Source organism: Mesitornis unicolor, unplaced genomic scaffold (genome assembly GCF_000695765.1).
Source record: "Mesitornis unicolor isolate BGI_N332 unplaced genomic scaffold, ASM69576v1 scaffold9837, whole genome shotgun sequence".
Classification (NCBI taxonomy): Eukaryota; Metazoa; Chordata; class Aves; order Mesitornithiformes; family Mesitornithidae; genus Mesitornis; species Mesitornis unicolor.
The window spans coordinates 1-66,364 of record NW_010194333.1 but is presented as its reverse complement, the minus strand read 5'-3'; the positions used below and the strand labels follow the sequence as shown (position 1 = coordinate 66,364).

Below are 66,364 nucleotides of genomic sequence, written 5' to 3'. Positions count from 1 at the left end.
ATGAAGAGATTGAACAGGACTGGACCCAGAAAGCCCAGAAAACCTTTGGTATGACTGTTAAGAGCTGTCTTGGGGTAGCCACAGCCCAGGCTCAGGCAGGCTGAGACATGGGGGAGGTTTTCTGCCATCTGGAGCTCCGATGGAGAGGACGGGATTCTCCAGGCTGGGCGAGGTGTGAGCATCACCACCCTGGGCCCCTGCAGATAAACTCCAGGGCTGAGATGGGGTGCAGCTGCCAGGAAGCAAGGGGGGCAGCTGCCCAGCTCAGCAGAGGAGTCCGGCCAGAATAAGAATGGCTGTAGCTTAAAAAATGCAAAGTTTTCCCATATTTTCCTACCAGTGCATTTTCTACCCCACCTCACTTAACGTCAGACCTCAGGGAACAAGCAAGGAGCAGTATCACCACAGGCAGCAGTAGGGCAAACTCACACCCTCTAGCAGGGTCACTATCACCCACCAGTTGACACCAGTGAATGCTCCTCCACGGCGGCCAAAATGCCACTGATTTTCTGCAGGGAAGGCTGCTGCAGCACCATGGGATGGATGCTGCCTCCTCCCCAGTTCTGCCAACGGGAAGGTCAGTCAAATCCAAATCTGTGAATAGCCCATGTCCATTTTGAAAAATCCCTTCATCAGCACAACAAATCCTTCCTGACAATGTATATCGAGGATATCTGTGCTCCCATGCTCTGTATCAAAGCTAAGGCCTCTTGGCAAAGCCAGGCTGGGCTGGCAAAACCTGCTCGGCTATTATGGCCTGGCGCAGCCAGGGACCTTTGGTTTGAGGGTTTCACACTGCTGTCTTTCAGCAGCTCTTTAACACACCGAATGTAAAAGCAAAGAACTGTTCAACCTCTGCTCTGTGCAGAGGAAGCAGGAGTGAGTGTTCACAGGCTGCTTTAAGAGAAGACAAGCCCACTGCAGCCCAACCCAGCCCAGCTCTCAGCCCTCCCCTTCCCACAGAGCCAGAGAAAGGGCTCACTGGTCCCCGCTGTCTCTCCACGCCAGCGACCTTGCCAGATGTTGGCCATTAACAAGAACCAGCATGAAGCAGGGTTGGCCTCTGGGAGCAGCCCCCATGTGCCGTTAGGGGTACGTGTGTGTGAGCAAGAGCGCGTGTGCGCAAGCCAGCATCTGTGTTTGCAAGCGTGTCTCCAAGGGCTGCAGTAACGTGGCCGCTCCTTTGGCCTGCTGCCAGAGGCAAAATGTCTTTCTCGCACATGCACTCTTGGCATTTTTGCTTTCCCCTTGCCCCCTTGCTGTTTTGCAAAGCCCCAGCCCCAGCTGACTCCACAGCCGAACTATCCAGAGGCCTGGAGCTGGAGGTTCCCCCTCCTCCTCGGCCCTGTTCATGTCCAGCATACACCACTTTCCTGGAGTGTGGAGATGCCAGGTTCTGACATCGCTTCCGCCGTCCTCACTCAGCTTGCCTGCTCTTGTCAGCCCTGCTCAGCCTCACACACATGAAAAGTCCAGCTTTCTGATTCATCTGCTGCGGGTCCTGAGGAAAATGAATCCTCATCTTTCGTCTTCTGAGGATGGAGTGGGATCTGTTTACTCAAAGAGGCAGTGAAGTCATTTTTTTTCTCCTTTATGCCAATAGCGGAAAACCATTTCAAAAGGAAAGGAGTGGGTTCGTGTCTGGCCTCAGACAGAAGTCGAATTAATCCAGACCAGAATCAAAGGCAAACAAAGCTTCTGGGTGGCTTGTCCATAATACTGATAAGTCCTGACCCACATTCTCCGCCACCACCATCATCATAAAAAGACTCTCTATCATGGATAGGGCTACAGTCTATGAAACTTGGCTCCTCAACCCCTCTCCTGACCACTCAACCTCACTCCCACTTAGGTGTCCCTAAGTTAGGGACATGTAAGGACATGATTTCAGCAGTCCTGCCTCCCGAGTGCCTGCCTCATCCATTAGGTCAATTCCTTTCTTAGAGCTGGAAGGTGAGCCCCAGAGTCCTGATCTGGTTGTTTGGCATCAGTGTTTGGAAGAGCTCTTGTTCCACCCACTGAACCCAGCAGGGGCTGTGGAGGCATCTAGGGATAAAGCAAAAAGCGGAGCTGGCTTCTTCCATATACATCACCCCTTCAGAACATGGTCACAGGATCCTCAGCTCATGCCCAGCTCAATTCCAGGTGGATCTGAGGTCAGGTACATCTCAGAAGGATGGAGGAAAAGCCTTTGACCCTAACTGAATCTACAATAGCATTGTCTCTAATGTAAGGTCTTTTCTCCTCAAAGCTTTGTCTGGTCTTAAGGTCTTCACCATCTGGCACTTACATGTTGCAGCACAGCTCCCTAGCAAATGGAGACAAAGTGCATCAGACCTGGGTGGCTGCTGAGGATGATAAGAAGAGGCTTGTTGCCTTCCTTACTGCAGGACCCACAGAAACCACTGCTCCCACTGCTCAGTTGTGAGGAGCAGCACCTGGGAGGTGGCTGGCAGAGCCCAGGGGCTTATAGATTCAGCTGTTCCACAATTGGGTCAGCAGGGATCTTAGGGGTGGCCCCAGTGCCCACACAGGCCTCCGCATGCAGTAAAAAACCAGCAGAGAGTGCAGAGCCATAGACAATGTATTTACAAAAACCTGTGTTGCTAAGCAGACGTGCAGCTGGGATTCACACCAGCTGAAGTCTCCTTCATCCCCCCTTGGCTCTGTTCCCAGTTATAATGAGTTGTATTCAAGGAGCTGAAGGTTCCTGCTGCCAGATCAGCATCCAACAGAACAGGCATGGGGGCAATCCATGGTCGTGTGACCCCCCCAGGACTGGAAATGTCAGCACTGACTTCACTGCATTTCGCTGCTCTCCAGAACCCCGTAGAGCGACTCCCTGACATCATTGCTACAGCAGGGCTTGGCAGAGGTGGTGGGGATGAGGCCTGCAACAGCCAGCAGGCTGGGAATGGCCTGCATGGTTTCCATATGTCAGTTCTTTCTCAGGACTCTGCTTTTGGTGCTCAAAAGCCTCAAGTGCCCTCCTTAGCTCACCGGTGCAACAGCCGTGACCACTGCTACATATGCAATTTCAACAGATCCACAACGAGACACCCTGACTAACGGGGCAATCAACTGGAAATCCTTTAGCTGCTTCTGCTATAGGCAAAGGGAAATTAAATGAGTCATCCATGCTAAGCTCTTTTTGTTGAGTTGGCTGAGAAATATAAGACTTTCACCGCTGCTGGAACACTTTCGACAAGTCACAGCTGGATTTTGGATGCTGACATATCTGTGCTTCCCCAAAGGTACCTGGAAAGTGGGCAAGTGGGATGTACAGGCTCATGCCAAGGGATGGGCAGAGGGGAAGGGGAGAGGAGGAGGGACAGCCAGAGAAGCACAATAGCAGAACACTGCTTCAAAAATTATCAGCAGAGGAAGGATAATGGTTGCCATTATTAACTAACAGCATTACACCCCAACACTTGAGGTCCACAGCATCTATAAAGCAGACTGGGGGTCACAAGAAGCTTCCTCCCAGTAACATTTCTTTCCAAAAGGAAGTTTGAAGAACACAGATTTTACTTTATCTGGAGCAAAATACACACACCAAGCAACGGTGTTGTGCACAAATAGCCAATGAGAGTGGCTCTGCATCTCAGCACTTCAGAAACAGAAAAATAAAGGCTATAAGTAACATAACAAAAAGGATAAATATAACCTGTCCTAATGAGCAAGAGAACTAGCTCCTCAAATAGACTAACAAATTAATGTATGTGCACACTATCACAGAGCAAGATGTGTTTTAAATGAGGAGATGTTTCACTACAGCTTGGAAACTGAGATGGTGAAGACTTCCACGCACAGTCTTGGTCAGGATACTATGAACAGGGCCTTACTTTCTCATGAAAAATACCCCTGGCCTCCTCACTGACGAAGACAAAGATTACAGGTCTGTTATCTCAGCCGGAAGACGGTACTTCCTACAGTCTAGTTGCTTCTGGCACTAGGATGTGCCATTGGGTTCAGCAAGGGAAAGTGCCTAATCTTGAATCATCAGGACTTCCTGTTCACTCCGCAATGACTCAGAAGAAATCTTTCCAACTTCCATCCACTTCTTCTTTCCCTTTACACCATGCTGTTCATATTAGATATGGGTAGTCAGGCAGAAAATACTACGCAGCCTGATTTCTCTAACTTGGTGTGTCAAACTAAAACTCCTTTCTGGTTTGTTTTTATTCATTTGCACATACTAGTAGCCAAAATGCTTACTGCTGACTTTGCAGTGCATTCTTTTCACTATGGGATTCAGCTGGTGGAAGATGATTTCTGGTACAGATACTCTTCTGGGATGAAGACTGACATGTCTGGACTAGATCCTACCTGATATTTCTCAGTAAGGTGCTTTTTTTATCGGAAAAATATCAATTTACTGGAAACCAAACTTTCTATGGAAACTTATCAGGGCTGGCAGATCACACAGGCTAAGGTTAGGTATTCAAGAAGGATGTGGGAGACCCAGATTCATGGTCTGCATCAAATTGACCAGAGAGACTGATTCATTGCACTGCTGTGGTTCCTCTGACAGGATGAGGCCTGTGCTCAAATCCCTCACCTAGTGAATACTGAATCCCTCACACAACATGAAACAGCTCCTTGGGAAGAGGGAGAACACCTCCACATAGAAACCTGCAGGACGGGGAAAATGTCTGGGACAGTGGAGACTGAGATCTCAGTCTCTGCTTCAAGCCAAGCAAATATTTAAGCAGCTCTCATAGCACTTTCAAAATACTTGGTGCTACATTGCCTACAGTGCTCTGGTGGGGCACTGTGCTCACTACCACTGCAGTGATCCTCACCTGACAGATCTGACCTGAAGCACCGCTCGTGTGTCCTTTCACTCGAGGGGACCAGTGAGGACAGCTGAGCTGCTCCCAAAGGACAGAGCCAGTCAAGAAAGAGCTGAAGCAAAGTGCTGAATCCCTGCAGAAAGCAGCCAGGTGCCCACCACAAGGGCAGTAAATGGTGACCACAGAAGATGTTAAAAACTGTCTGGGCAGCCAGTTGATGAGCCATCTCATTGCTGAGAAAACGGTGGGACCTAAATGTCCCACAGAGTTCCCACTGGCACCGCAAAAAGCAGACAGGATGTCAGATGCTTCAGGCTGCCTGCAAGAGGCCCTGCTCACAGGCCCTGGACAGTCCCTGTAGGCAGCACCTGGTGGCCTCAGACAAGTGTTTTACCTCCACAAGGGCAGTAAATGGTGACCACAGAAGATGTTAAAAACTGTCTGGGCAGCCAGTTGATGAGCCATCTCATTGCTGAGAAAACGGGGGGACCTAAATGTCCCACAGAGTTCCCACTGGCACCGCAAAAAGCAGACAGGATGTCAGATGCTTCAGGCTGCCCTGGACAGTCCCTGTAGGCAGCACCTGATGGCCTCAAACAAGTATTTTACCTCGTTCTCCCCCCAGACCCCATTGCCTAAGCTGGTAAGAAGCTGGCATCTGCAGGAAGACTGAAAAACAAGACAGACTGGAGCAGATAAAAGCTATGCTGCACACCCATTCCTCCTCTCTCCACGTGGTACTGGTCCACAAGCCACATCCTGGTTGTTCAGCCCTCAGTGCCTCAGCACTCCTTATCAGGAGCATGGCCTCCACCACAAACCACGCTCTGCCACCTCCAACAGGCAATAAATCTGACTCCCAGCCAGCCACAACAGCGCAACAGGCCAAGAACTAAACAATAATCCTTTGGCTTTTACTAAACCGACAGAAGGATGCATCGACCACAAAGCTCAGACCTCATGTCCTTTCTCTCTACCAACCTACACCTGATGGTGTAAGAGGCCACCTATGGAGCTGGACACCAGCTGTGGGTTTGTTTTGCAGAGGTGACCCCCCTGTGCTTGCTGCAGGGCCCCAGAGCCTCTGCCTGCCTGCAGCACCCTGCAGTTGTGCACGTGTTTGCCATTCTGTGGGAAAGCTGGCTATCAGGAGAGCTTGCAAGCTACTCCCAGCTGCTCCTTGGCAAAGCTGCTTTCTGAAGGAAGGAATTCCCCATCACTAGCAGCTTGCCATAGGCTAAGGAGGCCTGTACCTTTCTGGCACTCCTCCTGTTCTTCCACTCTGCTCCTGGGTGCTAGCCTCCTTTGAACTGGGGAGCAACCACACACTGCCCTGCTTTGGGGGCAGCAGCTCCTGGGCTGCAGCACCAGCCCTCCTGACTGCAGAAAGGCTCTGTGCAAGGCAGTTACCCCTGGCTCTGCCCTCCCCAGCCAGCCCCATCCCATTCCAAAAGCCCTGTTGGCAGAGTGCCTCCTTGCTCCTGAGAAAGCATCTCCTCAGGGGCTGTTCCTAATTGGTGGTTTCCTCCTCTTTCTCTTATGTAGCTGAATTTCACTTCCTAGCTCATATTTTATAAGGCTGTTTTTTAGTAGGATGTGCAGGCTGCCAGACCTGAGCCTACCTTCAAACTTCTACTACTGGGAGAAAACATCCTGTCTGGAAACCAGAGGATACCCTTGGCTTTGTGTCTGGATGCAGGCAGAGCCAGTGGGCCCACCCAGAGGCCAGTAAGTGCTCTAAGCCTTGAGTCTTCAGGCGTTCAGCAACGTGGGTAGTGCCCAAGTACCACAGTGATGGGTACTGCAGCCCAAAGAAGACAACCTGGGGGTGGTCTCCAGCATGCACTCCTGAGATCTGCTAACCCATGACATAGTGTATGTGACAGACAGGAAAGATCTTCATAGACTGTAAATGGCCTGTTACCCTCCTTCTCCAGGGGATCACCAGCTGCAACAGGGAACAGATGAACCTGAAAACAGCACTGCCTGAAACACAGACAGATTTTATTGCAATATGCCCCAACTGCTGAGGAAGAAATGACTAGAGAAACACACAGGAGGAGCCTTATGCTTCTTTCAGTGGACCAGCACAGAAGACAGAGGCTGGCAGATGCAGCATGCTCCCCTCCTGCTGCCTTAGTCTCCATCCTGCCACTGAGAACCTGCCTGGTGTCCCCTGAGAGCCAGGACACTGCTGTCTCCAAGGCTCCTTTGGCCTTTTCTTCCCATGCGGGGACTTGCGAGGTGGTCCAGGCAGCAGAGCCAGTATCCTGAAGATGAACACCCGTCACACATGAGAGACAACTGGGCCTGGCCGCATCTTTCTCCTTATCCTGAGAGCAAATCCTGGCTCTGGCAGGGCTGTCAGAGCAGCAGTGCTTGTGTCCACCCTAAGATGCGCATCCACTTGTCTGAACGGCCGAACTCCACACCTGGGAGGAGAGCAGGCAGGAATGGAGGTGCATGCCTATGGTTGATCAAAGCCACAAGCTATTCTCCAAGAAGCACAGGCTGAACTCTGCAGTGGCAGCTGCAGTCCCAGTCCCTGGAGTCAGATTGCGGTGAGGAGGAAGCTGAAAAAGCTCCACAGAAATGCAGACAAAATCTTCCTCCCTCCTTCCAGCACACCAGCTCCCTTGCCAACTGCTCAGTTCCTCACCTCCAAATCCCCACCAGCTCCTGGGCCTGAGGAAATATGCAGGTTATCAAACTTCACCTGCCTCTTTGCTCAGATCCAAAGCGGGAAGTCATCACCCCATCTCACCACAGTCCCACTGCTGCTTGGAAAGGTTTCTCCTCTCTGAGGAGCCGACACACAGTGTGATTACTGAACCCCACACATGGCTGGCAAGTCATGAGGGGCTGTTTGTGCCCCCACTCCAATTTGAAGAACTGGGCAATATATCATGAATTACGAGTGTCAGATATCACAGGCACATCTCCAGCTGGATTTTCCATTCAGAGGGGAGGTATTGGTTCAACAAACGGCAGCAAGTGCCTCCCAAGTGTGAGAAAGAGAGGCGACTGTCAGGGAAGGGTCAGGGCTCGATCCTCTGTGTCCGTGCCTCCTCCTCACTCACTCGTTGCTCTGAAGTGCACTGCCTGTCACTGCCTGCCAGTGAATATTCAGGCAGTCTATCTTGCATCTCCAAGCCTTTGATCCTATTTGCATACAAATGTTCTTGGAGATAAGGGGCAAAGGAGAGAGACAGAGGCAGGATTGTTTCTAGAGAGAGTGGTGTGCCCTCTGCTTTCCCATGGAGAATCATGAGTGCTGCATCCCTTCCAAGCCACTGATCTCGTCTTGCTCTGGAGATGAGCCCACCACCAAGCCTGGGCACCGGGTCACCAAGAAAGAGCTCTTAACTCAACCCTGCGAATGGCAGACCAGGGCTTACTTAAGTGTGAATTACTACTGATTGCTCTATGCACTACAGCAGAGCATAGAGGTTCCAGTTGAAATTGTGGTTTGCAGGCACAAACATACATACACAGAAGTTCATCAAGAAGCAGATGCTGATGCAAAAGGTCACAGCATGAAACAGCACAGAAGCTCTGTCAGTCCAAGCTGAGAGCCTCAGCTATCAGGTAACACACGCAGGGAGGGAAAAACACTGGGGGGAAGCAGAGTCTGTAAAAGAAAGCAGGTAAAGTACATGGGAGACTCAAGCAAAGAGATTCACTGGCACAAATCCCCAGCACCATGCATTCTTGCAGCCAGAAGGCATCCTGATGAAAGCATACAAAATACTCACAGAAACAAAGACACTTGGGTGTTGCTGTTGTCCTTGGACACACAAGGATGAACATATATTCAATAAGACGAAGAAGCAACCAGTCCAAACTTCATCAAAGTAAATAATTTCCTTCGTATCATCTGTGATTGGACCAAGCCATCCCTAATGTAAGAAGCTGGGGATGACAAGAATTTAGCAAACCTTATAAAAAGATTGGACAATGATGCAGATGAGAAGGAAGGGAAAAAAAGCATCATAATAATGACAGCTAAGAATGCTTTTGGAAAAGATGCTAAAATTCATACTCCTGGTTCAAATCCCACCTCTAATGGGTAGGAAGCAGAAAGTGATGTTAAATGTGGAACAGATTATGTTACATCTGCCTACTGCAAAGTTCTTGCACCTTTCCCTGACGCATCTGGCAAAGGCATCAGAGAACACATCTGAGCACCAGAGACAGGATCTGGGAATAAATGGATACCGAGGCTCGCCCAGTTTGCCCATTTCAAGGCTCCAGTATTTCCAGGGTCAAGATTGCAATCTCTATATTTGCATACACAAAGTCCTTGCAGACACCAGTGAAGTGAAGCCATTTGAAGTAGCACTGCCAGTGCTCGTGATGGGTTGTGGATCTCATTACACTGATCCTGTTTTTCCTTAAAGCTCCAGGTCCTGATGACAGATTATTATGTGAGAAACATGTTTTCTACATAAGACAAGTTTCTAGTGCTCTTGATTATGGGGAAAACTGAAAACTGTGACCCCACTGCAACGTGTTTTCTACATGAGAGAAGTTTCTAGTACACTTCACTGTGGGGAAGACTATAAAATGTGATTTGAAGGCAACTCTAAGGCTCAGAAACCAAGAGGCAAATAGAGAAAATGCAGCATTTGTTCTTTTACAAAAGCTCATGATTTTAAAGTTATAATGAATTTTTGTGATTCAGCCTGAAATGTTGGAAACCTTGGGACTTAGAATACTGAATTTAAGGCAGTATGAACTGCTTTAAGCTCCCTCACATCTCAGTTCTTGCTCGCCTTTCTCAGTCACGGGATTTCTGCTCAGCAGCTCTTCAGAAGCCCTGCTCTGCAGCGTCTGTCTTCCTCCATGCTGCTGACTTTCTACATTTCATCAGACATCCCATTTGAGTCACTGTTTCTCTTAAAGCTCCAGCACTCAGACTCACTCAATTATGTGAAAACATACATCTTCTTAGAAGGGAAAGTTCCTATTCTTCATGGCTGCCAGGAAAAGCTAGAAATGGAGCCTGACTGTAACCTGAAAGCCTAATATTGCAGGCCTGAGAAAAACACCAGTATCTTCTTACACTACTGAGACATTTATGATTTGAGAGATTTGGGTCTTGGACTGTGTATCTGAACTCCTGCTGGCAACGTTGCTTTCCCCACCCCTCAATTTTGAATGGGTCTCCCTTGCCTCCAGCCTGCTGCTATGACCTCCTAAATTTACACCACCGCTTCCTAGAAAGCCTAAAAAGGGCTCCAGAGTAGTATGGATTCTGGATGAAAAAGGAGATTGATGTTCAGTTCCTTCCCTCAAACACCAGAGCTTTGGCAGAGTCCAGACAAGCTGAGGCACAAGTGGCATGTCCTTAGCGTGGCCCTGGGCTTTGACCCAGCAAATGTCACCGTCACACCTGCCTCCTACCCCCTAGCTGAGCTGTGTGTCCCTCTCCCTGGTCCCAAGGCACAGCATTCCCTGGTGCCAGCTCTCCTTTTCTGCCTCTGCTCTATTCCTGGCTCCCCAGCCAGGTGAGCAGAGGTAACCAGGGGCTTTACCAGGTTAAGACAAGTTTCCCAGTGCTGTTGTAATTTGGCTCTTGTTTCTGCAGCACAGCACTCTATCAAGGCTGGGCTTTCTGAGCCCCAAAGGCTTTCTGACTGACGTTGGAGGGAGTTGGACCTGAGGGTTAGGGCGTTCACAATTTGCATGGGAAGCAAGTTAGTGCTCAAACCCAGGCTCTGATCCAGGTTTAGCATACAATGTGAACGAACCCACGTACTGCAGTCCTGTCCTGGGGCCAGCATCTCATGGTAGCATCATGAAGGTGAAGGTGCGCATGTCTTCACTTTGTGTAACCTGCTCAGCGCGGAGTTTCCAGTGTGTCCCTCACCCCAGGATGCAGGCGTGTGAGATTTGCATCTGCGGCTGCTGCACACAGGCAGAGCTTTCCAGGGAAGGTGGTGTGTTTTCCAGCTCTTTCCTGTGCCAGTATTGCCGCCACCTGGAGAGGAGAGGAATGAAGGGCTCCCAGCCATTTCCCTACCTTCATCCCTCTGCCTTTTCTCAGCCACAAAACACCCTCCTCTACTTTGGCTGGAGGGAGAGCTGGCAGCCTCTCAGCTCCTGTGGTTACCATGTCCCATGTGCACAGCCTGTTGCAAGCCCTGCTCTGAGCAGGATGGGGCCCTTATGCTCCCGGTCAAAACACGGCTCCTGGGCACTAAGGGAGGCTCTGGGGAAAGAAAGCGACCCTCACTCAGCACACTCTCAGTGCTGCACCTTCTGGGAGGAGGCAAGCCCTGGGCTTTCCTCTCCTTGGTAGAGTAGAATTTAAGTTGCAGGTCTGCGCACATGAACAGAGGCTTGTAAAGGAGAAGGGGTTTTCTGTGTGGATTTTATGGCACTGTCTGAGTGCGGAGATGGGAGGGAGCTTATACACCGCATGTGCACGTGCAGATTTTCATGCTGTCTGCACGTGTGTGCATGCGTATGTGCATTTCCATATTGTGTCTAATAAGCTCTTTGTTTCTCCAGAGAAGAAGGAAAAGGAAATCCGCATGTAATGAATCCATTTATTTTATGGAGCTCCCCTGGAGAGGGGCAGGGGAGCACAATTTATGCAAAAAAACCAGGCAGCTGCTGTTGGGAGGAGGATATCAATCTGGTTTTGATTTTCATTCGTAAGTGGAGGTGGCCACACAAGCCAAGGCCTCGTAAACTCCCTGTAGAGGAGAGTGGCCCATTGGTGTGAGGCTGTCAGAGTCTATCTGGCCATTAGTACTCAGCCACTCTCCTCTGCATCCGACTAATTCTCGCCCTGTTGTTCTGCCTTCCTAGGCCGTGTTTCCCCATGCTGAGGCCTCTCATTAGAAGGCCGAGGCAGAGCTGTACTAGGGCATTGAAAAATCTGTGAAAAAAAAGTATCTGATTGAAATCTCTGTACTGAAGGGCAAAAAGCCCTTTACAGAGCATTTGCTGCTCATGTGACAATGCAGCATATACTGTATACTATTAAAAAAAAATAAAACAAAACAAAAGCAACATGACTTGTATGTCACAGTCCAGTTCCTCTCTGCCATTTATAAAAACACAGGGAGTGAGATGGGATGGAAAAACTCCCGGGATGGAAAAACTCCCAGGCTGGAAGAAATGGCCTGGAAATGAGATACCACTCATCAGTCTTTTTTCCATCCCTGCCATTTTGCATAACTCAGTGCATATTGTCAGGACCATGAGTGCAAAGGGACAGTGGGGAGTATCTCAATGGGAAAATGCCTTAACAGGGGTGGAGCTCTCAAAATAATTCTGTTTTATTATCAGATTCTTCATCAGATTAAGGGTCTGCAGAGTTTATCCATCAGTAGAATAAAAGAAAACTGCCCTTAGCATACTCCAGCTAACACTATGCCTGTCCTATATGACAAGGAAGTTACACGTGGCTTCCTGATGATCTGCCCCTCGCTGGCTGTGACAGGCACAGCTCATATGCAAAGAATCCAGCTCAAAATCCAACTCGGGGTATGCATTCTTCATCATCACCTCGTGCATGCCCAGTAGAGGTAGGCAAGTAAGTAGACAGACAGATCTATCAATTGAGGAAACTGAGAATGAAAACTGGTCTTTTCTGAAAACTGTCCTCAGATGCTACCAGCACTGGACACAGTTAATAAATCTTGTATTTTTGTTACCCTCTGTAACCCAGGACCCTACAGAGGACACAGATTCTCTAGTTCTCAACACAGAATGATATTTTTAGATCCCACAGATACATGCCGTCCTTACAGAGAACAGACAGCACTTGCCTGTTGACATTGAACTTTAAAAGATTTTTTTCCTTGGCAGAATTAAGGCCCAGTGGTGGGTCAGTGAGAAGAATTTGGAAGAAGAGGTGCGGTTCACATACCACTCCTTAAAATGCCCAAACCACCTTGCAGGAGAAGGATTCATTTTGAGAGCAGCCAAAAATAAAGGTGGCTCATTCACCTCTTTCCATGTAGTCTTTCCATGGCTTTCTAAGATCTTCCTTTGCCCTCATCTTACAAGCACGTTTATGCTACGATGCCAGCAGTACATCCCCTGCCATCACACTGCTCTTGCGTTACCAGACATTCTGAACCTCTTGTTCCCTAGTATCTGGAAGAGAAGAAAAAAAAAGCTGCTTTGAAAGTATAAAAGCCAAGTATGTGCTGATGTGAAATGCTGACTTTAGGAGAAGCGGCCACAAGGAATGTTTGTTTCTGAAACCAGTGGGATCGGGGCCTCTTCCTGAAGCCAAAAGTGGTAGGTCAACTGGGCCATCGGTTTTCAGGCTAAGAGAAGGAGCTCCTTTACAGGTCACGCTGGAAAAAGCTCCTATAACAGAGTCCAATCTGTGGAGGAATGGATCAGGTCACAGAGCTTCCAGCAGCAGAAACTGTCAAGGATAAAGGTGTATCCATTTCCAAATTTAGTTTTGAAAGAGACCAAATTGTGCACTAAGACTCAGAACTACTGGCCCCATAAGCAGAGACTAACAAAGATCAGCTGAAAGGCCTCGAATTTACAGTAAAGTGCCATTATCCAGACTTGCCCCTTGAGAATTCCCAATTCAGTTATTTTATTCCATTTGAGAGACAAGGCTGAGAACCAACAAAACACTGTGTCAGCCTCGAGAGCAGCTAAAAGTAAACAGATCACCTTAATGCTCTCCTGTTTTACATTTTCCTTCGTTGTATATAAACGTGGGTATCTTTAGTAGCATTACAAAGGATATTTAGAATTAGGAAAATGTTGAACTGATCTACCTCTCCACCTCATACATGTTTTCACTTCCACTTATCAAGTGCACATGTTTCAAGCAATCTTATGAATCAAATGTTTTATGATACCTTGGTTGAATGATACTATATCTATCAAAGCTTTTCAATGGTCCCTTCAGCTACAGCTTGTGCAACTCTTAATTTTAATGTGTTCATCTTCATACAGACCTACAGGGAAGAGATGCACAATTATGTTCCAGTTATGGTTAAGCCCCAGAGGAACTCAGAGACTAAGGCTTGTCCTATACTGCAAAGCTCACCCAGCCAAAGAGGGCTGCTGATGTTGCTGTGCCAGCAACAACCCTCATGTAGATGCATTTAAACTGATGCAGCCCTATAACATCCTCATATTTTTCACTGGGTAAATGAGGGAATGGCCCTGGTCTGGGAAGAGAGGAGGCAGTAAATGATGCCCAGTCCAGCAGAAAGGCTTCTAGACATGCAGACCATGTTCCCACTAGGTGGCTCTGCCATTGTAGCTGTGCTCTTGATCATTCAGTAATTACTCTAAGCTATTATTTCTCAAGCAGAACCACACAGACCACATTTAGGTACTCTGTACTTCATGAATGGCCAGCTTGCAAAAGCTTACACTTGCTATTTCTTGGAGTTTGACTTCTGCTTCTGAAATTTTGTCATTTAATTGGTCACAAGAAAAACGTGTTGGAAAAATCACTTCTTGATTGTTCAGCAAGTCTGTGGCAAAGCAGAGAATTGAACCCAGGGGAGCTGCATCCTCAGCTAGTCACCTAAGAACAGGGAACAGATGCTGCTTTAGAAGCAAGACAGCCTGGAAGCATCTTGAGAAAATTTAGACCATCATCAGGATGTAACAACCCAGGAAACAGGAAGCAGAATAATCCTGGGAGAAAGGGTGAGCTGCCTTGGCAGACAGACACAAGGGCATGCTCACACATGCAGCATGCTAGAGACATGGCATGTTGAATATTCCACAACACAGCACTACATGCGTACTTATGTTGCACTATGATATGACACCTCTCCTCCAAATAGATGGCTTTGAGGACAATGAGAGGAAATAGGTTCCTGCAGTATCTCTGAAGACCAAGAGAAGGCTCTATACAGCTGGGGTGTGGACTACACAGTGGAATTAGACAGCATCTGTGAGCAGAGAAGGTTCCAGCCTGGCCTCAAGGCATGGTAAATTCTGCTGCTCCTTATGCAAAAGCTTATAGGTCCATTGCTGCCTGTTCAGAAATGGTCTTATTATAAAATGAGGAAAGTTGAGAAAAATTTAAAGTGCCTAGTCCAGTTCAGCTGGTCAAGAACAAAGTCCCTTTCAGTGGCAAATAACTCTGCATGGCCCTGTCTCCTTCATCTAGGAGGTGACTTCCATACAAGAGCTCCTAACCAGGAATTACACCTTTTCAGCCAGCTCTCTGCAGTTCCTACTGACTTGGCCTAATGAAAGTGACTTGTAATCAAGACTGGTTTAATAAAGTTCCTACCAGATCAAAACTGACCTCAGCTGGCTCCTGTCACTTCCAAAAAGCTCCTGCTGATTTGGCTGACTGTCCGAGCTCTAGGAAAATTGCATGTAAGCCCTGCATTTGCAGAGAGTAAATTCTCTCTTTCTGGAACACAAAGGAGACAGGAGCAAAGCCAATGAGAACAACAGAGTCAATTTGTCTGGATGAAAATGTTTGCTCTAGGGCTACTGACTGCGGGCAGGACACCAAGACATCCTGGGCAGACTGGCAGCCCCGGCTTCAGTGACACAAGCCTCCCCAGCCCCTTGGCCACCTTCTTTCTAGCTCTTCTTGACAGGACACCAGCACATCTTCATGCTGCAACCACTTACAGAGAGAACTATCCTTACAAAGAGTTATTTCATCTTGCAAAGGGCCAAGAATTTACTTCTGAAGAGGACACTCCGAAGCACCCTGTACTCTGGGGATGAGCCCAGCAGGACTTTCATGCACTTTCTTCACCCCTCTCAAGACCTTGGCAGAACCGGGATTCAAAACTATCACTTTGATTAGAGACTTAAGGCCACTTAAGCATCTGACTTACATGCATGGCCCACCTGGCAAGGCAGGCACACCTCCCCCAAACCCACACCAGGCCCATAACATTTGCAGGCTGTGTGGGCTGCTCTGCTTCAGCATTTCCCTCCAGCCGCATTGTCGGCAGCATCATGCTGACAGGTTCAAGCCGTACAGAGAGGGTTGTTTTTATAACCCACTTTCTTTTAACAAAAGTTTCCCGAGCTTATTCCCCTATGTTATAGTCAAGATCACCTGCTGCTCAGGGGAAATCAGATTCTTAAAGGAAAATTGCAAAAAAAACCAGGAAAGATTGACACATAGTCAGGGAAGAAGCACCTTAGCACTAACAATTTACTCCAAATACTGCTTTCTGCCAACATCCCTCATTCCTGAATGGCAACTCTCCCTCTTTCTCTGTTGTTCCCTGGTGTCACCACAATTCTGCAGATGCTCCTCACACTGACCTGCAGCTCTCCTGCTGTTCCAGCCTTGGGACCACAACATATTGTCCAGTAGCTGTCTTTGAGCCTTGATCTAAAGCCTCAGCACCACAGTGACATGCGGGTCTACTTACAAGTTAATCACAAGTCAGCTCTGTGATCCTGTAACCCATCTCTGCTGGCATGCCTTGGCCTTCACTAATGATGCCCCAACTATTTGTGTCCCAGATTCACAGCACAGCTCCTTCTGTGCACCTCAGTCCTGACTTGCCACCTCCTTTAGCCTGTACGGAAAGAAACCAGCAGATGTTGAACACGTGAGTAGCTCTGCTGTATCAGTTCCATCATCCTTTTGCCTCTAGAAAAAGCTACCATACAAGTCAGAGGAGGATGTAAAATCCACTTAGTAACATGTCCACCATCCAAACTTGAACTGTTATTAATTCAAAAGCCTGAAACACATTTATTCTGGCTTTCAGTTACGATATTAATAACTACAGTGACTCTCCACATACTTGCCATTCACACACTGCCCAAACAAGTAACTCTCAGTAATACTGATGAGCACACTAAGTAGTGCTGCTCAGGTCTTTTCCTAAACTAAAGGAATCCAATTAGAGCATTTCAAGATGTCTGAGCAAATGAGTTTTCTCCCAGTCATGCATTATCTTCTGGCATTCTACAAGGAACTTAATTTGTCATTGAGTTGCCTTTGCAGGAAGCTTAGCTGGGTCTCTCTGAACTTCCTCACAGTTCCTCTCTAGTCTTGACCAACCTAAATTTGGCTAGTGCTCACATACTAACATTTAAAGCTCCCACAGTGCAAATGAAAAAAACATGCTATAACAGGATTCTAAACAATGCCATTTGTTTTTTGTTTTAAAATCTTTGTATTGAATTTCATGCTCTTGAATCCACAGCCCTGGAGACCAAAGCCCTCTTCTTACCCGAAAGGAGCTGCACAGGCAAGATGAGAACAAGTTTCTTCACAGTTTGCTGGGGGATCAACTTCTATGTTCCCTAGCGAGTTTAGACTCTGAGGATTATTTAGTCCACAACTTCTTTGATTAAACTATCTGTGAGTGCAATGAAAGTCCAATGCCTTTTTGAGACAGGGATATTCTTGCCTACTAGGAATTGGACTACAAATAAACAACTTATTTCACACATGTGCTGCCAAAGAGCTGTCAAATGGAAACAGCTTATTGTGAAATGTTTTTGTCATGAGAACGAATATTCACTCAAGAACAGAACAAAACCTATCAACCTCTCTGACTTTAAAAATAAAAAGCCCTCTGGCAAAGAGTTTCAAAGTTGTTCACCACCCTCAGTTGGCTTGAGATCCAGGATCCAACAAAGTTCAAGAGCTGCTGCCCAGTAGGGCAGGGAATGAGATCCCAAACAGGTGTGGGCCAGGTGTGAAAAAGTGGAAGGTTAACACACCCCATCCATCACTGGACAGCACATCTGTAAAAACGGAAATAAATATTAACTCAAGTCAAAATCTGGTTTGGAGATGAGCAGAATTCTCCCCAGTGGTAACTAAAGAATATCATGTGGTGAGGACTGCAGCTGAGCTGATTTACTGCTAAACTGTGCTTGCAGGGCTGCAAGAGGCTCTCGTTCCCTCGCTGCTGAATTGCTGCTTCTCAATACAAGAGACAAAGAGTCCTAGTGCTCTTCTGAATCTCTCTCCGGTTCATTTATCCAGTTGCAAAGCAAATGGTTTGAAGTTTCATTGTCTTGCCAGACTCATAAAAAGAAACTCTCAAGCACTAGCCAAATTGTGAAGAACAGCATGTTTTATGAAAACCTAATTAAAAACTGGCCTTCGGTATCTCACTTTCGTCTCTGCCGAGCACTGTCTCAGCTTTCTTGCTGCATGCCAAGCTCATATTCTTCTCTGATTCACTCAGTAAGATTACAGTTAACAGTGTTGTTTTGTTGTTTTGGGGAGAACAGGGGCAGAGTCCTTCTTGTTTATATACTAGATCTGCAGGGTACCACAAACAAGTATCTTGTGGGTCAGGAGGGGAGTTTATTTCCATGTCTCAGCTATCAAAATGGGAATTGCTTGTCACTCACATAGACAGACACTGAATGCCTTTCCCAGAAAGAACTGACAGAAATTAAATAAAAAGAGAAGCAGTGCTCCACTTCAATACACTTTGGAAATCCTCATCAGTGGCATAGGTCTTTGAGCTGCCCAACATGGCAGAGGCCCATGTAGACCCTACAGTCTGATGTACCAGGAGAGCTGGAAAGTGTCATAAAAGTACTCCCATGCTCTTCTTTCCCCAAGGGAAATTCCCTTTTCCCTTATCTGTCTCTAAACAGATAAGGTATCCAGCCAGCTGTGACTCACAATAGAAAGCCATAAGAAATGCAGGAGCACGTCGTGTTTTCACCTGACTTGCAAGGAGGCCATCACTATTATTTTCCAGCAGCCTTCAAGTCTCTTCCAGGCCACTGATTAATGAAAGTAAAGAATTCACTAAAAAATGCAATGCAACAGATTGCAAAGCAGAAAGCACATAGAGTTAGGGATGAATTAAAACTGATTTTATTAGACCAACAACCATCACTCCAGCCCATCTGATCTTTTTTCCAATGTGCCAGTCCAGGAAGTAAGCTTGATGATGACTGAAACAAAACAAACAGGTATGTCCTACTGTCTCGTACTGTTATCACTCTTCTGCTGCCTTCCTCTGTCTCTTACTTAGAAGACTGTCTACTAAGACTCTCTCCTATTGTCTACTACTCCATGTAATTTTGGTGCTAAGTGATAAAAATGCAGCGAGAAGGGCAGTCCCTGCTTTTATTTATCATCATATGCGAGGCTTTTCATGCTAAGCAATATCAGAAAATGCAAAGGAATAACCTAGAGAGCAAATACGTTCTTTCCAGATTTGCAAAATGTAAAGATAAATCGAGGTTCAGTTAACTGTACGCTGTTGATTAGACAAACCTGCCAAGACTCAGGGTGGTAGCAAACATAGGTGTGTACAAGCATGTTGTAAACCTGTAACCAGCTGAAAAACAGCAGCATCACAAAGAAATACCACTCTGAGAGTTACATCAACAGCACAGTTGCCTAAGTGAGCGCTCTTCTCAGAAATACTCAGAGGATTTAGATGTCTGAAAGCCTCCAGAAGTGAAGGGCTTTGAGGTGAATCCAGCTGATATATTTGTTATATGGTGCCAGCATAATTTCCCCAAACGGCTAAAGAAAGGGGGAAGCATGAAAAGGGTCAGCTGGGAATATATGTGCATGTGAGGGAGGGGGGCAAAGAAAAGGCAAAACTAGCTGAGAACAGGCTCCATTTAAATTACATACAGACCTCACACAAAGCACAGAGAATTGGTCAGTAGATTGAAGCCATCTGGCTGGAGGAGCCATAAGAGGAAAACCCTGCTGGAGATCACATCCCATCATGGTCCAACATCAGAGCACAGCATGGGCTTCCCCCACTGTCATCTCATGGAGCTAAATATGGGAAGAAGAGCAAGAAGGGGACTGCAAAGTTCATCATTATGACAGAGCCTCCACTCTTCTCGCAAAGTATAAACCCAGCTGGCACCCCCTCCTGCAAACCATTTCAGTCTTGACTCTATGCCTTGTTGCAAAAATCTCACTTCACTTACAGCCCAGGTGTTTGGTTCCCGGCTGGAGCAGGCTGCAGAGCCTGCCCTGTGCTCAGCCAGCCTCATGTAAATCTTGACCAGAGTGATCAGAGGCTGAGTTTGTGGATCCTCCTGCACTCAAGAGACAGGGATGTGAAGTTTACAGACATCCACACAAAATACTCCATGAAGCAGTTCCTACAGCAATACATCAATTTGCCAGAAGGCAGGACAGGGCATCACTGGATTTGCCTGCACTGTCCCAAGGCCTCTCTGGTAAACCTCAGGCCTTGGTGGCAACAAGAGAGAAACTGAGTCAAGGTTATACGTGCTGCACCACAAAGCACTGACACACACAGTTGGCTTCAGGCTTTCGTGACTCCCCAGGGAAAGACCACCCCAGGGCGATCCTCGTGTGAATGAACCAGAGGACTCCAGGTCTCCTCCTGCTCATCCTCGCCATTTACAAGCGCATCTGTTGTTGAAGAACTCAGCATCCATTACAATCCAGCCTGGAAACATCTGAACAACATTTTTATTATAAAAACATAAACATGTTTTTAAATGTATAAAACATATTTTATTTTTATGGCCCAGATAAACCCTCTGACTTCAGTTAGTGCAAATTAACACTGCTCATGTTTCAGAACACTGGAATCTGAACATTCAACGATGTGGTGCTCTTTATGCCTACCGTCCCTTACAAATTCAGTGGTTTTCATTGTCTGTTTTTCTGAAGTCCCTTCTTCACCTGGGTTGGGAAAAAAAAAGGCACTTAACATCTGGAAAAATTAAAGCTTTGGAATTTTGCTGGTCTGATTGCCATGGTGTTGTTACAGAGTTTTTGTTCCTTATGATTCTCCCATGCAGTCCAAATATTCATTGCCAGAGATCAAATCTCAGTGCAAGTGGTTCATTTGTTTTGCATCATTTTGACTTGCCCATATGGAACATTCCCAGAATGTCAAAAGTCATTAATATTTTTTAAACACTGACAATCTCAGAACTTATAATTTCTGTATTAAAAGTTATTTTCAGTGACCCTAAAGGTTTCTCCCTCTAACAAATGCCATCACTGAGGTATTTCAGCTGGTGTCAGCAATGCCACAGATACTGGGCATAAGAACAGTAGCAGTGAAAATATATAAGGAGAGGGGTGGGGAGAGAAACAGAGCTGAAGTGCTCTTGAAAAACAAAGTTGGATTCATTTTCCCACTGGATTTTTCTTGTTTACACTTAGCTTGAAATCTTGGAAGGAAGTGTAATGAAATTATTACTTGGTTGTTTTACTTTGAAAAAATAACCATATCCACTGGGAAAATAAGAAAACCTTAAAAATATAAACAAGTTATTTTCAAGTGAGTGCCATCTCTCCCCACTCTCTCTGCAGCATTTGCCTTCTTACCATCTCCAGCCACCTTCTCATCCCCATCAACACTTCAAATTTTGGATTTCTGTTCTAATATCATTCTCCTCCACCCTCTAAAGTCGGTTTCAGAAGCTGGTTGTCCTTCCTTCACGAACACTCTCAGTCAGGACGCCTGATTCACGCACATGAAGTGAATTCTGCAGGAGCCTCTGTGCCCCAAGGGACTGGTGGCACTGGACAATCTTCAGAAAAGCTTCTGTATTGCAGTGGTTGGGGAGGATGAGCTGCATTTTTGGTGCAACACAATTGTTATTCCTTTCTCTTATTCAGGCTTAAGTGGGTTTTGTCACTTTGGGTTCTTCACAATCGGAAATTTAATTTTAATTATCCAGCTATTTTTTATTTCACTATAAAATATCATTGTAATATGCTCCTTCTATGTAAGGACTACCCAACAGGATAATCCTGTGAATGGGACCTTCTCACCACAACCAAGTGTCTCCAGAACAGTTCTCAGGATCTGTAGTATTTAATATACTTACATAGCTAACAGGTCATTTTGAAGAGCTCACTAAATTTCCTCCTTTAACATCCTGGATGATCAGTTGTTGGACTTGAACACATTTCTTCTGCTTTTGATCACCCAACATCAAATGACGAGTCATAATGAAAATTCTAGACATTTTGCAACCTTCTCGTCACCAGATTCAGAGGGATTCCTAATTTTTCAAGAAGGGGGAAGGGAGACAGGCTGTTGGATGGAAAGTGAACACTGACCTGCACTGACCCCTTCTGGAAAGCACCAAAAATGTACCATTGGAAACAAACCTGTGCGGGTCTGGGGGGCACGTGTGGGAACTACATGACCTAATAGCTTTTTCCATCTTGATTTCTGTGATTTTTAATCATGTTTGGTTGGAACAGCCTCAGCCTTCATAAGCTATTTGCATGGGTAAGGCTCTGGAGCAGATATCCATGTCACCCATTAGCATCCAGTGGACCAGAAAAGGCCCAAAGGACCAGAACAGTTTATTTGTAGTTGGAAGCAGAAATTGTAATGTTATAGGATATTAGAAAAATAGCAAAACATATTCCATTTTTCAGACAAGAACAGAGTGCAAATTAGTACGACAAGAAAAAATGGAGCCTTATAGAACATCTATGTCTAATTCCAAAGCGGTTCAAAAAAAGGGAATACCATTTGAGAACAGTCCCATAAACTCTCTAGAGGCCACAAGCAATTAGGACATAAGTTTCTCATCTAAAATACTATACTCCCTTGCTCCTAACCAGACCCACACTTGGGAGCGCAGGTTTAATTTTAATTCAGAAGGAAAAGGAATCATTCTTCAATGGCCTCACGTGACATCCCGTTCTGTTCCTTGGAAATATCCAGTTCTGTCTAAACTGGACTACCCTCTGCAGTGCTGACAAATCGCAGGCCACAGCTGAACTGACTCGCAGAAATTTCTTTTCTCTCTTGTATACACGGTCATCATATTTAGGGCTATTTTTCTTTTCCCCTGAATACGAGGGCTTGATGAAATAAACACATTCAAAAATTATCTGCAAGAAATCAGAAATATGTCAAATTTCCAAACTTGGAAAGAGATGATGGGCTTCAACTCAAATTGGCACATGCTTTGTTTGTGTCCTTGGGACGCAATGGTCTGCATTGCTAACAGTTGTGGAAAATACTCAGAAGACAAAGAAAACATCTCGGGAGAAGAGACAATTTGCTCAACCAAGAGACTGCAGGTTTTTAAGAAAGCAACTGTCTTCCTTCTTTGCACTAAATTATGTGCCATTTAAATTCCTTTAGAGACAACATTTGTTTGAAGGTGAGGTGAGCAAGCAGAGTACTTGCTGTACCTGAACTATCACCATGTTGCTGGCCTCTTTCTGCTTAATCAAAGACCCTAGTGCTGCTTAAATACCTTCATCAAAAGTCCTATCACATGAATAAACTCTTGAACGGGCCCTAACCCTTTGCCTACATCTCTTTAGCATGGTAAACCAGCACTGTGCTTACCAACTGCTGGTTCCTATCCCATGAAGAAAGCCAGCCCTTTAGTTTTCCCCATTGCAAAAGGCAAGGAAGCCAGCAGACGAAATTGCATCTAATTTAAGCCATTGAATAAACACTCCTGTCAGGTTGTTGCAGCCAAACTCCTTCTGCTAGGATAAAACTCTTTGTGTAAAGAAGAAAAAAAAATCATAAAAATGTGACATCACTACACCACTGCGCCTAGCAATGTTCCTTCTCCTCATAAGGAAGTTATCCTTACACTGGATAGCAGTAAATATTTTGTTTGGCTTTTACATTTAAGCTGTTGGACAAGCTAAAGATTACCCTGCTTCTAGAAATCATTATATAGCATAGTGCGGCGAGAGAGGAAGAGACCTCTTCCGGCAAGCATTCTTACTCAATTTGTTCTCTGAATAACTGGGATGGCCATTTTCATTGCTTGGCATAGAGCACAGGAGTCTGGACAGAAGCCCTGCCTTCATTCCCACTTCTTCAGAAAGTCCCAGAGTTAAGTGCTTAGATCTACTGTGGAGAGAGATTTGCAAACTGGACTGTAACAAGAAGCATATGTAACACACAAGCGGAAGGAGGTGGAAGACCTCCTATGACAGGAAAAATCAAATTTTATTTTAAATTAAATTTTACATTCTGGTCACAATTTGTATTTTACACTGCATTTTAGCCAGAAACTCAGAAAAATGCACAGAACATCTTGCATGAGCACCGCTGATCACTGATGAAACAGAATGGCACAAATGTCCAACAATGCACATGACTTCCAAGGCATTTTTATCTCACTGTTAGTTTTGCTTCTTGGATTTTTTTAAAGAGCTGAAATTGCAAAGAGAAAGCAAACAAGCACTTGGGGAAACCCCATGAATGACCTTTGCTATCAAGTACAGTACAACTCAACCGTTAAGTACACTTCATGCAGATACAGCATTACCATCTGAAACAAATGGTTTGCTCTTATCTAAAGCCCAAGCTATCTGACACACCGCCCTCAACTGGCACCTCTAGGCTATGTGCCACCAAAGGCAGGTGGAAGAAGCTAAAAAATTAGGTATGCTGAGAAAGATGATGGGGCAAGTGATCTCTCAGCAGCCTACAAGATGACCAAGACCTGCCAAAGGCAAGTGATAAAAAATGGAAAGCATCTAAACTGGACCAACTGGTTACAAAAGTCAAGTCTACAGCTGGCAACATGCTGCTTCAAATCTTCACCTGTCAAATTACTGAAGCCAGTACAGAAACATGCACAGATCTCAGAATCCTTGACAGATACAGACGTGAGGCAGCCGAATTTGAAACAAGCCCCTTCTCTGCACCCCACAGCTGGCCTGAAACACCCCCTGATGCGGAAGTCATCCCAGAGCCCATCCAAACAGAGAAGCCATAGTTTAAGCTAAAGCACCTCTTGCTCTTCCTCTCACTGGAGAGCCAGGAGAGACTCGGGAGCTGTGGCAGGAGTGTAGCTCAGACCTCCATAACACAAAGCCAGCACCACCTGGATTCACCTTCACCCCAAGCTGATACAAGCTCAAAAAAAAAAAATCAAAACCCCAAAACAAACAAAACATTTTAAACCAAACGGGCAAATAAATGAAAAAAATAAAGAAAACGACCCCAGGGGGAAGATGCTGAGCAGAGTAATAACAGCCTTCCGCCTCGCCTCTTCCCTCAGGTGACAGGGGCGGGGGAGAGCCGCGCATAAAAATGGCGCCGGCAGAGTCCGTCTTCCCGCCAGCGGAAGCGGGAGTGACGGCAGAGCCGGCGACGGCAAGATGGCGGCGCCCAGCCTGCTGCGAGGAGGCTTCAGGCGGTTGTTCAGCGGGCTCTTCGGAAACCGCTGGGCTTCGCCGCCGGCCAGAACCCTCCGGGAGGGTGAGTCCGGCGGCTGCCCGTTGCCGCTCGGTGCCCCGTTGCTTCACCGCAGTCGGCAGAAATGGCCGCATTCACTGTATTTGACCTTCCCCCCCCCAAGTACTGTTTCTTTTAGGCTGAATGAGTCTCATTTTGTCCTCCCATCTCTTTTTTTTTTTTTTTTGCAGTCGTGGAGGTGACTGAAGGCAACACAACCACAGTAAGTCCCTGCACCCCTTTTCTTCCGTAGCTGCCCTTGCTGTCACCTCTCCCTCCTTTACTTTCTCTGTGTATGTGTGTCTCTGTGTCTGCCTCCCCCGCTGAAAAACAGAAGGGCGAAAGGGGTACTTTTCTGCCTCACAGGCATCCCAGGGTGTGAAGGCAAAACCAAAGTAGCAGTGCGTTGTGAGTCCGGGTGAGACAAATTGAGGGTTTGGCTGCCGAAGGTTGGGATTGTCACTCTGTTGCTTGCTGGTGATGGGCACCTCCACTCAGAGCCACCCAGCAGCACCAAACCCCTCACCACAGCCCAGTAAAATTGGAAGCCCTGACCAGAGACATTTGAGACCCAAGATGCAAGAGGCATTTCTTCAGATGTGTTCATTTCTTGAAGTAATTGGACACTTGGCATCATCTTGAGTATGGGCAGGCACAAAGGAGGTTTGCCCAGTGGGTTTGTCACTTGACCTGGGCCAGCAATGTGATGTGGCATTGCAGGATGGCTCTGTACCAGCTGTGTGCCACACACATCACTTGCCTTTGATCCGTGTTGTGTTGTGTTTGTTAATCGCTGTGTGTGCCCTAGTGACTGTAGGTAATCAAAAGCTTGTAAAAAATTTCAGTGAAAGGAGTATCATCAAAGCGAGACCTTAAATACTGAAGGAAAACTGCTTCTGAAAATAAAACAGAAGGTCTGAAGTAACTAATAAAGAGTGTTTTCTCAGCTATAGCATAAGACAGAAAGGAAGAGACCAAAGCAGTAGAATTAGAATTTTACTTAGAACACCATCTGATCTCCTGCACTGTATCAGGAGAATTGCTGTGGGTTTTTTATTTGTTTGTTTTAGAGGAAACACTGAAGTTACAGAAGGGGAGGAGACTGCTTTATTCTGCTTACATTATACATGCCAGTAGCAATCTATGCATTGGCTGGCGACAGATAGCACAAATATTTCGAAATGTGTAAATACATTGAGAAGAGTGGAGCAGGAATTATGTGGGAATAGCTAGAAGACAGTGCACTAAATGCTAATCTATGTACTTAAATAATGAGGGGACAGACACTTTTGCTTGCTAATGAAACAGACAAAAGCTGGTTGTTCATGCCTTTGAAAGTCTGAGTTTCCTTCTTGTCATATTCGTATTAGTGGACATTGTCATATTTGAAACTTGAATGGAGCAGGCTATTTATTTTAGATATAGCAAATAGAGATCTTGCTAACTGCCATATTCTAAGGCTGTTGACAACAATAAGTGAGGTGGGTAGGATGGAAAGTCTCTTTCTTTTCTTCAAGTGCCAGACTACTAATCTTTGCCCAGAGACCTGAAGAGAAGAGCTTGCAAGCATGCCCTGAAGTTGTTTTAACAAAAATGAGGGGGGGGTGTGCACACAAACACAACGCACTGTAGATTGCTCCACTCTGCACTCAGAGTCCCAATACATTAACTGAGGCTTGAAGTGAAAAAGCTGTGCATTGCAGTAGCAGAGCCCTTTACAAAAATAATTCTTCCTGGCTGATTGTAAAAGCTTAAGGGAGATGTGGATATTCCTACTGTATAATACCCTAGCATCACTTTAGCATCCGTCCATGCCCCTAGATGAGGAAAGGCTTGTAACAAGTGGTGTAAATTGACCAACTAAAGGGGCTGATACATTTCTCAGCGTATCCACTGGTCACTCCATTTATCCTACTAAATCTGGTTCACCCTTTTCTGAATCCATCTCTCTGTATGTCCTTGCTTTTATCAGTGTTGAAGGAAGTGCTGGACATGAACCAGATAAATGAATCCCAGAGAAATCTGGATTTCATCACTATACTGAGAATGTAGAGCCCCTGTATTCCGTCTTAGCTCTCTTCGAATAACAACTGAGTGGGTTAACAATATGAGAGTCCTAAGTAGTTTGTGAATAATTGCCTAAAACTCTACACTGAAATTTTTCTCAAGCAAAATTGATACTGACATAGCATTTTGAATCTTTATTAATTTCCAAGATGGAATTACAGTTGAAGTACAGTCTGAAACCAGGCTGGCAAGAATCAAGACCAGATATACCAATTTCCCAGATAATAACTTTACCAATGAATAGAAAAATGGATACTGGGCTATATTTTATATTCATAGTTACTTTTTTGTTTTTGTAGAACTGCCTGTTCTACTTATGGGGGGAGGAATCTTACTTTAAAATTGACAGTCTTCTCTCTCTGAAGTACTGAGGTCCTTGAATTACAAATAACATCTCTGTTTCCATTTTGCCATCACTAGACAAGAAAGACACAAATCCATGGTATAAAATAGTTCTGACAGTTCAGATGGATGCCAATGTCTCATGCATGCTTACAGAAAATATCTTGCTTTTCTCTTCCCAGGTTTTCAGGCACAGAACCTGACAGTTCAGTCTAAATCAGTGAGCGCTTTTCATAAAAGTAATATAGCATTCCACTGAAGGTTTCTTTTTCAACTCTGGTGCTTGTGCTGTTTGAGATTGTCAGTTGGTGTTCACAATTTGGTTTTAATCTTAATTTGACCAGAGGGAACTTCCAAAATATTTTGGAGGAAAAAAGCAGCTGAGTTTTATTGTCTTTTTTCATTTTTGCCCATTCAGCTGCAATTTGAGATACTCTTGCCTCTCTTCATAAGTCCTCAAAGAAAGACAAGTGCACATGTAGATAGACTTCATATTCCTAATATATCTACATTCAGAAAACAAATTTCTCAAGTTCTTCCCTCACACACCTTCTACATCTCTTTGCATGTTACTTTTGAGAAAACCTGAGTGTTAGATGTCACCACTTTGTAGTGATATAGAAAGGATTATAAAATGATCTAGAGAAATTGTTCAGGAAATTAAACGGAATAAAATACTGGTGCATTTAAAAACAAAAAAAAAATAAATAAACCAAACACTAAAAAACCACAAACCCACAGATGTCTCCTAACAGTCCTTTCTTAAATTTAACTTTTGCTCAGAGTTTTCTGGCAAGCCCCTGCATCTGCCATTCTGTGACATTCTCGTATTCCAGAAACAATGTGTTTTAAAGCTTTTGGCTAAAGGGACACTACAACCTCAAGGCATAGTGGTCCAAAGGAGCACGGCAATAAATGGAATTCAGGCAAATATGAGAACTTCACACTGACTGTGAGCTGGTTCTCTATGGTTCTCTATGCCCCTTAGACTTGTTCTTTTCCCCACAGTCCGTGTATATCTAAAGTGCTTGGTATATCTATGTATAAGCGAGCTGAATAATGCAGAGGCTGTCTGCCTTACATCTGCACAATCCTGGTTGACAGGTTGGGGACCTGATGAAAGGTATTCCTCAAGTCACCGGTGCAGGTAGAGGTCTGAATGCCTGATCATTATATCCTTTTAATTGCCTTCTAGATTGAAGGGAGAATTATAGAGGATGCTGAAGCACCAACTCCTCCAAACCCCTCTGGCCAGTGTCCCATCTGTCGCTGGAACCTGAAGCATAAGTACGATTATGTGGTGAGTTTAATGAAGGAGAATTCCCCCATCCGTGTAGTTAAATAAATATTGCTCTCAGATCTACGTACTGCACTATCTGCCCCTCTCGTCTTTAGCTGGAGGTAGTAAAGATGGTTAACTCCATCTCTGCTTCTCTTGGGTGTACCAGGAGCTTCCTATTTGCCTTGGCTGATTGTGTTTCTGTGAAAAAGAAGGATGAGCTCACATCAAATAGAGGTTTGAAATTATATGCATTGCCATCTGATCTGAGAAGGCTATTTATCTCTTTTATGCCCAGTTGCCTTTCAGCATTGCACTTCCAGGAGAATCAAACTGGAATGCAACATTTAGTCGGTGGATTCAGGCCTATTCGAACTCCAGAGAGGCCAAAAGACTTTAGCGGTCAATTACATGTCTTCAAGCCCTGATATTGCTTACTGGGTCATTGTCCACTAAGGTAAAAACTGTCTTGTATAACTTTCACGACGCTTGCTGGGTATGAAGGAGAGCATAGATGTTTACATCCCTTGCAACAGAAAAAATAGGTTTGATTCAGGCTTTTTGCAGAAAATGCTAATGCGAAGTTTATTAACTAATGAGAGGATTACTAATGCTAAATGTAGAAGATGAGAGGGAAATCCTGTAGTGCTTTAAAACAAAAGCACAACAGTCGAGAACAGTTTAGAATAAGAAGTGTGAGATAGAAGATGCAGAATGTGACTTTACAAGAGGTCATGCAAACACAGAGTTCACAAAAGGACTTTGTAAGCTAAAAACCCAGTACTGGAATTAAAAAATAAGAAAACTAGACAGGAACGTGCTGTTACTAAGATAAAGCAACAGAAAACTCAGAATAAGTTAATGTCAATAGGATTAGGGTGAGAGAGATACAAATGCATCTGGAGCAAAATAAATCTTTGTGAGAGAAAACCTATTAATGAGAGGAGGAGTGGACTGAAAGCCACATTGGCCGCAGAATGACTCATCTGCTTGCATGCAGTCCTTGCACACAGGCACAAAAGAAAAATTACATTTTAATATCTAGGTAGTAATGGCAATCTTGCAAATGTAAACAACAGGAAAAACAGGTACAGAAATAACTTAAGCACTGAATTAGGTACAGACCAGGGGGCCTGGATTGCGTGTAGCCCCAGTATCTTAAGGGAATTAGCTAACGAATATGTTACTTCACTCGCGGGATATTTTTAAAGCGTGAAAAAAAAATCCAAAGGAGTCACCAAATGGTTTAAAAATAGCAAGTTAAATACTAAGTAGTTGAGAAAGGAAGGAGAATTACGCAGACAGTTACCACTATCAAACGTTGAAATCCCAAGTAAAATGGTACCAACTAGTAGTAAAAACAAATAACTTGTTGGATAAGACTAATTATGACTCATGAAGAACTCGAGTACAGAAATAGTGCCAGACAAAATACTTGCAATTACTCCAGGCAGGTGAAACAACAGATGCGAGATGTAAATGAAACATCACTTTAGTATCTTTCAAAGCCTGTGTTGCAGAAATCAAGTTCTCTAGGATCCGAGTATCGTCAGGGATTCTGACTCACACTGGATGCAATATTAAACAGTGAAGTAAGGTGGGAGAAGGAAGTATTTAGTGTTCTCTGGTCTGATTTCCAAACGATCTGGAAAAGGTGAAAATACAATTAATTTACAGATGATAATCAATTAGGAGAAATGACAAACACCATCAAGGTATGGAAAGTATTACAAAAACGAATCACGGGGGTTTTTTGTTGCCCATGTTTGAGTGCAGCGATTTCTTGGAACTCTTCTTTATGGTTGCTGAATTGTGTTGTGATCAAAATAGACCAGTCACTTGGAAAATACTTTAAGGTTAATATAGTTTTATGTGACTTCTAAATGTGAGGAGTCAACACCATCATTAAACTGGGTAGTTCTACAGATTTCCAGAAAGCATTCCATGAGTCACACATTGACAGCTCCAGAGAAACTATAAACTGATGCTCAGGGATTAAATGAGCCATGGGAGCGGATTAAATCTTGGAAATTAGTATGTAGTCTCATTTTCTGCTGTTGTCTGTGGTAGAAGACTGTCGGATGTAGAAATAACGGTGCTATCAAGAACCAAAGAAGCAGTTTTAGACAGTGTGATGCTGTAGATCCCAAGTTCCAGGATTAGAAGCAGGCTGTTGGTCCCAACAGACATCGTAAAGCGTAACTCTTATGTATGTTTGTAGAGTGAACTAAGATTACGAGTTTTCTTCCATGCTTTAGTTCAGTTTGATTCTTAGATCCTGATTTCTACTGTTCGGTATGGAGGCAAGAGAAAACCAAATGTGAGGAGAGATCCTGCAGCCAGAGTCATTGCTGAGGTCATCCCTAAGAAATTGTGGTCTCAAGAGACAAACTAGGAACGTGTCCATCCTGGCTGTCATGTAGGTTTTGAATGCGTATGCATCTGGCATGCATGTATTCAGTACTCCTGCTGTGGGGCTGATGAGAACTAGGACACGTTTCAGTTCTGGAGTAGACCACCTCTTCTGCTTGAATAAGTCCCGTATATGTTTGAATGCTTTGTACCAGTCGTGGATTTTCAGGCTTTTAAGGTGAATAAAACCTCCCTTTTCTGCACAAAAGCACTCTCTGCTGTTTTTTCTTTGTTGCAGCAGTGATGAGCAGCAGAATCTTGAAATGCTTAAATAATAAAGTGCAGGCATGTAACTTTATGGGTAATTAAACAGTGACACAATTTACTCACTGGTGGTTAACTGTCCGAAAAGTCTGTAAATTGAGAACAGCTACTTTTGTTTTTGAAGATACAGCTGAGTTGCTACAGCATAACCTGTAGTCTGTGCTTGGTAAGAGATCAGAATAGATGGATCACAGTGGTTCCTTTGAGACTGATAAGCTGAGATCAGTCAGTTGCACAGAAGGGAAAGTGCAAGCTTTTTTGCTTGGGACGCTTGTAATTGGGCTGAATGAGGCACTATGAAAAGGGAAGTGTTGAATTAGCCCCTGAGGGAGCTGAGTAATATGACCTCATAGGACTCTCTTTTGTCATGTGCACTAGCGCAGTCTAAAGTAGCAGCATAATGAGTTACTTTGGCTGTCAGAGAACTGGGGGACCAATGTCTCACACGTTATTAATCAACTGAGCAGGCATTGTGAGCGCCAGCAGGTCGTGAGTCCAACCTGCCTCTGCTGTGGTGTAGAGGGCTGCAGTTGTCTGTGCCAGTTCAGTCCTTAGCCTCTGCCGAGACTCAAGATAACAAAGCCTAAGGTATAAATTCCCACAGTCTGTGGTCTGCATGTGTCTGCCCGTTGAAGCTGAGACCTCAGTTGATTTTTGTCATATCCATTGGAGATAAAAAATTATTTTAGTTGTTGTCAGGATGCAACTGGATTGAAACCTGCAATCCTGTTACAAAATGCCTGGAGAATTGTGTATGGCTCCCAGGAGGAAGGGATAAAGGGAAAACCACACTCTTGTATAACTGGAAATAGTGACTGGCAGACTTGTCTGATACAGCCCAGTATTAATTTGGCTACACAGACAGAAATCTTTGTGTGGTAAATGAAGATTTTAATGAATCACATGTACCCAGTCAAGGATCCTGTTCTTCGAAGCGTCTGCAGATATTAAAATGCAGAGATGCCTCTGCATTTTGGTTGCCATCCATTCACAAGAACGTGTTGTACATAGTGTTTTGTTTAGCAAGTTTATCCGGCCCTTTTAGAGGTAAAGGATAAACTTGTTTTTCGTTTTCCTCTTTATCCACTTCAAACATCATTAGCCTGAGTAGGCAGTAAATATGTCATCTTGCTTTGGCAGCAATTAGGGGAAACCAAATTGCAAGCTTTGCCTATTAGCCCTAGATTAATTCAATCCAAGTTGTTTTCATCAAATGCTGCAGATTGCAGGGGTGGGAATCAGGGTCCAGCCTCGTGGGAGCTGTCCAGTGATTAAAGCAAATCTGTGGTTACAGGCTTGGCTGTCCACTAGCACAAAATGTGAATTTCATGGAATATGACGGCACCACGAGAACTTGCCAGACATGTTTTTTTTTTCTTTGACCGCTCCACGTACTTGTTCGCTTCCCTTCACAGCTGCCCCATAAAGTTGGCTGTACCTGTCTGCTTTCTCCCTGCGGTGGGATGCATCTGTGCGAGTACTCTGGGAGAGGCACCTGGCCCATTAACTGAGGGGATCTTCAGAAATGGACAAACCTTCTGTTGAGTGTGGGGCATTTTAAGGCAAACAGTGTTACCGTAATTTGGCGCTGCAGCAGCTCAAACAGAGATGATTTCAATTAAGAAATGACCGTCACACAAGGGTGTTGGTCAGTTGGTGACACTGTCGGTCAGAGACAGTAACAGCGAACGGGTTTTCCTGATATTTTTCCGTAGGGAGTAAAAGAAAGACTATCTCCCTTTGCTTCCCACCTCCCTCCTTTGCATGGAAACACTTGATAACAAGCCTGTGACTCTGAGGCGTGGTGGTAATACGAGAAATCAGTTGGACCACACACACCCTTCACAAGAGCCTGTGGCCTACTTAGGCTTTCACGGCTGCGGAGACTGGAACAGCCTCAAAGTTGCCATCAGCTCCCTTTTTCCTCTTCCCCACCGAGTAATGCAGCAGGCCAGTAGAAAAGTCTAGAAAGGTTTTTTTTTTTCTTTCTAGGCACTTGGAGCTGAACAGCTCTTTTTCACTTAGGGAAGTGACATGTTTGTGCGAAATGGCAAATGGTGCTGTTGGTGATTTGGAGAACTGGATGGCTAAAAAAGGGGATGGAGTCTTGCTCTGGTTTCCTGAATCCACTCCAGTGCATTTCAGGAGTAGCGGGAAGTCAGTGCCCTTGGACTCTTGGCTGGCCTCCTTCAAGCTTCCACCAACGCAGCTGGCACCATCCGGTCCCCTGGTTGCTGTTCTCATTGGCAAGGCCATGCGTTAGCTGGGCTGAGGACCCTTTGCTTCCGTTTTAGCCATAGATGGCCTCTCAGGAGCCTGCTGCTAGCTGCTCAGCTGTGCTTCTCTTGTTCTTTGGATATATCACTCCCTACAGTGGTTGATAAGTCATTTTGTGTTTAGTAAGAAGTTGCGTAACCTGCCATTTTTTCAAAGGAGCTGAAAATCAGTCTGAACATGTTCATGGTAGACAAGTGGGGGTAGAAAGGAAGCCAGATAAGGGAAGAGGGAAATTGTGTGTCATGATGATATTAGTGAGGGTGGGATTGAAGGCAGGGAGGAGGAAGGACAGAAAAAAACCACAAAAACCCCAAACAAACAAAAAAACCTAAAATTTGACTGTAACACTTGCCATGCTGAATTACAGCAGCCTCCTTCAGAGCTGAGCTGATCTTGTGCAATTGAGGTGGATGTATAATTTCTAGATAGCTAGGTTTTCTGAATATTCATTTTATAGCCACTTGTGATTGTTTGCTTTTGCAAGGGCAGTAACTGAAGCCAGGAATGCTCCAGGGAGCTCTTTGTAAAAGAGCAAAGATGGGGGTGGGAGCAGGTCTGCAAACCTGTGAACAACAGGCAGAGTCAGACTGACCCAACGTGAAAAGTAACAAGTACTCTTCATTCTCGCCTGCTGCCCTAGACCAGGGAGTGTAAAGTGGTGGGGTACCTGGTTTGAAGTCTCACTCTGTAGGGGCGCTCGCTGCCAGGTCCCTTCCAGCCTGCAGGCAGCCTCTGCATGGTCCAACTGCCTTAACTATGAGTATGTGTACTCTCAACCAGCAGCAAGCCCATGAACAGATGGGGAAAAACAAGCACAGTCTCCAGAGGCCCTTTGGACCAACTTTTGGAGATGTCAGCATCTCAAGGTGACCTGTCTATATTGATCTGAGGGGTACATTTGTAGTGGTGCTGCGTGGGGAAATGGAAAGCACATATCTAAATATTGGGCTGTTGTACTGTATACAGTTAATAGGACACCCGTGCAACAGCTGTTGCTGCTGTGTTTAAAAATTTGTCATCCTAGCCCTGTGATACCATCTGATCCTAGAGATCCTGTTCATTTTGTTTTTATTAAGAATGCTTTACATTTCTAGAGCTCTTAATTGGAAAGGTCAACAGCAGTGTAATCTAAATGATCCTTGAATCCCAGACGAATCCTCAGCATGCTCCAAGTGTTCCTTCCATCAGCCTGGCTGTAACAGCCCCACCTAATGCACGCACAGTCAAAGGACTGAAGGCAGTGATTTATCCTATTAGATCTTTCTCATCAGTAGTTCTTTTCTTACAAAAAGCTTCTTCATGCAAGATCTTGGACCATTTCCCTGCTCTCCACCCCTCCAGAGAGACATGAGGGAAGTTCCACCATGGGAAAGTGAATAAAAGTTTGTGAGTAGATAGCAGTGAACAATCCTACTCTGAGGGAACAAGGAGGGGGCCAGAGGTGACCTAACATATCTGTGACCTTTAGGATAGCAGCTGTGATGGCATTTCCAGTTGTGTAAACACTCTCCATCTGTAGGTCTTGTGTAACTGTGCCTGAGTACCTAGGACACGTTATCTTAGCTAGAATGTTGGAGCAAGCGACAGTGAAGTAGCAGGGATTGCAGCTGACATCATGTGTTTACAGTGGTGAAGTCAGGAGAAGACTCAGACCCATCCAAGTGACCTTACTGAGCTAAGCTGGCAGGCAGAGTGACAGCAAGCAAAATCCACTTGTCAAGTGGCAGCCAAGCTGTGTAGGAAGGAATCATTGTTTTGTTTCGCCTTGTTTTGAGTTCTGTACACAGTGCGAGGGTCAGCACAACACCTAGGAATCACAGCAGTTAAAGTAGCAGTAGCACTGATGGTTTTGCCCTTCTCTCACTCTCTCAGGATGTCTTGCTGCTGAGTCAGTTTATCCGTTCGGATGGAGGGATGCTGCCACGAAGGATCACAGGCCTCTGCTTGGAGGAGCACAAGAAGATCGCTGTCTGTGTGCAGATGGCTCACCGCGCAGGTACCCAGCCTCCTCCGGAGACAACCTCTCACTGTGGGGTACCCATCGAACCCCCTTGTGTCTCCTGCCCAATTAGTATAGCTCAGTGAGATGTCAATGTCCAGTCACCCAGCAAACTGCTACAGTCCAAGTGCTGGGTCAGAATGATGGACCAGTAACTGCTTGTTCTGCTTTGTGTGTGTCGTGGCTCCTGCCTCGGCAGCAGACACCTATCCCTGTAGATGAGTCTACTGTTGCAGAAAGATCTAGGAGGTGGTTCAGTCTCTAGTAACTAATGATTAAATGCCAGCTTCTGAAATTACTTGATTTAGTGTAAGCTTGACCTACCCCTTTACCATGGGAGTGAAACCCAGGTTGACGCAGTCAGAGTGTTGTGCAAATCTTTGTGCGCAGTACAGAGTTGTATCCAAGTTAACTGGACTGAGAATTATAATAGTCAGATTTTCATCCAGGAGATGAAATACGTTTGGACACCAGTACGCTATGTCCTCTGAAAAAGCCTCTTTGATGAGCCCAGGTGGCTGTGTCTTTGGTGTGTATTTCTTCTCTATATCCAGCAGAACCTCCTAGCTTCTCTTCGGCTGGGGTGCAGATTCAGCAATCAATAAAGATAAAATACCCTTTTTACTATGCTTTTTGCAGTTTTTGCTATGCAGTCCCAGTATCTACCTGGGTTACCTGTATTACGAGGTGTAACATAATTTCTGGATGTTACAGAGGCAAGGAGACACTGCAAAATATTCTTATGCCTTTTTTTTCCTGTTTCAGGTCTGTTGCCAAACCACAGGCCTCCACTTCCTGAAGGGCATATTCCCAAGAAACCCAAGCTCAACAGGTGAAGCGTCTGGTCTTTCCACATCTTTTTTTTAATTTATTTTTTTCAGAAATTGATTGGCAGAGGAAAAGCAGTTCCTTACGACTGAGTAAAACATGCCTCAGGCAAAAGGCCTTATACGGAGTAATCGTAACATTTTGGAGAAGGTCTATCAGTCTTTTAAGGACAAACCACATCTCATTCAAACCATTTATCCTCACAGGATTAAAACTGTCACCCATGTTAGGGTCTGCCCTCCCTTCCTCAGTTGCTCTCGCCTCCTTATCGTACTCAGTAGGGCAGTCACAGGAAGATGCCACAGAGATGGAGTCACAGCATCACAGAGTAGTTGAGGTCGGAAGGAGCCTCTGGAGATCATTTAGTCCAAGCCCCTGCTCAAGGTCCATTAGAGCAGGTTACCCAAGACTGTGTCCAGTCCGGTTCTGAGTATCTCCAAGGATGGACCTTCCACAGTTTCTCTGGGCAGCTTGTTCCAGAGAACCACCCTTATAGTGAGGGAGCGTTTTCTTACATTCAGACAAAATTTCTTATGTTTCAATTTGTGCCCATTCCCTCTTGTCCTGTCACTGGGCACCACTGGGAAGAGCCTGGCTCTGTCTTCTGTACAGCCTCTTTTCAGGTATTTATAAACATTGATAAGATCCCCCCTGAGCCGCCTTTTCTCCAGGCTGAGCAGTCCCTTCTCTTTCAGCCTTCCAGTGCCTGTCCCCCAACAGCAGGAGGGTGCCCAGGAAGGGGTACCAGCAGTGAGTAGGGGTATCAGCAGCCAGCAAGGGCCCCTCACAAGCCTGTTCCACTCTGCGCCATCCCCATTCCCTTAGTCAGCAATTCACCCTCTGCCTGCCCTTCCTGTGGAGCAGGGTCTCTTCCCCCTCCCTGGCCTGACTGGCCCCTGGCCTTTGGTGGGCAAAGGGAAAGCCTGCGGCGGCCTTCTGTGCTGTGCTGGGCGCTCAGAGGTGCTAATCCCTTGTTTATGACCTCACACTCGGTTTCCATGGGGATGTCAGAGCGGTTTATGAACCTTGCATTAGCGAGCCGTGGGGTTACCAGAGGCCATAGGGCTGTTGCTGCGAGAGCTTAGACTGCAGGGCTGGGGGGGGGCTGGAGTCTCCTGCATTTCAGGTCTGACTCTGCAGTGGAGATTTGAGGCAAGGTTTTGGAAATGTCCCTTGGATACTGGCAGGCTGTGTGCTGGGTGTCAGGCTCAAATTAGAGGATTCAACATTTGATGCAGCCCTGTAGCCGTCAGATAATTCAACTCTGAAAACTTCTTCTTTTCTGTGTCTTACGAGTCTTTGGGATTCCTTAGCAGTTGTGTCTATCTAGCAGCTGTGGGGTGGAGCACATGATCTAGTTAGCATTCACATAGCAACTCTGCATAGCAGGTTGAGACAGGAAATGCTAAATCCTGTACCTTGCTGGAATTGCACCAGGGCTCCAGATCTAATGCCTTGACACTCTTATAAATTGTTCCATAGACTTTTAGTGAGAACAAAGAACAGATACCTCCAGATACATTCTATATGCAAGTAGGTGTGCTACACCTCTAAAATTAAGAGATTGAAGTTGGGAGATTAGTATCCAGGCCCCCCCTATTGCATTGCTATTCTCTCCCTACACCACCCTTGTTTTTTTCCTCCCAGCAAGGGAATGCAGCAAGCAGGGCAGAAGCAGAGCTTAGAAAAAGAGAGCAGAGCTGTTGCTGAGGAGATTGAACAGCACTGAAATACACAGGCTTTGGGGTCTGGGTGGAGACAGAGAACAGAATCAAGAAATCGGATTGAAAGTTTTGGTGATGGGGCTGGAACTAAACAAATGAGCCCTAAAGCCAGGATAGAGTGCAGGGGTACTGCAGGAGTGCTCTCCTGGTCCCTCATGATGCTCTCTTCTCAGCCTGCTGGAAGGGGAAAAGCTCTGCATGTTGGAGCCTTGCAAAATCTTGGCCATTGCAGTTCTGTGAGAGTTTTGACTGTGCGTACCCCCACCTGTGGCTCCCGCATTGCTCTCTGGAACAGTAGCTGGCACCACATAAGGCAGGAGATAGAAATTGCTTCCTTCCTCTAGCCTGAAGGGAGAACTGAAGGGTACCCAGATGCTGAAGACATTCAACCAGTAGTTATTTTGGGAATGAAGCCAGAGTTCTTATCAAAAGTTTCCCACATGAATGACTTGTCCAAGCTTACCTTGTCTTTGCCTCTATACTTGTTTCTAGAGCTTTCTGTCAGTCCATAGTAATTGGGAAGCACTCAACCAGCGGTGCTGCCAAATGCAAGTGAACTGACAGGGGAGGACGGGGGCAGAATTGGGCTGAGTCTTTTGAGTGGAATGAGCTGCCTTGTTCAGTGCCATTAGAAGATGACAAGGTCCTCCTCTAATCCTGTCTGGTGTAATATCAGGGCTGCATACCTAATGTAGCCTGTCCCTTCACTGTCTTTCTGTCTGCTGGGTTTTAAAGTGTCAGTTCATGAAGGCATGAACAGGATGTACAGAGAGCCTATGCTAGCAGGCAGTGCATTGCACAGATAAGTGTTGCATGTTCCAAATCCTTGAGCTTCAGCTCTTAAGATCGCTGTATTGGCTGCTCTAGTCATCTTTAACTCTCTGCTTAAATGAGAGGTAACAGTGCCTTTTAGCACTGCTGCTGTAGCCCTGGGAATGCCAACAGGGAGAAACTGAGGTGCCCCATAATGTGCTTGGACCACTTGTTAAAGCTCTTCCAAGACAGGAGCACAGGTCAACATGAGTTTAACCAGCCCTTGTGCTCTCCAGCTCTGTCTGCAGTGATGGCTTTTTCCATGCTCCACCAGCAGGCCTACTCTTGAGTGTTCTGCACCTCATCCCCTCCAAAATAGCCCTCACCAGCCACGCTTCAGGAGCAGACAGAAGTGCCCCTGTTGTAGTTGCTGGAGCTATTGAATTGCCAGGAGCTGCTTGAGGGACCTTTGATGTGATCTGTGAAAGAACCAGGGATCCTGGCACAGCAGCTTGCCTATTGCTGTGCACTCTTGCTTGCAAAGGTGAAACTTGCTTGACTCTGCAGCTGTCTGGTCCTCCTTGGTCAAAGGAAAGTAGTCATGTGGAAACAAGCCAGCAAACAGAGACAGAGACAAACTCCGTCTTGTATCAGGGCTGCAAACGGAGGTGGATAGTTCTCACAGGTTGGTTAGTAGTATCCAGTATACTGAGAATTTAGTCCATTCCCAGTCACATGTGCTCTGCTTTTACTGTCTCTCCTCCTCGCTCATCTGCACTTACTCTCTTGCCACCAGGAGCTTGCATTGCATGTGAAAGAAATCTTTGCATACAAAACCAGTTGTTGCTGTACTGTTCTAAATAGGAAGGTGCAAGGTGAAAAGAATGGACAGAGCACCATAGAGGCATATAGTCTGTCTCAAGACTGTGACAATAAGCTTTGCCCTGCTGAAGGACAGCATTTCTTTCAGAGTCTTACCTGTACTTTTGTGTGCTCACCCCTTCTGTCCTGAAATTCCTCTTGTTGCCACCCTGTGAGTAAGCTGTTGTCTAACTTTCCACCCTAAATTGAGAAATCTTTCACTTCTTTAATGGAGAGACTTCTGAGAAGTTACTGTCTACTCCAGATGTCACCCCACATACTTTGTGAGAACTCCAACCATCTGGGGGCAGAGAATCGTGCACTGAGCTGAAGAAGGTTTTGCTGATGGTAGAGCTCTTGACATTAGAGTACACCATCAGGTGCTAGCGTGACGGGGCCAAGATGAAAGCCTAAGATACCCTTAGGGACTGAGTCCACTTGTACCACCTGAGTCTGAAAGGTGTTCATTGCAGGGAGTGTAACTTGAAGTGGAAGACAGAGCCTCTGCCATAATACAGACCTGAGCATTCACTCACTGCATGTAAACTCTGTGGATGTTCTGTAGACTCAGAGCAGCAACTCCTGCCTGGCTGAAGTCTGGCAAATTACTTCAGTTGCATGAAGAATCCCTTTCATTTCTCTCCAGTCTTGCAAAGTTCTAGTTGACGCTTTCTTTGGCCAGGCTTCTTCCAAGGTTGTGTTGGTGTTTTTGAGAGCAGCTTCATCTGCTGCCAAAAGAGGGACAAACCAGCCTGATGTAAAACTGCTTTGTCTCTGTGCATTTCCCCTGAGATAATGTACAGGTCAGCTGCACAGGACGAGCTCTGTGGCTCCCGGGCAAAGGTGCTAAGGAGCTTTTGAGAGGACCAGAGAAGCTGCTCCTCAGCTTTTCCTTGCCTGCACTTGTGGCGTTCTTGGCCAGAATATTTGGCCCATGTGACGGTCACCTTGTTTAAAGTGAGCCTGCTTCAAACACAAAGTGTCTGGCATGCACTGGCTATTACTTAGCTGAGATTAAAGTGTTAGATGCCACTGTATGGAACTATCAGCAAACTGTCTTGTTTTAACAAGGGTCAGGAGTGCTGCCCTGCTGCTGATCTAAGGATGTGAAGCCTAGTTTTATCACCCAGATTCCCCTCTGCCTTTCCAGAAGGTGCTCTTCTGATGCTTACTTAATGATGTTTTCCAAAAATCAGAATCGTTGCTCTGTTTTCTGAAGTGGCTTTATTGTGTTCTTATTGTTTGAACTTTGGACATGGCTTCCTACAAGCCCCAGATTACTCTGCAGAGAGGTAAGAATTTCCCTGCTTTGCAGTAGGTCACTTGGCAGCTGGCCTCCCACTGCCCACCCCATCTCCTGATCCTGTTTCTACTACTGGAATGCATGAGGAAGAGCAGAATGCTTTGAGAAATAGTGGCATGTAGATCCTGCCTTGTTCTTGGTCATCCAACTGTCTAGCACAGTGTGGGATCACCCATCCAGGATGTAATGTAGCATAGAGGAAGAGACTGGATCTGCAGAAGTGGGCATAACATGAAAGTAAAATGCCAGTTTGAGCCAAGCTGTGTGGTCCTGGGTGTGGCTGGAGATGTATGAGAACACCTTGTGGTCAAAATTCAACCAGGGAGCACTCCACAGCAGTTGGGACACTGTCCAGGTGAGACTTACCATGGTACTTCTCATTTCCTGGACTCCAGTTTGCCTTTTTGCTTTCTGCCTGATTTATTTTTGGCAGCAGTAGCTCATGAATGTTATCACTTAACTGCTTTACTAGCTATGGGCACTTTTGCAGAAATACAGCCATTGGAGTACCCACATAATCCATAAACTCTTGAGTCTACTGTCCTCCCCTCCCCTCTCTTCTGTACCATTTGTCTGCAGAACTTGGACATGGAAAACCAGTGAAGGTAACTCTGTCAATGCAGAATTACTCCCTGCAGTTCATTGTCTCATGTTTGGCCCAGTCTGGGGCTTTCACTGTTTCCACAGGATGATTCCACAAGCAAGCTTGTCTTGCAGCCAAGGATTGTTCCCTCATCCTCTGCCTGAATTCTCCCTTTCATAACTTCCCACTGTCATTTCTGCATCCATTTGTGCTCCAGCCTGGCATGTTCCAGTTAAGTGCTGCAGAAACAAAATATTTTCACTAGCCCATGAGGCTGAGGAAGTTCTATGGGATTTCACCAGCACCATGCAGGATGACAGACTGTGCTCATACTTTAGTTGTGTGTGTAAGGCCACCACACACCAGAATCATTTGGGATATGGTCAAGCACAGTTGCAGGTCAGAATTGTATCTTTGCTTTCAGGAATGGAAACCTGAATAGCTCCAGAGTTTTCTTTCCAGCATGGAAGTTGTCACATGGATAGCGTGGACTAATGCTCTATGCAGAAAAGTCACTGAGTTCAGGCCAGCATCTAGATGCTCTTTTAATGTGAATGTAGCACTTATTTTCTTCTGACAGGTCCAAACTATTGCTTAAAGCACAACACTAAGAAGTCGCTCCCTTTCCAAAAGGTCTAAGGGATGTCACAGGTTCCCTGAGTCTGGGCTCTATCAGCAAGAAGTGCTGTAGGTTGTGGAGTACTTGATTTTGCTCAGCTGCCACTCCATTTTCAGCTTCCTACTGAAAGAACAGAACTTGGCACAGATAATATCCAAGTCAATCCCTCCTCCATCACCTGAAGAAGTTGCTGTACCGGGAAACAGGCAGGTTCCATATGAACTCCTCATGAATTACAAAGTTCTCCAGCTCTGTGGACACCTCTCGTCCCTGGGAGCAGAATCTGTTTTCACTGCTATCAGCATTTCACTCCAGCAGCATGTGGTTTCTCTCATCTACATGGAAACTGTGCTGTGCATAGCATGGGAATTGAAAAGCAAAGAGCCAGAGCGGCTGCAGGTGAGCAAAGCCAAGAGGTGTCATGGGAAGGGATGTGGCAGGGAGGAGGCAGTCTTGCCAGCACTTTGATCGAGTGTTTCCTGCAGTCTGTAGCCCTCTGCCTTCTGCTCTTAATCCAAACAAAAGCCAGATTGAAAAAGTTCAGTGAGGGTTCAGAAGTTCAGCCTCGAACTGCACCAACATGGTCTTTGCTTGGGTGGCGTGCAGGACTGTGGTTGCCCCGTAGGTAGGACATTTCCCTTACCCAGCACATGGAAGCCGTGTGCCTACTCCTTGGTTTTAAGCAGCAGCCCATCATTGGGAAGGTTTGAGGCCCTCCTGCTCATGGAATAAAATCCATGGAAATGGATTTCTATGTGTCACAGAGATTGTAGAGGATTGCAACGACTGCAGGTGACTAACCGCGCTTATTTCCACCCTGTTTATATCTTGCTTTTTTCCATCAGGGAAATCCCACCAGGATTCCCATCACATCTTATCCAAACTATGCATTTGTACAACTGGAGTCCAGGAATTCTGGTTGTTGCCTGGGATCCTACTGTACTCAAGGGGGCAAGCAGAGTCCTGAGGTGCATGGCTAGTCCCTAAGATTGGCAGTTCTGCCCCTCTGTCAAAAAATGAGAGCTCTGCACATGGAGATGAAGGGTCAGGAGGCTGTGGACCGGCTGCATTTGGCATCCACATGGGTGCTCTGTCCTGTTATAAAAACTCCCCAAGGCAAACCATGTGGTTGGATACAATGAAAAGTTGGGTGACTTGGCTGGAAAAGGGGGTACACTACCTTGCATGTGCAGCAGAGTTTGCAGAGCAGTCCTGTGTGCTGGTCTTTCAAGCTTTCATATGTGAGTTTTGTCCACTGATTTTACTCTCAGATTTAAAAAAAAGTGAAACAGTAGGAACTGAGGTTAGTCAAAAAGGAAGAGGAACTTTGTAGACTGACTTCTCCCAGGGATCAGGCTTTTGCCACTGCTGAATCAAGGTTTAAAAAAAAAAAGGGGGGGGCAGCAACAAAATAGGACAAGTTTGAGTTTGGGACAAAGCAAGTATTAAATGCGCTAAAAGCAAATGTGCTCCAGGAAGGGAAAGCGTCCAAATGTCTGTTTCAGCTAACAATGAAAAGCCCCAGCCTGCAGTCCCCAAAGGAAGCCAAAAGCCTGGACCAGAGGGCTGGATTAGACCTGCTCAAAAGAGAAATAACAAAAGCTTTAAAATGAGGCCATTACTAAATCCTCCTTCCTATGCAGAATTGGGGTGTGCACTTCCAGCCCCCACACAGAAACAGAGGGATTTCTTAAAAAGCCACTGTCTGTCTAAACCTGCACACAGCATTGATGTGTATCTCGCATTCACACATTCAGTTCTCTCCCAGTGAGATCATTTATTATCATGGGAGCACTTTCCCGTAAGCATGTGGACACGTGACCAGAACTGCACTTGGCAAACTGATGCATTAAAACAATTTGGGATTTTTTCCTCCTTCGCTGTAAGTGCAGTCTTGCAAGACCAAAACTTGTGCTACAGACCTCCCCCCACAGCAAGGGGAATGTGAAAAGAGAAACCTAGCCCCATGTGCCTGTCTGATACCCCTACAGCTTCCCCCAAAGGAGCTGCCTTGTCATGGTTCTTTGCCTGATCCCAAACTGAGGACCCGTTTGGTCTCTGAACTCCCCTTGCGTGTGAAATTAGGAGTCTCTCCTGCTTCCTGTCCTCATGATGTTATGTAAGGGATTCCACTAATGCACTAGCATAACATTAAAGGTCAAAAGGGACTAATTTAATGCACGCACAGGAGAACAAGCGGTTGGATCTTGCTCTATGCCATGTCCTAGGTTCCTCCTGCTGTTGTTTCTAGGTGTTTTAACTATAATAAACTCTTCAAAGCAAAAGCAAAGCATTTTGGCAGTGGCTTCATTGAAGTGGCTGGAGCCTCCAAATATGATTCATTTTTCAATTATTTGTGCTGTTCAGGACTGCTGAGGAAGAAAAGTGCTAGGAAAACGGGCTGCTGTTATACAGTCTGTAGCTGCCCGGCATAGCAAGCTTGCTTTGTAGTTGCCAGGAATGTGCCAAATGCCTTCAAAGAAATGCATTACGTGGTCTCTGTCCAAAGTTCTTAATATCTCAAATTTGCACGATGCAAATAAAAGGTAACAAAGCTGTTTGAGGAGAGGATGACTGATTGAAGTTACATTAAGACCATGGGATTACTCAACAGAGGCATGCAAACATCGCTGGACAAAGTTTATCAGTCTGTTCCAAATTCTAATTTGTTGGAGCATTGTTTGTGCAGATTATGCTAGGGTTTTACTTTGGATCTTTATTGTCTGAAAAGACTCCTCTTTCTCTAAGGACTTCTGTTCCCCTCTCTACTGGTAGCAAAAGATTTAAAGCCTAACAAAACTCCAGGCCACCCAGTCACAGGGTAAGATTTCCAGTAACTGATACTGGATCTGAAATCCCCTGCCTGTTTGCAAAGCCAAGTCTAAAACTTCAAATGGTAAAAAGCAGAGGATATTTGCCAGACATTGCTCTTCACAGAGATTTGTAGTTGTGATGATAATTCCATTCTAGTACCTCTTACACTGTAGGTTCTGACTTTCTGCACCAGCAAGCTGTAGTAGGATTGTACGGAGAACACTAAAGCAAATTTGGACGTATGAAAATGCATGGCTAGGCCAGAAACCCATCCTATGCAAAAGAAATAACCAATTATCCACCAAAAGTAAATGAATCACTTTTTAGAGACTTTATTTCTCACAGAGTTTAGCCTTTGTAATTAGGTTACTTTATTGAGGTCAGCTATTGAAATAACACCTCCTGTAGAGCCTGAATGCATTCAGTCTTGGACTTGGTTGCAGTGAAGGGATTTGGCGCTCCAGTTTACCTACGGGGGGACAACTTGCCAGTAGCCTGGAAATTACACCTGATTTGTTTTGTGAGACTGGAAGTCAAGCAGGTGCCAGTGGGTTTGGTACAGAAGTGCAGCTTAGAAGGTCCAAAAGAAACATTTCCTTTCCAGTGTTCCCCTCTGAATTGAGGGAGTGCTGCTCATGGCTATTGCTTTTATAAAGAGGCATGTGGTAGGGCAAAGGCCTCAGTGCCTGCTCCTGCTTCAGTCGGAACCTTTTCTCAGTGATCAGTCTCAAACTGAAATGTGTTTGTGTTGTTTTGACAGGTATCTGACCCGCTGGTCCATCAAATCTGCAAAGCCCATCTGGAGGAGGGGCCCAGAGTGGTGCAAAAAGCCCTTCCCAGTCGGACACCCTTTGCTGAAGGATAATGTCAAATATACACACAAGCCTCTCTGTTTAAACCACTAGTGGCCAGAACTGGCATAGTCAGTAAGCACAACTGTTTTCCACTGTTCTGCCTTATTTGCAAGTTTGTCAGGATCTTCAATTTTCTTCTTCCAAAACTGTCATTAGTGCTCTATATTGCCTTCAGTGAATAAGCTGCAATCTGCTCCTCTAGGAGAATACAAGATTCAGCAAAGCAAAGTTCAATGTGCAGAATGATTTGGAGAAAGCAGGGGGCAAAGACTTTTACCTCAAAGGCAGAAAGGATCTGAAGGCTTTTGTTTCATTATGGTTCATAACTGGGTTTGGAAAAGGATGTTTCTTTTTCCAGCAATGAATGGTGATTCCCTGTTAACATATGTTTCTACTCAGATTTGCCTCATTTGGGCTTTTGTACTTGTTATGCTGGTAGAAGAAAAAGTCTTTAGCACTGTTTGCTTGGCAGTAACAATTTGTTTAATGACTACTGAAATTATTTTTTTTATAATCTGTACTATCCATAATTTGCAGCATGACACCTGTGGCAGTGGCAGACAGGTGTGTGTACATCTTACATGTCTCCTTAAGGATTCCTGACTTGTGCTTCAATCCTGGATCTAGCAAATACAGAATGTTGACATTCTTGATGACTTGGCCTGTTTTTTTCCCCTTGCAAATACATTTGCCATGTTCTGTGTCAGTGATATGAATGCTTCCTGGGATAGTCTGGGGCTGATAGATGTGTATAATTTTCCATCCTGTAACTAAAAAGCGGCACTGTTTCTCTCCCTGTACAGTACCTGAATGTACTTTCCACCTGCTGACCACTGCTACCTGAGAAGTGCTACTTATAGGCCTGATACAAAAGGCGCATTAAATTTATCAGGGTGATTATTGCTTTGGCTCCATTTATATCTTTTTATATTTATTTGGAGGCTACATACCAACTTATATATCTATACACCAGCTCAATACAGCTTTTTTATATACTGCTATGCCACTTAAACTTGTACTGCTTTCATCAGAACCATCACCATGGACAGGAACAAAGGGTTAAAGGATAAACCTGTAGTACCCAGGAAATGAAATTAGATTATAATGGTTCTTTTTAGCCTTACTTTTTGAAGTGGAAGCCCTACATTCAGCCTCTTGAGCTGGCCAGGATCTTTTTGCTTTGGGACACAGAGCCAAAACTTCATTAACTATACTAAGATAAAATCTCTGGCTGACCATCTCTTATTTTATGAAGCTTTCAAACCTACAGCCCTTCAGAAATGAAAATATTTTTATTTCTTCTCCTACATACATAAATTACTATGTTTTCTAGCCCAGGTAGCTCTGCTTAGTGAGCTTTACTCATGGAGAAGTCACTGGATTAAACTGTTGTCTTGAGATGAACCTGAACGAGCACATTTTGCAAATGATCAGGTGATTCCCGCAGTTATTTTTTTTACAGTTTAGTGCCATGAGCTGGAAAGAGCCCTCTAACTTTGGTGAAACCTAACATCTGAAAACCAAAACACTCTCCTCTCTTCAATATGCCTTTCTGGAGTTCAGGGTTTAGTAGAGATCCTTTACAGTATGCAGCAGCTTTCTACCCTGGCTCCAAGGCAGAAACTCTGTTATTCATGGGTGATAGCAGGCATTCATTCGTGTTGTCTCCAAATGAGTTTTTGTGTAAGCATGGTGCCTTTGTAATCAGACAGATGGCCTAGGTTTGATTTCTGACCTAGGGCTTTGCCTGTCATGGAAGAAAATGCCATTTGTTGCTATCTAAAGGATCTACAGTGACACATTACAAGGAATTAAATCTGCAGTTCAGGGGGGATTGCACACAGTGAAGTCCTAGGAAAAGAATCAGGGCAAGAGTCCAGGCACAAAAGAATCCTGCTCAAAGTGCAGAGGTTTCGCACATTTATTAGAACAAGCAGTAACCAAAAATCTCCTAAGTATAAAATCTAAATGTTCTCAACTCTTCATCCCAGACAGGAGAGTCACAGCATGAAGGGCAGATCTAAGTTCTTCTCACCAGTGCCAAAGTAGATGTAGCCGTATTGCTTGGTCATCGGGACATGGTAGAACGTCAGTCCTGGCCACAGCAGGCTTCGTAGCACCACCACAGTGCCTCCCTTCTCTAGCTGGACAGTCCAGGAGCCTGTGCAAGAACATGTGCTAATGAGTCACAGCAAGGGAGAAAGGAGCAAGCTCCCTAAACTGGGAGGATTGTGGTGGGTTCTGCCTGACCAGTTAACTCTGGTGCACGAGGCTGCACTGGAGTTTGTGACACCTGAAAAGAGGGAAGTCAGGGAAACCAGAAACCTTGATGCCCTTTCTTCTTTTATCAGTCCAGCATTACAGGCTGCCCTCATTTCCAGATGTCTGTGTCTAGTTTCACAGTAGCATATTCCCATGGCTATGATGGTAATGTCATATGCGTCACAGGAAAGGACCCCTGGAGCTCCAGACTTGTATACTTGATCCCTAAGAGAGGCTACAGCTATTCTTGGCTGCTTCTGAGTGGGCAGCAGTTACTCTAACAAGCTCTGCCACCTACTTGGTCTAGCTCATAGCTATAGAGAGCCAAGACTAGCTATAGCAATCCTGCATAGGTATGAAATCTCTTCTTAAAATAAACTTGTAGGAATAGTAGTGGGAAGAAGAAGGCGGCACTTTCCTCCTCCAGGGAAGACTGGTTTCCCTGATGCGGTGACTGGCAAAGAGGAAGAAGAGAAAGTGAAAAGCAGGATATTTCCTATCTCAGAGAAATTTACAGAAAAGGTTAATTCTCTTTAGTCTTTCTTGGATCCACCATTGAAGAGGATGTGTGTGGTAGGGGCAAAAGGATTAGTTTCCGCATACATTTTGCTTTGGCTCTGTAGAAGAGGTTCAGAGCCAGTGTGAAAATGCAATTTCTCCTGGATGCAAGGAGCTCTGAGCCACTGAGTATTTGTTTTACATCTGACACAACAGCCTGGGAACAACATCAGAGGGGAGGGGGCTGGAGCATCAGCTTGGATTCAGCACCAGAGGGCAAGGAGCTGCCAGGAGAAGAAAATACCAGTTTAGGCACCAAATCAGTAATGCCTGCAAGCAACAATGCAGGGAAGAAGGTTCCTGGTGAATCTCCATCTAAAAACAAAAGCAGCAGGCCGAAATAAAAGAAAATACAGTTGGAGCTGCCAGGCTTGTACTGGCCTAGAGTCAAGCGGTCAGCCTATTTGCACCCAAAGCCAAAATCTACCAATTCCAGTGTAAGCAGAAAGCCCATAATGCGTTGGGCCAGTTAGACGGTATTCATCCTTGTAGATAATTTTAGGCTCATCAATTTATGCTATGACTCATGCTTACTCATGTCATGGAGGGCTTCTGTGATTGCTGTCAGCTGCCGGTCCTCCCCCTCACACTAACTCCTGACTCTCGGCCAATTTTAGTCACATCCGACAAAGGGCTGAAGGGCTTTAATACTGCAGGTGCCTACAGCAGGTCTCCACAGGACATGGCCCAGGGGTTGGCTGCAGCTCCTGAAGCTATTTGTTTGGTCAGCCAGCAGCGGTGAGGAAGCACAGGCTGTTTGGCTTGCCTGGAAGCCAAAAGGGAGCAGCTCGCTGGGCAGTTGGTGCTTCCTAGCTTTCGACTCTTGCACACTTGCTCGCAGTACTTGAAGTCTCTTATGCAGTTCATGGCAAACTACAGCAGTTAAAGGCTTGAAGGAGGAGGGGAGTTGAGGGGAAACGTAAAAATGGTGGCTGCAGAATCAGAAAGGAACAAGACAGTTTAAAGCCCTGTAAAACCAGGTGTCCCAAATTGTTCTGCTCACCCCTTACCTATCTCTTCTCTTTGTATATCTGTACTTCTTCAAAAGTTTCTTTGACACCATTGTTTCTCCTGTCTCCTTCAGTCACAAGTTCCACAGGTTTGTTATACCATAATATGCACAACGTAAGTCCTGTGTCATCTTTGATCTTTTATCTTTCAAAGTACCCTCTTCAGTTGTCTGCAAACATGAACTGAATGAACAACTGCCTTCTGTGACAGTCACCAAACTTTCTGACAAACCGACTCTGGCTGCAGGACAGAAGTACAAAAGAGGCTTTCACAGTCTTTAAAGACTCCTGAGATTTCTACACTGGAGAGCTTACTTCTCACTCACTCAGGTCCATGTTTCCACTAAAGACAAGCAGCTGGAATTGTAGTAAAGCAAAGCACTACTTAAGATAAGGCAGGAACAGTATGGGTGTGTGCCATCTTTTCACCTTCATTTCCTCCTAGTGACATTCTCTGCATAGGTCCTAGTCAAAACATGAGCTACTGTCTTACAAGCAGTGGTTTCACATGCAGGACAACCCTAATCTCCCATGTAGTCTCTCCAGTGACTCTCATATGGACACAAACCGGACTGGACCTTCTTCATATCTGGAGTAAGAAGTACATAGTATGGTTTAGCCACCGGGATTACAAATTCCAACTGACTGACTGGGTCTCCAACAAAATCTGCATGTTCTTAAGAAACTTCACTACTTGGATAGCATGGAAACCCAGATGAAGAACACAAGTCAGATCATCCAGTGGCTGAAGCACTACAGCCATCTGCTGTCAAGGGACAAGCTTTCAAACAGTTTCTTGAACCTTGCCTCTACAAGTTCTCAGTATTTGCTAGTGGCAGTAGCTAGACTATGCATGGGGGTGTTGAGCAACTAGTGGCAAGCAAATGGGTCTGAATGTAATTGTGACAAATAACTTTTTCTGTTTCTTCATTGAACACTGAACTGACTGCTTTCAGAGCAGAGTTTTTGCAGCTAGAACTTGAAGAAATTATCTGCAAGCCCTTCAAATACTGCTGGTTCTTGCTGCAGCTTTACACATTGGTTTGCAGGGGGGGACTGTAAACTTTTGGAAGAGCTTCTCTGACAAAAAGATTGTGGAATGAGGAACTCTTATGGTCTTTGATTTAGGACCAGTCCTCTGAGAAGCAAGTCTGCCAAGAGGACTGTGCCTTGCCTTGCTAGGTGGTGAAAACCTTTAGAGACTATCTAGTTTGCTAATGCCTCCCAACATACTGGAAGCATCCAGCAGCCTGGGTACATGTGATAGCTTGTATATATATGTTGATGTACACAGATGAACCCTCTACTCCAAACTATTTACCAAGAACAAAAATAAGTGCCTGGAGCATGACAAGTGGGAAAGGTGAGAGGGAAAACAGGGATATTAATACTACAGGAAAGACATCTGGATTCAGATGTACTTTGTTGGACAAATTCACAGAGAAGGTAGAGTAAATCAGGTTCAACTTGATTAAATTCCCATACTTATGCTCTGGAGCAATAAGAGTACATGGATCCATGGTATCCTCAGAGCATTTAGCCAGTGTCACAGAGGCTTATCAATCTCTGTGAAGCATTCATCAGCAGTTAACTGTGCTGATCAAAGGAACTTCCCATGCAGCTTCACACCTGGCAGAAATGGGCAGATGTAATTGAAGACAGCTCCATTCGCTTTTATGCTGGACCTCTAAAGGCTGTGGTGTGCAGCTGCTTCATTTCCCTACCATCTGTCCAAGCTGCAAACTCTCAAAGGGCTCAAATTTGTAATTTAATAAATGTGAGACCTTTGGGGAATATTAAGTTGTTATACTTTCCAGCTCTTCTCTGATCCTTGATTCTGCATCTGGTTCTATGCAAATATGGATGATAGAGATGTGCTGATGCTGCATAAGTCTTCCTGTGAAATGAGGACCTGAACAAAACAAGCAGGTTACTTAAGGGCAATCTCAACTGGACCAACATAGGTTGATGACAGGAAAAAATTATTAAAAACTGCCTGAAACTAATTTCATTTTCACTCAGATCCTGTTTTCAGCCAGAATGATGATTAGTCATAGAGCTACTCTTTATTCTGCAGAGCCAAACAGCAGCAGCAGTGCCACCTTCCACCTTTTACTCATCAAATCACTGGGGACGTTTTTCGAACCCAGCTATCAAAGGTGATTTATTCAGTATACTTTTCCAGACTGAACCTTTGTGACACAGAAAACCCATTCAAAAACTGCAGTTCATACACAATGTTGGTGTCTGCTTTCTAAGAAGACACACAGAAGACATTACAATAAAGTTCTGGAACCTATCTGCTTATTTTGGTCCTTTCCTTTAAAGGAAGAATAATTAGAGCCCAGTATGTCTGTACTTATTTTTTTCCATACCTCAGCATGTTAGCAGCATTTGAGAAAATAGTCCAAAAAAACAAAATTAATATTTGAACTCATGAGACATGGACAAAGTTGTTCTTGAAAGATCCAAGACAATTGTATTTTCTTCAGTCACAGCTCAAATCTTACAATCATCTTCAAACAAGATGCTTTTTCAGGCCCACCTTTCTTGTAGGAGTTTGAAATAATGATGTCATAAACCATTCTAAAAGTATTTTAATCAGTAGCTAATGAACAGTATGAAATAATAACTTAAAATGAATATGCCTTCTTTCCTCCTTCAAGAGAAAGTATTAGAAAGGCATTTAATAATACAATATAAAAGGAGATCAGGAGATTTATGAAAATGAGATGCTGCTTTTATCTTCTTTTTTTTTAAACTTCCCTGCTTTTACAAATGGTTCTTGGGAGTAAAATCATTGCATAGGTGTAGGTCTGTATTACTGTAAAAATGCAGAAGCAGGATGCTGAGTTCAAATCCTTACTAAGAATATCCCATGGCTGTCCCTGTGCTCATCACTGCCCCTGTATCAGACAACGTCTTCTACCAGAGGCTGGGAAGCTCAGAGCATCAATCTGTAAGGTACACCACAACTCCTAGATAAAAGTTGTCAGGGAAAAAAAAAATCAAGATTATTCTGTGCATTGGAGGAAATACAAGGAGACTAGGAGACAGTAAATAAAAGCTGTCTTTCCTAGAGTTAAATACTGATTTTAACTTGCATCTGCATGTGAGCTGTAGCCTGTATTGTCCCTAAATCAGGCAGCAGAGTTAAATTCACCCATCATGCAAAGCTTGCTGAGGTAAAGGGAACTGGAGGTCATTGCTCTCACGCTAGAGATATCTCACAGTAACACTGCTTTGGTGAGGTTTCCATTCTTCAAATTACATTTTTTATTAAAGAGCAAGTTATTTCTTAAGCTGCACCCAGCAAACCTAAGGAAGCCAAGCACTGTCTGTGCTGAAACTATTGCCTGTTGCTGCTCCAGAAGGGAAGGGAGGGAGCTGCTGTGTGGGAGGAAAGAGCATGGGAAAAATATCTGCTGGACGAAGATCTGGAGCTTCCTATTCCCTCTTTGGATCAGGCTGCAGCCTCCACCCCTCCAAACACAGGCAGGAATTCTGAGGAGTTCCTTATATCTTTCCCAAACAAGAAAGTGCTTTGAAGATCCTGATGCTCACCCAGTGTTAAACCACTGCCTTTTTTATGGCCCTTCAACAGCTGCCAGGACACCAGGGCTGAATTTCAAAAGTCAACCTCCTTCTCAGCTTCTTCTTCCTTTCCAGTCACCAGCAGAAATCCCTGTCTCATCCCGCATGTCTGTCTCAGCTACGGACTGAATCCTGTAATTCACAGAGGCAATAGGGTGCGTGAGACATTTGCTTTTAAACAAAATCCTTTTAAGAGGGCTGTTTGCAGAAGAGCTTTCCTGTCATAACTGGTCCACTTTCAGTATGACCTCTCATAACATTGCTGCTTTGGAGGTGATTCAGCAATGCCTCATTTCAGTGCAAGCTTGAGAAGAAACAGCTTTAAGAGCTAGACAGCCTGATACAGAGGCTCCATGTCGCAAAAGCTTGTAGAGGGTCGTAAAAGTGACATTATCAATTCCTCTTCAAAGGAGGAAACAGCTCAAGGGAAAAGAAGCTATAGCATGGTTACACTTACCATTGACACAATATGCTGCCACAAGAGCAGGTTATAATACGTTTTGCTGCCATCAGTCCTTAGTGAGAGTGAAGCACCGAGTTATAGGATAAATATTAACACCCAGAGAGGGGCATCGTAGCTGTTTCCCTTTGCAAAAGCAGCCACTGCTTGGCTGTGTGACCCCAAGCACTTAGCTCTGACAAAGCTTCACTACATCCATGGGATTTAGTTTACATTTCCCTCCAACAGAAAACCCTACTCAGGGAAGAGCTTCCTACTTCTAATTTGCTGTCAGTAGAGAACAAAGACAAATTGCAAAGCAGAGCAGATGTAAAGAAAGGTCACTGTGATCTGGCTCTCAACAAATTTCACTACACAGACATTTCGCACACAGCCTATCAGCCATAAGAACACATCCAAACACTCTTCTGCGGGGCTCAAACTCCTTCGTGCCACTTACTGGCTGCAAACAAAATCTCTTTCATTTGCTTGACACACCACCTGCACCCCATATGTTAACACTGCTGTCAATATTTCCAATTCCCCATATAACTATTTAATAATAATTAAATAAAAACACAGACTGGTTGCAGGTTCAGTACTATTTTTAAAAGCCACCAGAGCCAGGAAAGCACAGCTTACAAACAGTCAGATGCTGCCAAGTGGCTCTTGCGTGGTCCTAATGCCTGCACGTCTTTGACACACAAATACAACCATGCCCAAACCGTAAAGTAAAATTATCTTACTTCAGAGGCTTTTTCTCTCCATTATCCTCTCCCACTGAGGATGACTGTGCAGCACAAATGATTGAGGCAGGCCTGGGCCTTTCGTCTACACACAAAGTACCTGTTTGCTTGCTGACAAGGAAGACTTGGGGATTGCAGTGTTGTCCCAGATGCACAATATTCAGGTGCATCTGCGTACTGGGTGAGATTCAGGCCCACACTTTGACATCCAACAACACTCTGCTTAATCCAGTTAAAGCAGTCTCTGCTCTCAAACCCTTATTCCCCCTCTCATCACTTCCGTCATAGAGAACACAAAAGTATTTATTTACTGCCCAGTAAACCAGGTAAGGGAAACAATATGGCTAAAAAATAGTCCAGCTAAATATAAAGTTATTTTTCCAGCTGGAATCTGGCTGCACAGCCAGCGATGCCAACACAAAAGAAGGGACAATACACAGACATAAATGAGCAGCAGAGGATGGGAAGGACTGAAAAAGCTAGCACAGAAGCAATACTCATCAAATTACAGCCTCCCTTATAGCCCAGTTATTTTGCCCTTTAGTCATAAACCCACATTAATTAGAATAGAGCTAGAATCCTTTTAACTTTTTTTTTCTTGGTTGTTAAGAAAAAGATGCCGACTTTGCACAGGCAACAGCCAGAACAAAGACTTGGAATGGGGGGCTGTGCACTAGAGGAAACAGCAAGACAGTATGCAATCAAAACTTATACGGAGTAGGAAAAACTAATTAAATCCCTGCTATTTGGATTCTGACAACTACAATACATATTGTTGTATCTTGGGTCTTCTGTAGTAAATTTAGAAATCTCTCAGAGTGGCAAAGCACCTTCCTTCTGAAGCACAGGCTTACACTGGATCCCGTCACAGTCCATATTTCTTGTTCAGCTGGTCGCTGTGGAAACGTTTTTGGAGCGTGCCAGGCGTCACGTAGCATCTACCTGGGGAGCCCCTGCATTAATCCGTCACCTTCGTGGACTTCCGTGAGCCCATTGGTTGGGAGGAAGAAAAAGAAGGAGTCTCTCGCCCCTCCCTGCTCTGAATGAAAGACGCTTCCTCTAAATCTTGCTACAGGATTTCAGGCTCAATTCAGCTTCTTTGGGGCTTTTGTCACGAAACAAATGTGATGTCTTTGAAAGAAAGATTAACAGTTTGATGAAAGGATGCAATGGACAGCTTTGTTCTAGCCTGCTTCCCCCTAGAGCTTTCGGTCACTGTCACTTTCTTACCCACAGGAGAATATCTGTCTGACTCTCAGAGGAGATTATGACCACCTTGTAAGATTTTGCCTCTCTTGATAACAAAGCGCTGGCCACTTTGAGGAGGTGATAATGATGAACAGGGGCTGGATTAGAGGCAAAGAACCTCACATTGATCTCTGAATTCTGAGAGAACACAAAGCAGTCGATGCTGGGATTCAAAATGCACCAAATACTTAGAGCACATCCAATTCACGCTCCTGCAGGAGGGGCAAGGCTACAAGCCCTGTCAATCCCCCAGTTGTACTTCTTACCTCATCATCAAGTTACCAAGACTAGTTAAAAGGGCTGAGAATGAGGAACAGATGGCACGGATTATAAACTGTCCATGTTTTCATACTAAGCTAGATATGAATTCTGGTGCAAATTACCTGAAGAATTTACCAGTTTATGAGAAGACTGTGACACTGTGCATATCCACACAGCACAGTGCAGCTTTGTTGATACTCAAGCTAATTTTGAACACTAAAGATGGCTAAGCATCTCCCAGTGCCTGGGACAGCCTAGCTATCTCTGCACAGCACAACTGCTGTGCAAATATACCCACAGATCAACTGTCCCTTGTCCTTTTCCCTCTACACACAGCCACACACTCCCTCAGCATGAAGGATTTCAATCCATATGATATTTGTGTACATTAAAACAAGGCAACACCCATTGACTTCCTCCCCGCATAAGTTTTATGGCCAAAGGAGCAGCAAGCTATTGGCAGGGCTGGCACCAATGCCAACTGCTGCACAGACAGGAACTGCCACTCCTAACATGGAGCCCTTTCAGAAACAGATCACTCCTAGCAAAAGCTGACCTTGTTCTGACTTCAGTGACACACAGACCGCCCTAGGCTTTCCCCTGCAAGTAATTTTTCATCATTCCCTAGAGAAAGGGTTAGGCCAAGGCTGACTGATGTGGTGATAAAACTACAACTTCTGGTTCTAAGAGGCTTTAGCAGCATTTCCCATCAGTTCAGCAAGAAGTTCATCTCCTTTTCATGTCCAGTGAACCAGGAGTTGAAATGGAGACAGGGTGGGCAGTGATTTATTTTACTGAAGAGGAAAAAAACTTTAAATACAATCCCTGGAAAGCTGTTACAAAGACTTTGCTTCTGTCCTCATTCTTTCACTGCAACAGTCAGGAGGGCGGAAAACTCCACCGCAGCTCTCAGTTGATAGGCAGTGCTGCTCCAGTATAAACTCATCCAAGGCCTCCGATTATGTGACCCCTGATGTGATACAGACCTAGGACCCAAAAGTAGTGAATGTACTGCTTTATTACCCATAGACACAAGCCCAAGGAAAACAGACTCCTTTCCAGAAAACAAGGCAGACCATGAACAGCCAGTCAAAAGTTTTAATAGTGGCTGGCTCTGGAGTCCTCCTGCTGTGCTGCCATGTGAGAAGTTCCAGTCCAATCTTGAACTCCTGGACTGGCTGTGCCCCAGCTTGTAGGAGAGACATCTTGTATTGCTCTCAGGCAGCTCTCTTGGGTCACTGCAGGAGTGGCCTTAACAGCCTCTAAAGGCCCCCCAGTCCACATATAACCAGCAAAAAGGAAGCATCTCTACTTTTGAAGAATGTAGGAGACAACGCTTATGTATTTTTGTATGTCCATTGCAAGCCTGTGATTGCTAAGGATGCTAAGGAAGCTACTGAAAAGCACAGTCACCATTCCAGAAATTGCCTGTTTGGAAGGGACAGAGTCCCTTCTCCATACCTACAGCTCAGGAGGTCTGTATACAACACACAGTCTGGGAACTCAGGCCATACCTTCTCCTCATTTGATGCTGCTCTTGGTGCTTTTCTTTCTCATTTTACTTTTCTGTGATTTCCTTTCCTGTGCTCAGCACGGACAATACTGGCAGCATAGTGCACCCTGCTGGAAGGTAGCAGATATGGCCATCCTAGAATTATTTCTTGGGAATGGCTGACTTCAGTTTTAACAGAGACATTCAGGTACCAGTGCTTTAACTAATAACCCACTGAGTCAACTATTCGGTTCCCACATCTGCAAGCCGACTGTTCTGATGCACACTAATCTGTTTTACTCCTTCTGTACCACTGTGTTGTAAAGCTTGTTCATCAAAACCATTTATATAGGTGTCAGGTAACTCCACGAGATACTATAGCTCAGTTTCATACATTCACCGAGCCTAAGGATCACCTCTTCTAACCAGAAATGAGGATAGCTGTGAGCCACATTAGGTATTTTGGTCTACATTTTGTCAACTTCTTTTTATCCTTGCTAAGATGAAGCACTGCCCCCTCATTCATTACGGGACTTTTAGTTTGGATTTCAGTGAGACAGCTTAAAAAGCCTTGTCCCTGTGTGGCTATTGGCAGGCTAAGAAGTAAAGTGCTCTTGCTCTCAGCTTTCACAGAGCTGGGGAGGTGCTGCTTATTGTTAAGCAATGAAAGAGGAGGGCTCAGGTCACATCTGTGAAATGTTAGTGGAGAAGGGAGGCTGGGTGAAAGTAGGTGGCCAGCACAGCATAGCACTTTGCTGGATTTTGCAGGCCACTGGGGAGATAGGCAGCCATTTGTCTTAGAGCTCTGATAACGGACCAGCTTGCTCTCTGCTGGCTAGCTGGGTTGTAAATACCTCTGCAGACACAGACTCCTCAAATGGATGGAGACAGGGGCCAATATGGGATTAATCACCTGGAGGGGGGGCTCAAAAGGGAGTTAATTAGCTGTGTTAATGTGCATGAAGATAAAGCAGGTTTGTGTCTCCTGGACCTCTTCCTCCCAGCACCTGGGGCTTTTGGGGCAGCCAAGATGGGGCTACCAAAATGGCCCTTGAGAGTGGCCAAAGGAAACTATCTCCCACTTAGAAATGCAACCTCTCAATCTTCAAGGGCCCATTAAGCACTAGCTTTTGCTAAACCAATAAAGAGCGTGCTAATGAAGCTCAGAAGCAGGAGGTTAGAGTTCTAACCCAGGCTACTGTTCAGCAAGCTTACAGAAAGGCTAGTGCCCAACATATTCAGCCAAGGAAGTAGTCACAAATCCCTTTGTCTTTAATGCTGTGTAAGGAATGCTCCCAAAACACTCCACGTTTGGATGAAGAAATAAGAGCTACAGACTGAGTGACTGTCACCTCCTCCACAGTCAAAATGGTAAAGGAGCTGAAATTATCTGTCTAGGCACTTCTCCCTTTCTCTAGCTAAATACTGAAACATCAAGTGGACAACACTCACCATGATCCACCTTGCCACTGTAGACCTATATAAAATGATGCTATAAAATCTCTCCCAGCATTAGAGTCAGCAACTACACCTGAGGGGTCTTGGCTCCTCAGTTCACCTGCCACAATGTGCAGTGATAAGTCAGGAATCTCCTCAGTCCTCTTTTGAGGCCTCATGCATCATAGTTCAAAAAGCAAAGCCGGCTGTACCGAGAGTCCCGCACTTAGAGTCACTGTCTCAGGAACCCATTGTCACTTCTGTGTTCATGTCACTGCCAATGAAGAAGCCAGAGCTAAATATCACCCTCCATGCTCTCGTCAAGTTTACAGCCAGGTGTACCAGGAAATCATCTGTTCTGGACTCCTGCGTTCCACTGCCCGTTAAATTGAACTCACTGTCTGGGACTAGCAACTTGTATTTACATTTGGCTAAAACACAGTCCCCAGGAAGACAACCAGCATGATGCTAGGATACCAAGAGACAAACTCATCCATTGCCCTTGCTAGCTGAAAATAATTTCTCTGTTAAAAATCTATACTTGTTTTTTTATTTTATTTTTTTCTGGCTATAATTTTTAGCTGGTGGTTCCTGTTATGCCTTTCTCTGCTATACTAAATAGACCTTCAGTACCCAATACTTAAACTCCATGGCGTATTTACACAGTGTAACACAGTCATTCTCATGTTCTTTTCTGTAAGATAAACAGATTGAATTGTTTATGTCTCTCACCAGGTCTTGAATCATTTTGCGGCTCTTTTCTGCAACTCTCCAGTTTTGCAATGAGCAGTAATCCAGTTCTGATTCCACTAAAACTATATGCAAAATTAAAGTCACCTCCCTGTTCCTATTTGCTACACCCTTGTTTATACATCTACAGACCAAAGTAGCCTTTTAAGTCTCAGGATCAGACTGGGAGCTGATGTTCAGTGCGTGATGCCTGGATTTCCTTTCAGAGCCACAACTTCCAGAATACAAGTCTGGCTTCCAGTCTCTGCTCTTAGATACAGTATTTTGCAGGTAGCTACATCAAAATGTACTTTATTTAAGCAAGCTGAGTTTGCCATATCTCTGTAGCCATCTTGCCCTTGTCTCTCCACCACTCTTTACTTCTAAATCATTTATAAATAAGCTGAAGAATATCAGTACTGGCACTGGTCCCAGCTGGAGCCCCTTCTGACCTCTTCCAGAAATATGATTCAGAAATCACTGAATGGGTGTAACTACTAATCAAGATCAGTTTAGGGGAATATTTCTGCAGTGCTTGGATTTATTAAAGGTTAGCATCGTTAAGTATGCCACAAGTCTTCTGAGGTAATTATTTCAGGAATAACTTATCTGGCTCTGCCATTTTCATTTTCTGATGAACAGAAAAGGTTGCCTAACTCTACCATGCCTTAGCAAATAGTCTGAAAACTGCCTGAAACAGTATTTTAATGTCTTCATTTGATGTGAATTCATATTCTTTCCAAAAACAAATTAGAAAAAAAATATTGAGCATTTCTACCCTTCCACATTCTTATCAGCCTTTTTACCATCACCATTCAGTGACAGTTTCCAGTAAGCTCACTGCACTTTCTTTTCCTCTCAGTATACTTGAAAAAATACTCCTGACAGTTGTAATGGATTACTCCAGGTTATCCTGGCTTCCTCTGTCATTTTCTACTTATTATCAGCTCCAATTTATATCAATCATTAATTGTTCCCAACTTTCTGCATTTCCTTTTACTATTTTTTTGGGTGGGAGAGATCTATTTGGTTTGTTTTTTTTAAAATTTTAATTCCTACTTTTACTTCACCAGTGAACTGTGGTAGGCTTTCAGCCAAAAGCAGCTATTTTTTGACTGGGAGACACAAACCCTTCTCATAGAAATTCTATTTCCACTCATATCTTTTCCTATCTATGTTTTTCTTTTCCTTTGCCTCTGACAGACCTCCCCTCCTGCATCAGTTCTTAAAAGTGCTCTGTTGGTGTCCCTAATCTCCATATCAAAGTGATCTGAATCAGTAATCTGTAACAAACCATCAGAGACAAGTTATTGCTTTTCTGAACTGCAGTTGGAAAATGCCAAAGAACTGAATTCTCCATCCCCTATTTTGCTTCCTCCCAAGCTTTCCATTCCACACTAGTACCTTAGACTTTTTCCCATCCCCTTCCTTTATCCTTGCAGAATGTAGCATTGCCTGGCAATGGTCACAGTAAAATCATCCCTCCCCCTCCGTTTTCACTTTCCTCATCATGCCAATGCCTGAAAAGTGATTACTATTTCATATCTACACAACATGAGGCCATGAAGTGAAAGTGCTGTAGGCACGCCAGGAATTATTGCTATTTGCTTTGCCATTCCATTATTTACAAGCTCATGTAAAACTGCCACAACTCCAGTTCCTGAAATGCTACTGCCCAGGGTGCCAAACTCCATGCAGCAGAAAGGACCAGGCTGGCAGTCTGCCAGCAGCTGAAAGGCTACATCTAATTGTGCATAAAGTTGAGCAGATTGTCTGCTTAGACTAGAGCAAACAAGCTTATCTTTAATGCAGACATATGGCCAGCAGAACCTACAGATCCCAGCATGCAATGTTCTGGCCAGCTGGCCATTTGGATCAGAATGAAGCATTACGTGATCTGATAGCGTGGTGACAGAAGATCAGTATCGCAACCCCTCCATGTTCAAAAATCATGAGTCAGGCCACTCAAATTCATTAGTTTGGTTCAGAGATCTGGAGATGTTAAAGGAGATAAACTGATTGAATCTGCTTTTGAGACATGGTTCATGTTCTCCCACTTTTCTACATAATCATTTTAAAAAATAATTGTTTTAATAAAAGCGAAGCCACACAGTCACTCGCCTCTGGGAGCTGAGACACTAAGAAAAGACACAGACTCACGGTATGGTTGGGGGGAGGAGCACCAACATATTCTGAACTCTTAAAATGCACAGATAACCCAACAGATAGACACAGACAGAATCTGGAACCTGCAGTCACCATAGATATCACTGGTAAAGATAAGAGCAGCAGACAGTTTTGTTACAAAACTCCAGGTTTTCCAATCCTGCAATAAACTCTGCTTTTACCATTGTTTCCTTTATTCAACCTGGTTTTAACTTCCTTTCTTCCCACCTCTCAGCTGTCATATAAAATCTTCTCTCTGCCTCCAGCTTTCCATTCTGCAAGACACCTCTGCTCTCTCCTGTAATGACACACCATACATTTTTTGACAGTTACCCCCCTGACAACCATCACAGATGCTCAGTCTCCAATTAATAAAGAAAACTATTCTAACAGAGTTGTTACTTTTAGACAGGTTAAAAATCAGTCCTTAATCACTGTCTTGTTCTTTAGCTCTTTAAGATGCTTGAGGAATTCTAGCCAATGCAGGCTAGAAGCATCACTCAGATGTCGCATCTGCTCTGGGTCAGGACCAGCATGCACTGGCAGAGTTGAAGGAAGGCAAACCAAGAACCAGAGTTTCAGTGCCTTGCAACCTGGAGTGAGTGACTTTGGCAGAGCCATGCTGCTAAAAATCAGCAGAAATCCTGTGTCTGCCCTCTGTTCTTTTTTTCACTCCACATTTTCACAAGCAACTAGTACTTTAGGCAACCTGAATGCTTGTTAAAGGGTGGTGGGTTGATCTTTCTTTAATGTTCAAGCTCCTATCTACGTGTGACAGAGTGCAATTAGAGAGGCGACATGTCTTGCTGATCCTGTAACCAGTTCCTGTCTTACTTCCTTTACCTGACAAGCTTATTCTATCAATCCCCAGGTTCAGTCCAAAACAGCAGGACAATACAGCCAGAGCTGCACAGACAACATGATGAATCTTCTCTTTCATTAAGAAGCATCCAGCTGCACTTGAGCACAGGTAGTCTTAGAAAAGTAACTTTTATTGAGGGGACTGAGATCTGCACCAACAGGAGCAGCTTCCCGGGAAGGGGGCAAAGGTTCATGCTTTCACAAAACTCAGGTTGCTACAGGAAGACAAACGTGACAGTGGCACAGCTGAGCCCCACTTTCTATCGGCCACCGAGTAAAATACAGCTACAAGCCAAATCTGATTTAAAGACTTCTACAAAACTGCCATGTTCATGTCTAACACACAGGATGACCTGTCAGTTGCTGGTCCATTGACCTAGATGAGAAACACTGCAGTATGAGATCTGTAATCTTTCAAAGGTGCCATTCTCCATCACAGCTGAAGATGGCTAAAATCAGCTCTGTCATGCAAATTAGCCTTCAGGCTCTTGGCCTTTGGAGCCTGTTTTCTAGTGGAAACACAGAAAGCATGGCAGATTTATGACCTGCTGCAGTGACTCTGTGGTTTCAGGCCTCACAAAATTAAAAAGTCTCCCTACCACAAACCCTAGAAATAAAAAAGGGAAAAAATGCAAACAGTAGCAATGACTGAACAACCATACAAAACTGCAGCTAAAATTTTCTTAGGGGATACCTAGGACCTAACCCCCCTTGCAATGCTCCTTTGTGAGTCAAAAGGGCCAACTCAATGAGCCAGTGTATGTAAAAATGTGCAGTCTCTCCAGACTATACCTCTGGAAAATGCAGCAAGGACATTAACAATAACATTAAGTTGAACAATGGTTTAGATTTTAGTGCTGTTTATGATCTGAACAGTCAAAAATGTTCAGAATTCAAGAAGAAGCTTGCTAGGTTCATTCTTTTTTGCCAAAGTAAAGATTGGGAGATATATATATATTTATATATATTTACACCTGAAAAGCTATTTACAGCACTGGCAATTCACTGTCCTTCCAGCCAATTCCATCTGGCACAGGACAGATGCTACTACATGCTACTCCAGGATAGGAATAAAATAGTAAACCTAGGTTCTGATTGTGTCTCAAGAATCTTTCTAGACATCAGGATGTGGCAACACTTGGCCCAATCCAAAAAATGCAGCAAATCATCAAAGAAAGCAGTTAGAAATAAGTAACAAGTCATTCTCATCTCTTTAGAGAAATATCCTGTCAGAGGAATCCCTGAAAGAGGCTTTAACTGCTTTTAGAAGTTGTTCAGCAGAACAGTAGAGATGTGAACTAAAGATACATTACAGTATGCATATCTTCCTTTCTCCTTCCACGGTGTGTAATCCTGCTAGAGCACAGATTATTCCACACTACAGCATTTCTAACACAGTTTATCAATGGAAAGTTTGAATTCAGCCTCTCAGAGATATCAGCTTAGTGTTAATGAGAGCCCATTTAGATAAAGAAGAGCAGTACTGGGTGGGACAAGAGGTGTGAAATACTTCAGACCACATAAATTCCCTCTATCACTGGTGGGGTTATCTCTCCCAGTAGGGACACCAGCTGTCACAGGCTTTACGGGAGTCAGGAGCGAATATGGCACTCAGGTCATATAGAGAGGGTAACTAGGCAGGGTCAGAAGTCCTGTTGTGAGGCTGTGATAGCCCTGGTACACTCAAATCTTACCATTCATAATAGTTTAAAAAAAAAAAATTCACAGGAGCTTCTCCCAAGCATACCAACTCCACAGTAACCCACAGTTTGTCACCTTGGTGCTTCCCAGGCTACTTCAACTGCCTTTTCTCTACTACATCTCTTGATGCTGCTACCTTTTTACCTTGTGGGATATCATGCTCCAGAGAGTCTAGAAAGTCAGTAGACGGGTCCAGGTCAGCCTTTTCCAGCAGGGTTTTATTCTTCAGGTTAACAGGCTCAGTAAAATGGAAATAGGAACTTAACTTTTTTGCCTCCGTCAAAGAAAGACCTGCAAACAGCCATTGATGACCATTAATACAGTGAGCAGGACTAAAATACATTATACCATCAAATGTTTAACACCCACAGCACAGGACAGAACCACTATTTTTCTCCAACAGACTCTACAGAAGACCAAATACTTACCAGAAATGGGTGGCAGTACTCCCTGGTGCTGTGCATTAAAGCCCATGCTGACTGCAGCCCCAGATAAGCAATGGGCATGAGTTGAGATCAACTCTCTGTGCCCATTTGGTTACATCCTGTCTCTAGATGGAAAATTCACTGCAGCTATAATTGCTAAACACTGCCATAAACTATACACAGACAAATGAAACTACAGGTTTAATGACTCAGAGCCATTACTGACTCTTCTCCCACCTTCCAGAGTTGAATCATGCACCTGACTATTAGTGGCACTGGATTCTCTCCTCCCTCTTCATTTTACCCAAGGAAAAAATAAACCTGAATTCAAAACATCAGCTAGAGAAAGTCATGTTAATTTATAGCCTTTATGATCAAAGTGCAGTTGATCCTGATAAAGACAGGGAGATTTACCTTCGAAGTTTCTGTTTTCATGCACAGACCCAAGAGGAGTCTTCACAAATGCGCCCCGGGGGATGATACCAACTGCTCTGTCTATCTGTTCTATCGTAGCTACGAGGCGGGCCTCCTCCTTCATCATGGACTTTAAAGAAAAAAATAGGCAAATTTTAAAGGCAGGACTTTCCTTGTTGTCATGTCTGAAAATAAACTTGAGGTGACAACAGAAACCACAACAGACTCATCAGCTTGGAACCCAATGGCACTAAGAGAAGGACCACAAATTGAACATTCTTCTCATAAGATGCAGAAGCAGTCTAGATTCACCAGAGAATTAACTGTCCCTCCCTTCATCCATCCTTTCCTCCCTCTCAATTAAGCTACTTATGACTTGTCTATTCAGTTATAAAGAATGGAACCTGCAGTTCCCCTGTAAAGCTTCAGACATTGCAGTGAGGATCTGCACCAATTGTGTATAATAAAACATAAAGAGTATTTCTGAGCTGTGTATGGAGTGCACAGGAGTAAATGAAGTAAGAGTTCAATCAAGAAGCTGTTGCTACGTAGTGACAGCAAAGAGGAAATTGTTTTTATTCTACCTGAGCACAGGTAGAGGAGGAGGAGTCAAACAAGGAGGAGGAGCCACCACCAGTCCAAGTGCAATGGGTACAACTGTAATGAAAAGAGTTGGGAAGTGTTTCTCTGTATTTACCTCCTTACCATCTTCAAGCAGTTTTTCAGCAGCTTCGGAATTTATCTCAGTGTACTCGTAGTCAAAAGAAGGGTCCCCCTGGAAACGGCCCTTCAGCTGCTCAGCCTGGGTGACCATCTCCTTGGTCACTGGTGGCAGGAGGTTCCATTCCACGCAGTTCAAGCTGCCATCAACAAGCACGACACAGGCCCCAGCCCGTTGAAGCACAGGGCTCGATGCAGCCTTGCTGGACCCCTCAGGGCACAACAAGGCTCCTTTCAGGGGAGCTGGGCAGCCCAACCCCTGGCTCCCCAAATCCCTATCTTCTCCCACCCAGCCCCTAAACTGCCCTCCCGAGACCGTTTAAGCCTCCCCGCTTCCAGCTCCCCAGGGAGGTGGCCGTCCCCGCGCGTAGCGGCAATGAGGCCCGGCCCGACCTCCGCACCTGTAGAGGCGGCT

At 44.8% G+C, this 66,364-nt stretch overlaps 2 protein-coding genes across 2 annotated transcripts; one reads left to right on the top strand and one right to left on the bottom strand.

Moving 5' to 3' along the window:
* The first annotated feature begins 24,825 nt into the window (after nt 1–24,825).
* On the top strand, nt 24,826–46,581 carry MRPS18A (mitochondrial ribosomal protein S18A). Its single transcript, XM_010187756.1, has 6 exons — nt 24,826–24,931; nt 25,099–25,130; nt 28,512–28,616; nt 35,421–35,544; nt 36,313–36,379; nt 45,793–46,581. The coding sequence occupies exons 1-6, from the start codon at nt 24,832–24,834 to the stop codon at nt 45,935–45,937; spliced, it is 573 nt and encodes a 190-aa protein (XP_010186058.1). The 5' UTR covers nt 24,826–24,831; the 3' UTR covers nt 45,938–46,581.
* A 1,212-nt stretch (nt 46,582–47,793) lies between these two features.
* On the bottom strand, nt 47,794–66,358 carry RSPH9 (radial spoke head 9 homolog (Chlamydomonas)). Its single transcript, XM_010187754.1, has 5 exons — nt 66,351–66,358; nt 65,927–66,089; nt 65,230–65,359; nt 64,535–64,681; nt 47,794–48,047 (listed from the first exon to the last, which is right to left on the bottom strand). The coding sequence occupies exons 2-5, from the start codon at nt 66,041–66,043 to the stop codon at nt 47,887–47,889; spliced, it is 555 nt and encodes a 184-aa protein (XP_010186056.1). The 5' UTR covers nt 66,044–66,089; nt 66,351–66,358; the 3' UTR covers nt 47,794–47,886.
* Between the last annotated feature and the right edge of the window lie 6 nt (nt 66,359–66,364).

Coding starts and splice junctions, on each gene's coding strand:
- MRPS18A (XM_010187756.1), top strand. CDS start 24,832: ATGGCGGCGCCCAGCCTGCTGCGAGGAGGCTTCAGGCGGTTGTTCAGC. Junction 28,617..35,420: donor AGCATAAGTACGATTATGTG/GTGAGTTTAATG, acceptor TCACTCTCTCAG/GATGTCTTGCTGCTGAGTCA. Junction 35,545..36,312: donor GCAGATGGCTCACCGCGCAG/GTACCCAGCCTC, acceptor TTCCTGTTTCAG/GTCTGTTGCCAAACCACAGG.
- RSPH9 (XM_010187754.1), bottom strand. CDS start 66,043: ATGGTCACCCAGGCTGAGCAGCTGAAGGGCCGTTTCCAGGGGGACCCT. Junction 65,360..65,926: donor TGCTTGAAGATGGTAAGGAG/GTAAATACAGAG, acceptor TTTTCTTTAAAG/TCCATGATGAAGGAGGAGGC. Junction 64,682..65,229: donor TGAAAACAGAAACTTCGAAG/GTAAATCTCCCT, acceptor GGCTGTTTGCAG/GTCTTTCTTTGACGGAGGCA.